General features: G+C 44.4%; 1 protein-coding gene and 1 long non-coding RNA gene across 6 annotated transcripts; both read left to right on the top strand.

The window, feature by feature from the left end:
• The first annotated feature begins 4,049 nt into the window (after positions 1-4,049).
• LOC144379351 (uncharacterized) lies at positions 4,050-13,220 on the top strand. 2 transcript variants are annotated; one of them, XR_013442179.1, is made up of 2 exons: positions 4,050-4,126; positions 12,730-13,220. It is a non-coding gene; the product is annotated as an uncharacterized LOC144379351 (long non-coding RNA). The 2 variants fall into 2 exon arrangements; XR_013442178.1 differs by lacking the exon at positions 12,730-13,220 and adding an exon at positions 4,320-5,844.
• A 17,358-nt stretch (positions 13,221-30,578) lies between these two features.
• On the top strand, positions 30,579-62,831 carry POLE4 (DNA polymerase epsilon 4, accessory subunit). Of its 4 annotated transcripts, none has more exons than XM_078056381.1 (4): positions 30,579-30,852; positions 31,407-31,491; positions 32,162-32,203; positions 55,012-55,712. In XM_078056381.1, exons 1-4 carry the CDS (start codon positions 30,640-30,642, stop codon positions 55,041-55,043), a joined length of 372 nt encoding a protein of 123 aa, XP_077912507.1. In that variant the 5' UTR covers positions 30,579-30,639; the 3' UTR covers positions 55,044-55,712. The 4 variants fall into 4 exon arrangements, with proteins under 4 accessions (XP_077912507.1, XP_035955327.1, XP_035955326.1 ...); XM_036099434.2 differs by lacking the exon at positions 55,012-55,712 and adding an exon at positions 42,460-42,770 and having other exon boundaries at positions 31,407-31,514; XM_036099433.2 differs by lacking the exon at positions 55,012-55,712 and adding an exon at positions 62,160-62,831 and having other exon boundaries at positions 30,580-30,852.
• The last annotated feature ends 8,468 nt before the right edge of the window (positions 62,832-71,299 follow it).

The following is a 71,299-nucleotide window of genomic DNA, read 5'->3' as shown; positions in this document are numbered from 1 at the left end:
CTGACTTTCTAACACCACGACTTTCTAGGGTGCCTTAATATCTAGCAAAGCAAGTATCTCCTCTTTTCTTTTTCAGATTCGACTGTGCTAGTCATGGTCCATTATTACTCAGTGTAAATTTTTAGAAAAAGTTTACCAAATCTCTGAAGAAAAATCAGCTTAAAGTTTGATTAGAGTTACAATGAATGTAGCTATTTTCAGAGTAGAATCGACATTTTACATGTTCACAAGAGCATAGAATGTCTCTGTGTATTCATGTAACCTTTTCTGCATTTTCTCAGAGTTTCAGTTTTCTCTATAGAAATTTTGTGAATTCTTTTGTTAAATTAATCCCCAGACAGTTTATACTTGCTGTGCATGGTCCTTGATTTTTACTGGATTTTCTGGTTGGTTATCCCAGAGTGTTTCAGCCTGGGCACGACTGACATTTGGGGCTGGATGATCCTTCGTTGTGAGGGCTGTCCTGTGCACTGTAGGACACCACCAGACACCAGTAGCATCCCCTTCCCCAGTTGTGACAAAAGGTCTTCAGACATTGCCAAATGTCCTCTGGGTGTGGGGTTGTCACATAAAATACTGACCTAATATTTTTTCCCCAATATTGCATGGGACATGTTTGACCACATAAATATTTACTGCTTATCTGAAATTCAGATTTAACGGATGGTCCTTTTAAATTTTATTTGTTAAATTTATCAACACTACCTGGGAGGTATAATCGCTCCTAGTTGAGAACTACTGGTATAGAGAAACATTGGAAATTTGGCTAACTTGATCTTGTTTCTGATAACCTTGCTCAGTTTTATTATTAATTATGATAGGCTTTATTCTGTTGGTTTTTCTATGTAGATGATCATATATTTTATAAATAATTGAAGTTTTATCTTTCCCTTCAATTTGCTCTACCTCCTTTTTCCCCTTTTCTTGCCACATGGGTTAGGATCTCCAGCACTACTACACAGTAGTGGTCATAGTACGTGTTTGTCTCATTCCCAATCTTCAAAGGAATGTGCCTAAAGTTTCTCCGTTAAGAAAAGTGTTGGCTGTAGGTTTTGGGTACCAATTTAAGGAACTTTTTTTTCTATTCCTACTTTGCTAAGATTTTTAATTATAAAATCTTAAATAGCTGTTGTATTATGTTAAATGCTTTTTCTGCATCTGTTGAGAAAGATGCATGGTTTTTCTCCTTTGGTCTCTACTGTGATGAATAACATCAATGCATTCACTGGCAAATCTTTTATTGCTGGGATAAAGTCTATCTTTTTATATCATTGTTGGATTAGCTCAGTTATCTTATTTTCTGCATTCTCTTTCATAAGTGAAATAGGCCCGTCATTTTTTCCCCTTTGTATTGTCCTGATCTGGTTTTGAATCAAGATTACATTAATTTCACAAAGAAGGCTGGGCAGTTTTCTCTCTTTATTTCATTTACTGAAACAATCTGTGATGAGATAAAGATTATCTGTCTCTGGGAAGTTGGGTGGAACACATCTGGGAAGCCTACTGGGGCTGGCTGGGGCTTTGGGGATAACCACTTCAATTCCTTTGATGCTTATTGGTCTAGTCAAGTATTCTATATCTTCATATTTCCCAAGAAATTCATCAATAATATCTAGATTGTTACATCGCTTAGGGTACACTTGTCCATAGTACTTTGTTTTTTTTTTTAAGATTTTATTTATTTGAGAGAGAGAGAGGGAGAGAGAGCGAGCACAAGTGGATGGAGGGGAAGAGGGAGAAGCAGACTCCTGGCTGAGCAGGGAGCCCAATGCGGGGTTCAATCCCGGGACCCTGGGATCATGACCTAAGCTGTAGGGCAGACGCTTTACCGACTGAGCCACCCAGGTGCCCCTGTCCATAACACTTTAAAACTTTTATTTTAGAAAATTTCAAGCATATCCTAAAGTAGACAGGATTACTGGCTCCCCTGTGCTTCAGTAGCTATCAAATCCTGGCCAACCTCGTTTCACCTGTTGCCCCTGCTCAGCCCCTCATATTAACGTGAAGCAAACCTCTGACACTGTATCATCACAACTGCAGATGCTCCCGTATAAATCTTCAAAAGACAAAGACTCTTTTTTTCAACTATCCACAATGCCATCACCTCCTCCCAGAAACTAGTAATTCCTCAACATTGAGAAACCACCAGTGTTTAAACTTCCAGTTGTCTCATAAATAAATATCATTTAAAAAATTTAAATCAGAATCAAAGCAAAGTCTATGCCTTGTGCTCAGTTGACCTGTCTTCTAATCTCTCCACAACCTTTTGCTCCCTCCACTCTGTTTTCCTCTCATCGGAAGGAATCATGTTATTTGTCTAGTTTCCCATGATCAAATCTCTAGTCTGTCATGTTCTCCTGTCCTCCGTATTCCTTGTAAATTGGTGGTATAATTGCAACTCTCTCTTTTTTTTTTAAGATTTTATTTATTTATTGGAGAGAGAGCACAAGCAGGCAGAGCTGCAGGCAGTGGGAGAAGCAGGCTTCCCGCTGAGCAGGGAGCCTGATGTGGGGCTCGATCCCAGGACCCTGGAATCATGACCTGAGCTGCAGGCAGATGCTTAACTGACTGAGCCACCCAGGCGCCCCTGTGTAATCTCAACTCTTGATCAGAAGTACATCTGATATTTTTTTAAAAGATTATATTTATTTATTTAGAGAAAGAGCGCAAGTCGGGGAAAGGGCAGAGGGAGAGAGAGAAAGGGAACTTGAGCAGACTCCATGATGAGTGCAGAGCGGGGCTCGATCTCAAGACCCTGAGATAGTGACTTGAGCCAAGATCAAGAGTGGGGTGCTTAACTGACGGAGCTGCCCAGGCGCCCCGTACATTTGATATTTTGGCAAGATGACTTCAAAGGGGTCATTGCATTATTTATTTTTGTTGTGTTTGTGCTTGTCCCTCCCCTCCATTGTATATTTGTATATTTCAATGTACAATCTCTCTTTCTCACCCCTGTTCTTGATCAGTCTTGCCAGAATTTTATTTCACTAATCTTTTTAAAGAATTAGCTTATGAGTTCTGTTAATTTTTTTTCTTTTTTCTTCCCCCCTTCATTAATGTTTGCCCTGATGTGCTTCTTCCTTCTTGTTTCTTGAGCTTGCTTTATTGCACCTGTTCCAGCTTTTTCAGGGAGTTGGGTAGCTTGTCTTTGAAGTTACGTTTCCCTCTGTCCACTGTGGTAAGTCCCACACATTTTGATAACACTGCATTGGAATTCTAAGTAATTAGTAATTTGGCAAAAGTTTTCTTTTATTCCCTTTTCAAAAATTCAATATTCTCTTAGTTCCCAGTAATATGTTTTTGGCTCTATCACTCTGTTATTCGTTTCTGATTTTTTGGCATGATGGTCTGAGAATATGGTCTGTTTGATACTGAATCTTGAGAATTATTAAGTCATCCTTTGTGGCATACGACACGGGCAACGCTGTAACCCTCCTAGATGTGTCTGAAAAGTGTCTTCTCTGGTGTTGGACACAGAATTAGACAGCGAGAAAGGGAAAGGCAAACACAGAGGCAGAGTGACTGGACATATTCTACAGCTTTTCGGAGCTTCCTGACAGGGGAAGCCCAGGCAACCTCTATTTTCTTCTTCTTGGACAACAGTTGTTTTTGTTTGTGTTTCCAGATGTTCTTGAAATTGGCCAAGGTTTCACATGCGCCCCTCTCTTCCCCGGCGGGTAAGGGCACTGGTCTGGACAGAGGGTGACATTTGTCACTGCAGGTCCCGTGGGTAACTCACTCCTCCTTCCTGGCCCACCATCTTGCTCTGTAAAACGAGGGGATTTAAGCCCCCGCCCCGCTTGAATGTTTATGTGCTGTTCTTTGTAAGCTCCATCTGCTGCTGGCGTGGTTACGTGACCAGCCTGGCACCGCGGTCCAGGCTCGGATGCCAGCCTGCCTGGAAGCCTCAGAAACCCGGCCCTCGAGGGAGCGCATGCTCCCAACCATGTGCGGGGGATGAGGCCTTCCTTACTGCAATATCAACAGATGATGTGGCCTTTTCCCTTCTTTCACTTAGCAATAAACGTATTTCTTTCTGCATCATGTTCACTGTTTTCCAGGCTGCAAGCCCATTTCCAGGGAAAGCAGACATGAAGGGCACCGCTCGGGACGCTGAAATAAACAGGTATCCGTACCTTGGCAGGCCCAGGGCTTCAGGCCTGCTGAGGGACAAACGTGTGCTCTCTGTTTTATTAAATGTTTTCCTTCCGAATAAGCAGTGGGAAATGCCAGAACGGTCCGCAGCCGTCTGCTGATGCTGGGGACTGGGGAGGGCATACCAGCAGGCCTCTGAGCTTCTATTTTTCTGTTTTACTCAGTCATGCCAGGAATGTCCTCACCTTGGGATTCCAGAATCGCCCCACGGGACCAGCGCGTTCTTTTGGCAAAGCCAAGTGACCCTTTCCTGGGCAAATTTCTGCACATCTCAAAGCCCCAGGTGCTGCCCCAAGGCCATTTCCCCATGCTCCAGAGACTGAACGCGCGGGGGAGAAGGCGCGTGTGTATTATTCAGTTTACATACATTATACATGAAGGGAGTTATGAATTTGCTTCACAACGCTTGGATGCAAGAAATGTCACAGCGCAGAAATGAGCTCTGAGCCCTCCCTCACCAAGAGGATGATATGGCCAATATCGGGTATTATTGGGGTGCCTTTCCCCTCCCCAGTCCCTGGGGAGAACACAGTCCCAGAAGCACCTGAGAAAGGGCCTTCAGTTTGGAGCACATAGGGGACCCCCGCTTTCCGAGCCCGGATGACCTGGCAGCCTGCCGGGGCCCCTGAGCAAGTACCCACCTCACTTGGCCCCGGACGCTGGCCCAGACCCTGCTGAGGAGATGGCGCCTCTGGAGGCGGCCGCCGTCCCATTTGGCAAATGCCCATCCCTGCGCTGTCAGCAGCTCCGCCTCCGAGGCGCCCTCGTGTGGTCACGCGTGGGAACGACGCCACCCTTCTCCCCAGCAGGGCCCGCCCCAGCGTCGGCGCCCTGCTTCTCCTGGTCCCCAAACTCCTCTTTGGGTCTGCGATTCACCTTAAAGACTGGAGGCTGCTCCAGCCTCAGACACTGGATGGGTTTTTTTCATTTATATTCCCCCCAAACAAGCAGATTATTTTAAAATAGTGCGTGTTCCTTTGTTTCCTTATTGACAATATTTCAAAGGAGGAGGGGAAGGAAAAGGAAAGAGGAGGGAGAAATTGCTAAGACGGCTTGAACACCCCAGAGGATGGTCGGGGAGGCAGGGGTGAGGGTGGTGAGGTGTAGGTAGAACTGTCTGGTTTTGTCTGGTGTGTGCATTCAGGGCACTGTCCATCCCCACTTTGCTCCACCATTACCCCAGTTCCCCTGGGTCCCCATCTTGCAGGTCCTCACCCTGCAGAGGTGGCCTCAGAAGCACAAGGCTGTGACTAGAGAGAGCTGGTTGTCTTAAAGAGACAGACTTCCCAAGGCAAGTGGTCAACCCTGGACAGCCTAAAAGAAAAGTCAGTTCTTTACTGTAAATCAACAATGTAATAAATCAAAAGTCAGTTAGGTTTCTTGTAAATCAGTACTTTAAATTTCCCACCTGAATGCTGTGGTGGGAGCAGAGAGCAAGTTGGCTGTAGAGAAATGCACTCTGAGAAATTCGCGTCCACGTGACCCTGGGCCTCTCGCTGGGTTGCTTCCCAGGGCTTAACCAGCTTCGTTTGACATGTCGCCAACACAGAGACTTCTGGGTTCTCTTGCTCTCTTGTGTTTATGGAAACGCAGGAGTGCTTATTTTTCTCTGGCTTACACTGTTTCTTTTGTCTTTCTACTGCTGTTTCTTCCAGTTCCCTGGAATAAATTGTCTTGCTTACGGCTCAAGGCTGAATCCTGACTTGTCTGGAGGTTGAATGAGGGATACTTTTGTGGAAGACCATGAAGGGACGTTTTAATCAGAGAGTCTGGGACAGTTGAGAGCTGTATGTTTTTTCTCACTGGCAACACCTCACCAGGTAGAGTGAGATCAGGATGACACCGCTACCACCAAAGGCTAAAGGAGAGGTCCCCAGGCCCCTCTCTGCACAAGCTCACTGTCGCTGGGCAGAGACCCCCAAAACAGGCCAAATTTTCCCTCCATTAGCTCCAGCATCTTCTCCGCTTAGGGTCAGTGGGAAAGTGCCCCTCACGTGACATCCCAGATTTCATCGGTCGCTGGTGCTGCTAGTGTTCCCTCCTTGGAGGCCTTCCCTCGCCTGCAGCTCCAGCAGGTTTGCGGTTTCTTTCTCTGGTCTAACTCTTCGTTCATTCCAGCTTTCAACCCTTCTCCTAGGCCCCTGGAACTCCATAACCAGCAAATTACCCCAGAGGCCCAACCTCACCCCTAGATGTTCCCTCCTCTCTCTTGCCTTAATTCACTCATTCAACAAATACTGGTTGAACAATGACTAGGACCACTGTTTCAATGCTGAGAATACAGCAGTGGACAAAATAAATCAACTCTTACCTTACATCCTTATAGCGCGAGAGTGAGTACCTAACATCCATGATGTCCCACGCGGTTAGTGCTATGAAGAAAAATACGGCAGGGTTAGGGGATAAAGATTGGTGGTGTGGGCGCAGTGTGGCTATTTTCTACAGAGGAAAGAAGAAAGCATTTCCAATAGAGGGGGAGCCACAAGTCTCTGTGGGGGAAGGGCTGCCCACACTGCGGCAAAGACAAGGGCTGCTGAGGAGACACAGAGGGGCCGGTGTGACTGGGCGAGTGGGGGGATGAGCTAGGAAGGCAGCTGGAAGCCAGGTCCTGTGAGGCCTTGCACACCATTGTAAGCCTGTTGGAATTTGCTCCAAGTGAAATGAGAAGTCACTGGAAATGGTTTTGAGCAAAGGGATGCCAAGACCTGAGTTACGTTTTCAGAAAGAGCACATTAACCGCCCTGCAGAGAGTAGGCAGACACGGAAAAGCCAGGTAGGAGTCGATTGCTGTAAAACCAGGTGAGAGATGACAGACCAGGCAGGTAGCAGTGCCGGTGGTGAGAGCTCTCACACTGGGTATGTTTCGAAGATAAAGTCAATAGACTTGTTAACAGAATGGTTAGGGGGTGTGAAGGAAAGAGAAGATCCAAGGTTTGTGGCTTGAGTAACTCAAAGAATGGAGTTGTCCTCCAGTGACGTGGGTGAGAACTGGGACGGGGCAGGTTTGGAGGAGCAAAATCAAGAGATCTATTCTGAACCACCTCAGGAACAACAATCACCCCAGCACCCAGACTGTGGTCTTGAAATACCATTTCCCAGGTTTGCTGGTCCTAGGTCCGGGGCAGGAAATGCACCACGTGATCCTTGAGCATCTTAAAATACCAGATAGAAAGGCCCATCGAAGACAATTGGGGCCCTGTCCCTGTCAGAAGGACGAAGCCCCATGCTAAAGATGGGATAATGTGAGCACCAAGAGAGATAAGACTGTGATGGATTGAAACATTCTCAAAGATGTTCGAATCTATGAGTTTATGGTGATAGTAAATTTGGTCACTTAATTGGTCTCTGTTGGAGAATGGTAAGGAACCAACTCAGTATTTTGAAAACTGGTTAATATAGGGAAAAAAAGTCAAGCATTTATACTGTCTTTCCTATACAAACTACCTCGGGGTAACCAAATAGTAGATGAGGGGACATTTGTCTTTACAGAAGTATTTCAGCTAAGGAATAAAGAAGAATTACAGAATTTAAAAGTGACCATTTGACAACGCTAATAATGTAATGGACCCAGGCAGTGAGCATAAACTGCTTTGAGTATGATTAAAAGAGAGAGAAACAGACATTAGGTGCCTCCTGATGGAAGGCTACGCTAACACCCCTAGAATCTAAATACTGATTTGTAGGTAATACACAGGTGGGACATTCAGCAAAATCCCAAATTAAGGAAACTCTGTAGGACAAATGCTCTTGTTTCAACAAATACATTGAAAAGGAAAAAGAGAGGGAGGAGAGAACCTAGGGATTAAAAGAGACTTTAAAGGTGTATCAAACAATCATACTGTGTCCATCTCTTCTGCATCCTGATTCAAACAAACAAGCTTACCAAAACTTAATGAGACCATTGGAAATTGGAACACTGGGTATGAGGTCATATGAAGGAACTGTTATTTTCTGTGAGTGCAATAATGGTATGATGATCATGTTTAAATATGACGTCTTTTTTTAAAATTTATTTGAGAGAGAAAGAGAGAGTGAGATAGAGCATGAGAGTGGGGTGAGGGGCGGAGGGAGAAGCAGACTCTCCACTGAGCAGGGAGCCGGATGTGGGACTGGATCCCGGGACTCTGGGATCACAACCTGAGCTGAAGGCAGACGCTTAACTGATTGAGCCACCCAGGTGCCATAAACATGAGGTCTATCTTTGAGAGACACACACTGAAATACACACAGATAAAGTGACACAGTGTGTATCTCTGGGACTAGCTTCAAAATGATACGGGCTTCAGGGGGAAGAGAAGAAAGATTGGCCATGAGTTGAATCTGTGTGATGGGTACATGGGCATTCATTAGACCAGTCTGTCTCTTTTGTAGATGTTTGAAATTCCCCATTACAAGTAATAGAGCAAGAGAGGGAGAGGGAGAAAAGATTTAAGAAGAAAGAAAGGAATAGAGGAAGGGAGGGGTGAAGGGAAAGAGGGAGGGAGAAAGGAGAGGAAGGAGACAGTTTTGTTTAGGGCATGTGAAGTTGGAGCTGCTAATTGGATGTCCTGACAGAGACGCTGAGTCGGTAGTTGGGTATGGGGGCCTGAAGTTCGGCAGAATGTTAAGGTTGGAGACAAAAATCGAGGAGTCCTAAATTTATATATGTATTAAAATCATGGAACTGGATGAGATCACCTTAAAAGTGAATATAAATAAGGGAAAAGAGATGTTACAGACTAAATCTTGAGGATTTCTAAAATTGAGAGGTCTGGAAGATGAGGCAGAAAAGCAGGTGCGCCACTGATCATGGCATTTGGCATAGGGAGGCAATCCCTGACCTGGACCAGAGCAGCTGGGGGGAGGGTGGGGTGGATTCCAGAAGGCAAAGGACACCAGAGGCAGTGAGCATGGTTGAATCTTTAGAAGATTAGAGAGACAGAATCAGTAATGATGGGGGGAGAGCGGCGATTACCAGCAGGATGTTCTGGATCACCCCTGGGGGCCCGGAACAGGTTCATGAGCAGGTTAACTACGATGCATTTGGTGTTACGACACACACATTCCACTGTCTGAAGCCTGAATATCACCCATGGCCTTCCCAGGGGCTCCGTGAAAGTGCTGATGTAGCTTTGATGCTCATCTGGCCATTCCGGAGCTGAGTCCACGGTGAGGGCATGAGGATGGGCGCCCCCCGAGCAAAGGGTTCACGGATCAGCGCAGAGTGCCTTGTGAGGTGCTGCATCAGCCCAGGGTGGGCACATTTGGGATACGTTCTTGGGCAACGTGTAAGCATCCTTAGCTGAGTCCTCTCCTCCCACAAGCTGGGCGGTGCTGCGAAGCACTTGCCGACTTCCAAGTCCGACATGAGTGTGTGTGCACGGTCCCCAGCAGCAGCCGGACCACTCAGGCTGTGCGCTTGCTCTGGGGCTCCTCGTCGCTGTCCGTGACGGAGGACGCCGTGACGAGACCTGGCCAGACCCCATGCCGGGAGAGCCTGCTGTTCAGCACCAGGGCCCACGCTGAGGCCAGGCCGTGCTGGGGCAGGAAGTCTATATGCTGCTTCTGGGGCTGAGGAGGCCAGAGGGAAGGCTGGGGTTGGGACTGGGACCAGAGCAGGTGCTGGGGATGAAGGCGCTGGAGGAGCTCTGGCCCTGATGGGTTTTTTTGGTCAACACACCTTTCCCCCCATAAACACTTCTTGTATTAAGTCTCCGTTTATTTCCATTACATGAATAATAATAGGTCTGGTAGACCCTTAGGTGCCAATCATGAACGTTCCATCACTGCTGATGGAGTCTGCCTTCCTGGGTGTCTGCACGTGGCTCCCTACACAAAGGCCTCACCACCCGTGGTGGAGAGCAGAGTGGCTTCCCCCGTCCCCTGAACACACGCACCTCCCACAGGGACGCACAGGGAGATTTCGCATGCCCTGGTCTGAGTTCTGACTCGGGTAAATGAGCAGCTCTTCATTCCCCAGGGCAATCTGGGCCTTGAAAAGCATATGGCTTTTCAAGATGCTTCATGGTACATTGGGAAGAGCTGTGGATAGAAGGTCTGGAGAGTGACAGTTTATTTCAAGCTCCGCATTGACAAGCTTTGGGCCTCACCTCCTCAAGTTCAACTTGTTTTATGTTGCAGGCCCTGGGGAGGCAGCGGTGATAAAACAAAATTCTTGCTTGCATAAAACATATATTCTAGTTGGGGAGGCAGATATTAAGCAGATTAAACCAAATATATAATATGCCAGGCAGTGACAAGTTCTCTGAAGAGAAAGCAGTGTTGGGGGTGGGGCATGGGGAGTGCTGCTGCTGTGTGTGTGTGTGTGTGTGTGTGTGTGTGTGTGTGTGTGTGAGATTGTGATTTTAAAGGTGATCAGGGAAAGCCTCTATGAATAGGAGACATTTGAGCGGAGATCTGAAGGAGAAAGACACATGGTTACCTGGTGAGAGCATTTTAGGTGCAAGGAGCAAGCACGTGTGAAGGTGTTGAGGCTGAACATGCTTCGTATCCCAGAAACCCCAGGGCCCAACGGGGCTGAACAGGAGGGATCAAAAGAGGCGGTTGTAGGAGATTAGGTTTGAGAAGTGGGAACAGGGTGGGCAGCTTACATAGCCGCATGAGTCATTGTAAGAACTCTATTACCCTCCTTCAGATGGGAAACATCGGAAAGGTCTGAGAAGAGGGGTGACACATTTAAAAGAATCACTAGGGTGCTGTGTGGAGAATCGGCCGAGGGGGCCAAGGGCAGAAGCAGAAAGTCCAGTAAAGAAGCTATTGCCACGACCCAAGTGAAAGATGTTGGTGCGGGGAGAGAGAGGGGTTGAGGATGGTCAGGGCTGTGCATGATATTTCAGTTGTTTTCTGCTTTTGGCACATAGGCTCGCATTTTCCACCCTCCTTTAAGTTAGGTGTGGCCATACTTGCTTTGGACAACAGAATACGAGCAGAAGAAATGTGCGTGGCATTTAAGCGTGAGAGCAAGACCTTGTAACATGCCTTCTCCTGCCTCAAAGCACGTGGAAATATTTGGTCAGGTCCCTAAGTGAGCATGATGCATAGAGCTCCTACCAGCTCAGGCTGGACACGAACAACAAAATAAACATTTGTGTGTGATGCCTCTGAGATTTGGGGGTTCTGTGTCACTGCAGCGTAACCCAATTTATCCTGACAAATTCAGATCTCAGGATGAAAGGGTTGGTTCTGAGCAACTGGAATATTGGGCTTTTCATTGCTTGAGATGGGAAGGGGTGTGGGAGGAGTAGGGGGGGGATTCAGAGCTTGTTTTTGGACACACTAAGTTTGAGATTCATATCAGGCATCAGGGTCCAAGTGCAGATGTTAAGTCAGCAGCTGGATATACGGGTCTGATTTCCTAGGAGAAGTCAGGCTGGAAATACACACTTGGGAGTTGTAAGCGGGAGGCCAAGTTAGATCCTTAGGAAGTGGGTACAGGTAGAGAAAAGCGTAGAGAGCTTTCAGGCACCGAGTGAAGACACACAACAGTGTTGAATGCTGCTGACAGGTCACCAAGATGAGAACTCTCAACTGACTCGAGACTGTGCTGTGGAGTGATTAGTGACCTCCACGAGAGCAATTTGGGTGGCATTACAGGAATGAAACTGATTGAAGTGGGTTCAAGAAAGGCTAAGAGGAGAGAAAGTGCAGTCTGAGTATAATTAACTCTTATGAAGAGGATTGATGTAATAGAATGGTGGCAGTGGGAGAGATCTGGGGTCAATGGGATTTTTTAAATTAAAAAAAAATTTTAGATGGAAGAAATTATAGTACATCTGCATGTTTTGGGAACATGTCCATGTTTCCTTCAGTAGAAAGAAAGATAAAACAATTGTTTGGGGCAACTGGGTGGCTCCGTCAGTTAAGCGACCAACTCTTGATTTCGGCTCAGGTCATGATCTCAGGGTGGTGGGACTGAGCCACCCTCACGTGCATGCACTCTCTCTCTCTCTCTCTCTCTCAAAAAAAAAAAAATGTTCAGGTAGTGTGAGAGGGGCCGATGGATGAAGTGGTGTCCATGAGTAGGCACAAGGCTGAGATCCAGCGGAGGCCTGCACTTGGGAACATGCAGGGCTCATGCTTTCCGGGGGCTGGGGCGGGAGGCAGAGATACGGTGCAGACTCACGTGGCTTGAATCAGTGTCCGAACTGACGGCAGAATGGGGTTGTTCTGGATGAGCCGTAAGGTTTTTTCCAGGTCTAACAATTGATTATCTCAAAAGTGAACTTTTCCTAATAATCTGGTTGTCAGCTCTTTCCTATTCTTCATCTTGCAGATCATTTCATACTGCTGATGGCCCCCACAAAGTGGGTCTTGGCTCTAGCCCCCGCTCCCCCCAACCGGCACAGCTGGCTCTGCTGTCCGCAGAATTGCGCAGGCCTGCAGCTGGCCCACGAGTTTGAACCTAACTTCAGTGTAGCCGGCACTTGATGGCTGCCTGTTTTTTCCATTGGTTAAATTGGAATGATAATAGTAGCCCATAGGCTCATGCAGAGGGTGCCAAGTGCTCAGCTTGTCTCTGGCACCTAAGAGTTTGAGCTGCTAGTATTCTCACCTGTCCTCATTTCTGCATCTCAGGGCGAACGCAGGTCTCTGCTGTGGATGGTGGGATGCTTCCTGCTGTCCTCCAGATCCGGTCCAGACTTCTTCACTCGTCAAACGGAGCCCTTCACGATCTGGCTCCAAACTCCTTTTCCAGCCCGGTGTCCCAGCCCCTCATTTCCATGTTCCTTGTATTTCAGACACAGAACTTGCCACTCTCCAACCCATATCTTTTTTTTTTTCTCCCACAATTTCACAAAAGATACCCCGCCCCCACCTCCCAACCTGCCCATTCTTTAAAATTCAACTCAAGGAATACATTTTCCTGGAGGATGTCCCTGACCTCCCTCTGGACACCTCTGATCCTGGGCTGGCTCATTCTTAACTCTGTCCCTTACCTCTAAGTTTGCCTGTCTGCCCTACCCGTGATGAGCTCCTCAGGGGCAGGAGCTTGTTTTGTTCCTTTCTTTATTTCTAGGGCTTTTAATGGCACCTGGCACCAATAAATGTCTTGGGTGGTTGGTTAACTCCCTCCTTTTTTTTTTTTTTGAAAGAGTGACAGCGAGCGACCATGAGCAGGGGAAGGGGGAGAGAGAGAATCTTAAGCAGCCTCCACCCCCAATGTGGAGCCCTACCTGGGGCTTGATCCCAGAATCCTGAGATCATGACCTGAGCAGAGATCAAGAGTCCCGCTTCACTGACTGAGCCACCCAGGCGCTCTGGTTATTCCCTCCTTTGTATCCATCTCTTTCCCAGCCCTAGCGTTACACACTGAATTATTTGTCAAGGGTCTATCTTCTTCATCAAGCCATAGATGTCATGGGAGACCAGACGTTAGCTTTATTTCCACCCGTGTCACCAGAGCCTAAGACACAGCAATGGCTTAATAAAGGATAAAAGAGAATGAAAGGATTCTGCCACCTTCCCAAGGGCCTGCGGCATCCCCGCAGATCTTGAGGTGGCCTCCAGGTGGCGCCCGCCGCCCAGAGGTGTTGGCGCTTGGTGGGGGTGGGGGTGGGGGTGGGGTAGTCGCGGCCGCGCCAGGCCAGGTGCCTGTCGCGGGGTGGACCACCGCCTCTTCTTCTGAGTCAGGGGGGCGTTGGCTCCCTGCGCAGTTGGACCTCACAGATACTTTAGAAATGTTAACCAGGGAGGGAGGAGGGGGCTGCCGCCTTCTGGTGCCTCTTGCGTGATGTTTAAGCCTCCGGCGCCAGCAGGCCAAGGAGTCACGTCTCCGCTAGCGGCTGACGGCTGCAACGTGCACACACACAAGGTGTTATTTACCGGTCGTAATAATGATAAAAGCAAGTGCATGACTTGTCCAGCACACTTACTAGGTGTCAAGCACTGTTCTAAGTGCTTTACATATATTAATTCAAAAGGCACATTGTAAGATAAAAAAAATTCAAATTGACATTTCATAGCGAGGAACTCAGGTGCAGAGGTTAAATAACTGGGCCAAGATGGCTCATTTAACAAGTAGCAGAGGTAGGGTTAGAACCCAGGCCATCTGGTGCCAGAATCCGCAGGCTTTCCACTCTGCAACCCGGCTTCCCTCTGATTGCTGAGCTGCGTGGCCATCTACCTGTCCAACGAGCTAGTGCCCAGACTACATTTAGTCAGCCTTTTCACTGTCTTCCCAGGCAGCCCACCTGGCTTTTTTCTGGTGTCCCATTCCTGTTATTTGTCTTCCTCTTTTTTTTTTTGTCCATCAATCTTGGTGCTGGAAACCTGTTGGGGCTCAAGCGTCCCCCTCTCCAGTCTCGTCCTGCAACCCTTGCAGAGGGCTGGGACCTCCACTGCCCCCATTCTCCTCACATTTTCCCATCGCCATCTTGACCCCATCACCTACAGCTGCAGCTTGCCCGATCCTCCACTAAGCTCTGCTTTCCAAGGCCCCAGCCCGGCCACACCATGTGCTCTACCTGTGAAATCTTCAAGCCCCAGCTGGAGGGCTGGGTAGTTTTTATTATCAGTAAATAATAAAATCATTGTTGTGTCTCAATCACACTTCTATTTCCACCCAAACTAGTGGTGTCTGTAAGACCTCCAGACTTTAGACTCTTTCCTTCGAATGCATCAGTCCCCTGCCCGCCCGTCCTAGACACCATGGGTGGTCCCTGGAACCATGTGATGGTCCCTCAACTTTTCTGTCTCCATGTAAACACCTGCTCTCGAAGTCCACCAGGCTGCATCAGCTGGGATCTGCTTTCTCTACTTCACTGGGGATGCTGCAGGAATCCACACAGTTGGCAGGTTGGTGCCAGGTAGGGCTGGCTGCATGATTTGTGGGACCCACTGCAAAATGAACATGTGGGGTCCTTGTTAAAAATTTTAACAAGTTCAAGATGGTGACAGCAAGGCATTAAATGAAGTGCAAGCCCTTCCAAGCACGGGACTCTGTGATATTGCCCGGGTCACACGCCCTTGGAGCCCCGGCGCTAGGTAATAAACATGGCTCCTCCTTCACAGAGCTTCCAGGGCTGTCTGATTCCCAACCCCGGTGTCTCAGAGCGCTGTCTCTCCTGCCCTCTCCGTTGGCTGGTCACTGCTGCTGTCCTCAGCTATCCTATAATGTCCCAGTCCCAGACAACCTCTCTCCCGCCCCACCTGCATTCTGGAAGGCTCTCTTGAGTGGAGGAGAAAGGCTGGAGTTCCCACCAGTGTGATAGCCACCTGGGGACCACATGGCATGGGAGATGAAGACTGAGAATCTCTGTCACAGTGAGCCCTCTCAGAGCTCGGTCTCCTCGGCTACCTGTGTGACTGAATCTAGATGTCAACGGAAAAAGATAGAGGCTGGGAAAGAACCAGCAAGCAGCTGGGCTCTCTCTGGCTAAGTGCTGATGAGACATTTCACATGTGTTCCTGGATCTATCCCTTTAGGGGCCTTTTGAGTTTCCCATTTTATCACTTTAGAGACAAGGGAACAGACTCAGAAAGGTTAAGAGCTTGCTCCAGGTCACACAGCTAGTAACTGGCAGCGGCAGGCGGTAAGCCTAGGTTGGTATGAGGACAAAGTCTACATGCTTTTCCCTTTCCATCGCCCTCTCCAAAGGGGTAGCATTAGGTCTGACACTCACCAAATCCAAGACCTCTTCCTGCCCCCTCCCTCCACCCCAGCACATTGATTACCTCCCGAGGAAATTCACTCTCGTCCCCGGAGCCTGCCGAGGTGACAGGTGTACACTTCTATTTACTGATAATGAATACTCCCCTGCATTCAGGAGAAATTCACTTCTCTCACAGGGGGTTCTTGCACAGCCCCTATTCCTCCAGCCTCTCTTTTCCTTCAGGCTGGGAAGGAATGGGGGAGGACTCTGTCCCCCTCTGCTCAGCCCTGGCCTGCAGTCCCCATGTTCCCTGGACATCTCCCACCATCTCCTCCCCCACTCGAACCTTTGGCACCTGCCTGGTCCGGGCCACAGCCAGGCCCGCTGTTGTCCTATTGCGGATTGTCCTCTGCCAGTGCCCTTCCCACAACACCACGGGTGGTATTTAGGAGACACGGAAATGAGACCACTGAGTGCATAGTGCAAGATGTTAAGGTGTTTTTTTTTTAGTCTAGGTGTGCTAAAGGCCTTGAGGTTATATTTTTTAGAAAGAATCATTTTTAGGAGACATATACTGAAGCCTTAATCGATGAAATCAAGGATACTTGGGCTTGCCTCAAAATAATACAGGGAGGGGAGACATAAGCGGGAGTTTGGACAGAACAAGATTGACTCCGAGCTGATGGTGCTGAGCCTTGATGAAGGGCACATGGGGGTTCGCTGTACTCTTCCATCTGATTTTGCCTTTGAGTTTCTCCACGGGAAAAGGTTTAAAGAAATGTATTAGGTATTAAAATAAAAGGCAGTAAACTCAAGAACTCTGAGTGTAGGAGAGTGGGGATTTGGGGCAGAGTGGGGAAGACGCCTAAAACTGGCGAGTGCACCAAGGTGAAGAAATGTCATATTTGGGCTTTTTAGAATATGCAACCGGGTGTCTCTTTCCCTTCCTCTCTGCCACCCCCCAGCCCCCCACCGCCCCATCATCAGCCAAGACAGGGAAGGGCCCAGTGTTCAGCCCTGGAAGCACGCCTTCTTCACTGTGTTGCTGGGATGCTGGAGGCCTGTGCAGCTTTCCGTCTAAGCAGATGGCGCCCCGGCCAGCCCACACGGCTCTTGCCCCCTCTGCCGCACAGTGCTGCTGCCGAGCGCTGGCCCACACCTTGATGTTGCTTCTCACGCTGGCTCAGGAGTGCTTGCTTGGGTGGGGGCTTCGGAAGGAGGCTGGCTGCAGGGCAACCCCTCCCCTGCGCTCCGTTGTGCCCAGGCAGGCCTCTTTTGTCCTCTTGGGCTGCAGTCCTGGACCATTGTTTCAGGAGCCCTGTTTTGGCTCTGGTGGGGGCCAATCCCGCCTCACAGGACAAGTCCAAGGGCCAAGTCTGTGCCAACCAGGGTCAGTCCTTTCTCGCTGTCCTATGCCTTGGGTACCTGGGATCCAATTTCTCTGCCCAAATGCCCCAGCCTCTTCCCCATTGGTCCTGTCTGTGGTGAGCTCACCTAGGCCTCAGGGACAACCAACGCAGCTGTCTTTAGCAAGGCTTTGGATAGAATTTAGACATGCGGGTGGAGGTGTTTGTTCGCTGCCAGCTGGGGGGAGTTGGGGGTGCGAGGAAAAGGCGGGAACGCAGGCAAACTGGTTCTGGTTATACTTCTGCGCATGTTAGGGGCAGCTGTGGGGCTGGGGTCCGTCTGGGAAAGGAAAAATCCTACTCTTCCCTCCTTCCTGAGTCACTCCCTTCCCCACCCTTTCCTTCCTCTAGGGTGGATTAAAAGGCTTCTTGAGGAAAAACACACCAATTAACAAATGAGCAAAAAATAGTACTTCAAACTCCACTGCGTACAAACAGGTACAACCCACGTGCCAGAGAGAGAGCACCCAGCAGACCACCCACCAACATGCCTTTGAAAGAATACTCTTAAGGGATTTGGGGGACGGTTGGCTTCTGTAGGGGACAGACAGGGACTGACATCTGCCTGAGGCTGGTAGGGACAGAGGACATCTCAGAAGAGGAGACTATGGGAAGCGAGCCTTGCTGGCTCAATGGCAGCCAGCGGGTTGAAGGATTCCTCTCTAGGGTAAGGGTTTCCAAGCTGTTGTTTCCTGCAGAACCTCCTCTTCAAATGTCAGCTGGCTTAGAAACCCAATGTGAGGAGCAAATGCTGTGGAGCTATTCCAGCTGAAACAGGGCTGGGGAAGGTGACGGTCCTGCTTGGGGACCTGTCCACCTGCTCTAGAGGAACAAGGTGGAAACTTCCAGATCTGGGGAGTGCACTAGATGAGGGGGCCACAGGTCAGGGCGCACCAGGCTGTTCCAGGCCCTGGGAGCCAGAGCTCAGGGTCAAGGCTGAGGTGAAAGGGACCAATGCTGGACACTGGGGACAGTCTCCACTCTCCTCAGTGTCAGAACACACTGGCAGGTACCATTATCTGCCTTTAAATAAGATAATGTAAAAAGATGCCTGTACTGTGCAAGGAACTAAGTAGACATTAGATGATTTCCACAGTGAAAGGGTGGGTGTGGATGTTCCTGGCCAGGTATTCCATCTGGTCTCCCACCATGACTGTCTTCTTCACCTTCCCAGTGCCGGTGACGAAACCGATGTCAGTCAGCTCAGACCCACCCTTCCATCCTCTACTCTGTGACTCTGGGGCCAGGACTCTGCACGCCAGTTCTCTGTGGCCAACTGGCTCCAGCTCAGGCTCTGTCCATAAGGGGCTGGGAGTGGGCCTGCTCCTTCCCCGCTGCTTCCTGTTCCTGCGAGCATCACTCCAGCAAGACTCTCCACCTTGCCGTGACAGTTCCTTCCCATGGCAATGTGTCCCAATTTCCAGTTGTTTCCACACGTCCAGCACCAGTCTCAGAGATACCAGGCAGTCACCCCTCACTGGGGATCTGGGCCTCAGCTCTGCAGGTCCCTGTTTCAAGCCTCTGACCAGAACCCCCATCTCTCCCCTTTGCTCTCCAGCCACAGAAGTGGAGCTGCTTCCTGCCCTTCTTTACCTTGATATTCTCTTTTTGCCTCTTCAGCCTCCAATATCTGCCTCACCTATTGCCTAGATTAAATTACCTCTGTTAAAATAACTGGAGTGGTTCCTGTGTTCCTATTGATACTGCTCGGTACACGCCCTCAGAGGCGTTGCTTGGGACTCCGACCAGGGTGTATCCTTGCCTGGCTGGGCTGCTGTGAGGAACCTGACCTTGGAAACTCTGCGAGCAGCCCCAACAAGTCAACCTCTATGGTAAAGGGACTCTGTGCTCACAGGAAAATTCTCCTAATCTAACGCAACGTTTATAAACAAACTCACTCCAGGAGGGAGGGTTTAATTTAAGAAAGCCAGTAGGGACCCTAAATCTTTTCATCTCAATGAAAGCTGTCAGAGCCCATTAGCATCCGAGCTAGTCAGGCGGCCCCAAAGCTGCTGTCCGCCCAGCAGCCGTCCTGTCGCCAAGGAAACCACACGTCAGAGCAGAAAGCGATGAATAGGGCCCCCAGAAACCAGCCCGAAAACTCAATCGTCTGACATGTTGTCATTATCAGCTCTGCTGAAGTGCAGCATCTCCAGCAAGAATGATTCTCTGAAACTTCTCTGCCTCCATCCCCTGGTCTTCTGTCTCCCATATTGCGAATATGCCCACTTCTGAGAAAGACACGTGCAGGCAGGCATGACAGACAACAAAAACTGCCCCTTGCTTCCTCAACAAAGATAAGGCATACTGTCTGCTGCATTGACACCAAGACTAGTATTGTTAGGACACCCCCATGTACCTCTGCAGACCCAAATGACTCCTGGCCACCTAAGGCCCCTGAGTGGTGGTCATGAAGTCTGCCCCCAATCCTGCACAGCAGTACAGGACAGCACATTCCATAATGATCCTTTCCTCTCTTGGAATTGATGTTTGTTGTCACCACCCTGCGAATGATTAAACAAACCTCTATCTTATCAATGGCTGATAACTTCAAATGTGACAAGAGGATTTACTCACTCATCCAATCATGCCATAAATATTTACTGAGCTCCTCCTGTGTGCCTGGCCCCAGGCTAGGCATTGAGGTTAATAATCACTTTTTAGTCATGGATGGAGCCAAAGGACACTTAGGATGGTCAGAGCGGGCAGTTTTGAGAAGGGGACATTATCAGCTGTGTTCCAGGTATCCACTGCTATGTAACAGACCACCACAAAACTTACTGGCTCAAACAATGACAGCAATTATTTTCTCATGAACCTACAATTTAGGCAGGGCTTGGTGGGGGCAGTGTGTCTCTGCTCTACCCAGCATCATCTGGGGCAGCTTGGAAGCTAGGGACTGGACTCATCTGAAGGCGTCCCCATTTACATGTCTAGTGGTTGCTGCTGGCTGTTGTCAGGGATCTCAGCTGGGGCTGTCAACTGAGACACCTGCATGTGACCTCTCCGTGTGGCTGCGTGTCTTTTTCACAGTATGGTGGCCAGGTTCCAAGAGTGAGCCTCCCAAGGGAGAACTAGGTTGGAAGCTGTATCATCTTTTTTGACCTAGTGCTAGCACTTACACAGAGTCAATTCTACAGCATTTTATTCATGAGAAGCAAGTTGCTAAGGCCAGTCCATGTTCAAGGGGAGGGGAATTAGATTCTACCTTTTGATAGGTTAAAGTCTAAGAATTTGTAGATGTGTTTAAAACCATGACAAGCTATGACTAAAAGAAAAAAATTAGTGGAAGAGCATTCCAGGAGGTCCTAGTGTATAAAGGCCCCAAGGGTAGAAAAGCTCGCTGAGTTCAAGGCAATGAAAGGCCAGCAAGGCTGGAGCACAGTGAGCAAGGGGGGATGTATGGGATGAAGTTAGAGGGACAGAACCATATTAAGCAATTGTAGGAGTTTGGATTTTATTCTAGGTGCAGGGGGAGCCATTGAAAGATTTAATATTTAAATTCACATCTTGAAAGGAAGGATTCTGCAGTTGCTACATGGAGAATGGATTGAAGTGAGAGAGGAACAGGGAAAACCTGTTAGGACATTACTGGAGAGGTCTGGAGGAGGGATGATCATGGCTTGGACTAAGAATGTTGGCACTGGACATGAAGATAAGTAGATGCACTTGAGAAAAGGTGGGAAAATGGAATTTTTTAATAGACTGGATGTGAGAGTGAGGGAAAGGAAAGTAGGCAAGAAGGACTCTCAGGTTTCAGGTTCGGGCATCTGTGTATATAGTGGAGCCATTTCCTTTGATTGGAAGACTAGGGGAGGAACTGGTTGATATGGGTGATAAAATTTGGAGTCTATTTTTAAGCACTTAAAGTTGGAGATGTTTGTGAGATATACCAGGGACAATGAACATACAGCTGGATATATGAGCTTAAAACTCAGTGGAGAGTATGGGGCTAGAAACATAAATTTGGGAATCATCAGCATATAGATGGTATTTAAAGCCATGGGTCTGGATGAGATCACTTGGGGATTCTAGAGTGAGCAAGGGTATGAAGATTTAGCCCTAGGAAGAGTAGCCTGCAAAAGAGACTGAAGAGTGGCCAAAAAGATAAGAGGGAAATCAGGGCATTGGATGTTACAGAAACAATGAGAGGAGGCTTGGAAAGAGTGAATTCAGAAAGAAAGAATTGGTCTAAAGCTTCTCCAGGCCTGAATGCTTATGATTTTATGAATGTCTCAAATCCCTTCAAGCTGGGAAATTCTGTGACTCTATTGCATCTTTGAAAAAACAAACTTCCTGATGAATTTTTGAGACCATAAAAAAATAATTCTTGACAATGAGGAATTTTGTATCCGGGCCTTAAAGTAATCATGAGTGAGGTCAAGCCCAGAACAAAAATGAGGATCCCTGGAGGGAAGCTAGGGCATAAATGGCAATGGCAAAATATGTGGGGTTTTCTGATTTCTGATTCCAGTAGAGCTGGTTTAGTCATGGCAGACCCCCCAGGTGACTAGGGATAAATGGCAGCTCCTGTCTTTAGATAGGGATCTGTGTGGACCCCAATCCTTGTTTTCTCCCCTTTCGAACACTGTCTGAATCTGTGTTCTATGTGCAGGGTTGACTTGTTAGGTCAAGGCACTCCAAATTTGTGTCAGTGGAATCATCTGAGGGTTCTTGGCTGGACCCTGGTCTGGGAGGGCAGTCTGGCAATTGGATCGCTTCTGCTGGCTGGTGTGGGATTGTGTGAGATTGGGTCACCAGAATGGCACTGACACACTGATTTAGAGTGACTCTCACATCAGACACAGTGCGAATGCACTGCACTGGGCTGCTGCTGATCCACTGCCAACAGGCGGCCTTGAGCTGTAAGTGTGGGCCATGCCGCAGCTTTCACCTATGTTCCAGGATAGTGCCATCTCTGACTTTTAGCACTCAAAGGTGTGGGATAGTGGCAGGCATCCTTTACCCTGTATACTCCCTTGCCTCTTGGGGTCGTCACCCTGTCCTCCACAGGCTTCATACCACCTATCAGGAAGGCCTTCAGGCATGCCTATGCATAGCTCCTTTGAGAGCTTTTAAGACTGTTGCTTTGCCACGCACGCCAACAGGTTCTTCCAACCCACGTCCTCTCTTGCCTCCACATGATATGGTCATGCTGTGCTTTCCCAAGTCTGTCTTGAAGCTATGCCCAACAAGGAATGGACATTCCTTACGTGAATGAGATGTTTTTCTTGCTCTTTCCATGTCTTCTTGCCTTTCCTCCCTGTTGGTAGTGGTGTGTGGACGCAGGCGTACAGGCAATAACTGGAAGTGATCATATTCTAAAAATGTAGTGTGATTACGGCCTAAAGAATTAAAGAGAATACATGGTTCAAAGACATGTTGTTCTAACACTGTAACATTCCAATCAGAAAATTTAACATAATCAGAAAATGGATTATCATTCATATTTTTCTGCTTATTTTGGGTAAAGCTTACATTCTTGGTCATCATCAATGAAGCACAGAGACAACCTTTGATAGTGATTGAAAGCCAGCATGCACAGCTGCTGTGATGGATGATGCAATGTCATAAGTAATGATGCAATCAGCATCAAATAAAAGGTATTAAGAGAACGACAGAGGCACAAAGAAAACCCCAAACAAACAAAAAACCCAACACTAAACGTCTTGTTTCAATACAAACAAGTTTCAAAGCATGACATTGTGAGCAGTAACAGTGCTCCTGCTTTTTTCTTGCTGCGAGAGATAGAACATTAGCCAAAAGAGCAAGAAGAGATATTTCTTGCATCTGAACAGAAGTACTTGGTGTCTGGACTCTATAAAGAATCTTCGTGTGCAGTGATAGAACAGTATAGAATATGTAAGTCCCTCTAAGCTCCTGATGATTCTAAACCTTCATTGATAAATGTCAACATCTCACATGGGCCCACACATTTTAAAATACATTTTTTTTGAAGTGCATTTTAAAATCAAATTGTTTAGATAGACAAGGACCCTGAAAAAATACCTTTCCAGGGTTCTGCCTACCAGCGGTGCCCCGGGTCATTGGTGATCTTGATAATGGTCTCGGCGGTGATAAATACCTCATTGGAGTAAGTGCAAGAGGGACTGAGAAGAGAAAAATTGGAGACAATGAATATAGACTAAGTTTTAAAAAGACTTTTGCTATAAATAAGAGGCAAAGAAATGAGGCAGAAGTTAGAGGGGTGTGTGGGGTGAAGAGTCTGCTTTTTTTTTTTAGGTGTATGCTGATAGGCATGGTTCAGCAGAGGGAGGACACGTCGATGCTGTAGGAGCGAGAGCAGTTTGCTTGAGTAGGCAAGAAGGGATGGGAGTCTAAAGGGGAGAGGCCGCGGGGCTGGCCGCGGAGAGGGCCCGGGCATCTCAGCCTAGTAGCAGGTAGGAAGGCAGGGCGTGTGGGTGCAGGTGCTGCCAGGGGCGGTGTGGTGGTGAGTGGGAAGAAGCTCTCTTCTCAGTGCTTCTATTTTCTCCATGAAATGGGAAGCGAGATCATCAGAGAGAGCGCGTGGATGGTGAGAAGGTGGTACGTGTCTGAGGAAGCACCACCTGCGTGAGCAGGCCAGGGAAATGCGGCAGGACTGCTGGCTGCCCTGGTACCCACCTGAGACTGACAAGACTAGTGAGACCAGTCAGTCTGGTTTGTGTTACTGGTGTTGTTTTCTGTTTTCACACACAGCCGCATGGGTGGGAGTCAGTGTCCAACAGGCACAGGATTCGATTTAACCGGGGCTAACGTGCTGTTATCAGTCCACTGCCTCTCAGCTCCAACTGCAACTTCGTCGCTTGTTGGTGCTGTTGGAACGGCTCTCCTTGGCCAGGTGATACGATGTTAGGCTTCATCGGTAGAGGGCGCTGGAGGAAAAAGGGGGCATTTCCTGGTTCCACTGTGCTTCCTCGGGAGCAGGCTTTTGTAGTGCGTGGTGGCCGGCAGCGTGCAACACCTCTTCAAAGGCAATTCTCAAAGCACCCGGAAGGTGACTTGCCAGCAGACACCTCACAAGGACTTCACTGCTCAGTGAGTCATGGCCGTACCCTCTCCAACAAGGTTTTGATTTCAGCTCTGTGCTAAGGCTGCTCTCCCATGTTCATTCCATCCTTGGGTTTTCTGCCCCAACCCTGGGGGGGTGGTGGCTGCTCCCTATCCTTGCGATTCCTCTCTTCTTTAGAGTTCTCTTTACTCCTTAATAGTCGATGCAGGTTATAGTTAGTAATTTCTTATATTAAGCTTTCATTTCTACTCTTTTCCTTGGTACCATCTTAGCTTCAGAAATAAAGAAGAGCAATAAAAATACTCCAAGACTTCATCACATTTTCAAAACTTTGAGTCTAACTCATTTAATCCCTAGTTCCCAAGGAGATGATTGTCATATAGACATGAAGGGGGGGGTGCATTAACAATGAGGTAACAGCCATGGTGGAGAGAAAGGCTGATCCACATGAGGACTTCGAGAGTGCTGGTATATCAGCAGGCCTTTAGGAGTTCTGTTTACTTGAGTAAAATTGGTAGAGAGGATACTGATACTGAGGGTGGACCCTAGAACATTAGGGTATTAGTTTTCTGCCATAACAAAGTACCATAAACTGGGTCTGAAGGCTAGACATCTGAAATCAAGGTGTTGGCATGGTTGATTCAGTTGCCATTAATGATGTGTGTCTTCCTCAAATTTATATGCTGAAGCCCTAAACCCTAGTACCTCAAAATGTGACCTTCTCTGGAAATACAATCTTTAGAGAGGTGACTGTTTTTGGAGACAGGGTCTTTAACGGAAATAAGTAAGGACAAATGAAGTCATAAGGGTGGGGCCCTGATCTGATGAATTAGTGTCCTTATAAGACAAAATACCAAAGAGCTCTCCCTCTCTGTGCATGCACAAAGAAGAGGTCACACACAGTGAAAAGGTAGCTGTCTATAAGCCAGGAAGAGAGTTCTCACTAGGAACCAAATCAACTGACACCTTGATTTTGGATTTCTCAGCCTCCAGAACCGTAAGTAAATTTCTGTTGTTTAAGCCACCCAATCTACAATATTTAGTTATAGCAGCCCAAGCAGACTAACACAATTGATTTAAATTATGTCTTCCCCATTAGAAATCGATTTCCCCAATATCATCTCTATTTCCCCAATATCACCAGTGCCTGGCATGGTGCCTCTCACATGGCGGGCACTCAATAAATATTTGTTGAATGAATGATTAGTAAATCAATGAGATGAGGTGTTAGTCTCCTCATTTTATAGTGGAGAAAATTGACAGATATGAAAAGATACTTAATAATCACAACCCAGAGACACAAATGGCATTTTATTAACTGAAATTAACTAAAAGCGGGCCATGATCAAAGAACATCTTCAGGCGCCAATTACATTAGGAGTTGGTGTAGGTGGTTAGTGAAAAGGGTCAGGTATGCTCTGAATTCACTCTAGTATCCTTTCTTTAATCTGGATCAGAGATTTGCCAATCCACATCTGGTTCTTTCCTTATACATCAATGCTCTCAGAGTCAGCAGACAGATACAAAGCTTAGAGGAATTTCATTGCAAAGACAGTGTAGGGATATCAGAGGATGAGGATTTGGTTGTCTTCCAATACCTCATACGGTGGCATTCCCTCTGCCAAGGGTCTGGTCCCCACCCTGTATGTTTAGAAACTGGATCTGTCAGCATACTGAATGTGGATCCATCTCATTGCTCTCTTATTAATTAAGCTCAGAGAGCAGATGCATGAAACCAGAATGTCTACTTATCAATTCACAAGAGGATTAGAACCACTTCTGTGTCTGGATTACTTGTCTCCACATGGCTGGCACATTCTTTCACTGAAGACAGACCTCTGAGGAAGGCAAATTGTCAGAAGGTTGCTTAGTGAGTGAGCATGGAATCCAAATAAGGGGAGCAAGTAAGATGATTCAAATTTATAATGGCATTAAGCTGGGAAAGCCTGACACTGCCATTTTTTACTATAAGAATGGCCATACCAATGGTACCAGAATATTCACAGCTGTCAGCTGAGGGGCCATCCTCTAGTGGGCATTTCTTAAAAGGGCTCTGCTGAGATTCACCATTCATGATGCTCCTTTTTCTATGCTTTCATGGCCAACCAGCCTTGCTTTGATGGCCCTTTTATTTATTTTTTAAAGATTTTATTTATTTATTTGACAGAGACATAGCAAGAGCAGGAACACAAGCGGGGTGGGGGGAGGGGAAGCAGGCTTCCCGCCAAGCAGGGAGCCCGACTTGGGACTCGATCCCAGGACCCTGGGATCATGACCTGAGCCAAAGGCAGACGCTTAACAACTGAGCCACCCAGGCGCCCTTGATGGCCCTTTTAATCTTTCTCTTTGCTTACATTTTCAGACTTATTCTGTCTCCTTAAGATGACTTTGTATCTGTTCTGATCTGTTTCATGTAGTTGTAGAGCTTATTTCTCAGAGCATAACTTTATTTCCTTAATTTACACATACTTGAGGGAGGCCTCACCAAGTTCCTCAATAGCCACACAGGTATCTTCTATTCTTGTAATTTTACCTTACTTCATTCAAAATATATATTTGAGGGCACTTATCACTTATCCCATCTTTGAACTATGCTAAATTACTTACTTTCTCCATTTATAATTTTCATCTTAATTACCACTTATTATTAATTGGCTCATCGATTAATTCTTCTTGGGCACAAGATTACATAAGAACTGTGTAAATGGCAGGGCGACTGGGTGGCTCAGTCGGTTAAGCGGCTGCCTTTGGCTCAGGTCATGATCCCAGGGTCCGGGGATTGAGTCCCGCATCGGGCTCCCTGCTCCTCGGGAAGCCTGCTTCTCCCTCTCCCTCTGCCTACTTGTGCTCTCTATCTCTCTGTCAAATAAATAAATAAAAAATCTTAAAAAAGAAAAAAAGAATTGTGTAAATGGCAGTAAGGGCAATCCTGAGACAGAGTGCTTTTCTTTTAATAATGGTAAATCCCTGCTACAGTCACCTTTAGGTTATATAGAAAATACATAAACACATGGTTATGGTCTATTTCCAAACAGCTTTATTTACTTAAAAAAAAAAAAAAAGTGGCAGGCTGGACATGGACCCCAGTCTATAGCTTGCTGTGCTCTGATTTGTATTATCAGTTTGGCCCAGGAAGGCACATGGGTTCACAATCTCTAGTCTAGTGGAGGCAACCCTTATAGATGTAGGTGGCAAGTTTAGTATAGTTGCGTACAGGTGCCGTTTGTGTAGATTTTCAACTGGGCAGGGGTGCTGGTGCCTCTAACCCCCACATTGTTCAAGGGTCAACTGTACTAGACACCCTTGGTAGGTATTTTCAAATAACAATTCTCTCTCCAGGTTCTTTTTTTTTTTCTCTCTCCAGGTTCTGACACGCTTCCTTAGGGGATAGCAATTCTAGATGACCCACAGCTAATGATTCATTCATTCACAAATGTACATTTGTTAAAGCAACCAGATTAGGCCCAAGATGGAGTTGCTCATGATAAGCCCCATGTCAGCAAATCAAAACTTAACTAGTTTCTATGCTTGGTTCTTCTAGAAAAGGAGGACCTAGGTCAACCAATCAAGGCTTGCCTGATCACCATAGGTTATCTAACCATGCTCTAAGACTTCCCTTTGCTCCATACAGGGAAACTAACCCTGCTTTAGCCAATCAGCAAATGTCCTGTAAAACTTCCTTATTCCTGCTCACTTTGGTCTATAAAAATCTCTTTGACTTATACAGCTCTTCAGAGTGGCTTTCTATCTATCTGCTGGGTTGGATGCTACCCAGTTCATGAATTGTTGAATAAAGCCAATAAGATCTTGAATATTTACTCAGTTGAATCTTGCTCTTTAATACAGTGTTACAAACAAGACAACAGGCCCAAAATGGAGTACTAATGCTAAGCCCTACATCATCAGACCAAGACACTTCTGGCTCTTCCAGAAATAGAATCTTAGTCAATCAGGAATTGTCTGATCAACACTAGTTAAGTAATATGCCTGATAGATCCCTGCCATATCCTAAAGGGAAGTGATCCCAGGATCACGACCTGAGCCGAAGGCAGGTGCTTAACTGACTGGGCCACCCAGGCGCCCCGTGATTCCCCCTTTTAACACGACTTCGTGCCTTTCATGGCTCATAGTCAAGAACTCCTGTGTGGTCTAAATAAACCTCTTCCTATTAGTCATAGTAAAACCAGGGAAAGGAGGATGGAGCTGGGCCAAGTGGTAAAATACACAACTAATGAGGAAAAAAAAAATAGGAACTGGGGGGAGAAAAGAGAGGGGAAGAGGAGCAAGTGGAAGAAAGGCAGGGAAAATATGGATAACGGAGAAAACTGGGAAGAGAGAAGGGTTAAAGAGAATCCTTCTGGAAAGCCAATTTGACTGGACCCTTCAGGAAGTCTAAAGGGATTCCTGTCCCCACAGTGTTCCTTTATTGTGTTAATTCAGAATTCAGGCAGCCATTAGTACTTAACTGCTTTGACATTGTTAGGATATTGCTCCATGAAGTGTTCCACTGCTAGGGGACACAAGAATCTGGCCGTGCTTTTATGAATTTTGTGTGGAGCTTTCCCTGTGCAGGAGTGTCCACAAATGTAATCTGAAGGGGCTCAGGACTGAGGTCCCAAAGGAGGGTGTAGTGAAATTTTCAGTGACACAACCCCATTTCTGAAGGTTTTATTTTTTAAATATTTTATTTATTTATTTGACAGAGAGAGACACAGCGAGAGAGGGAACACAAGCAGGGGGAGTGGGAGAGGGAGAAGCAGGCTTCCTGCCTAGCAGGGAGCCTGATGCGGGGCTCGATCCCAGGACCCTGGGATCATGACCTGAGCCGAAGGCAGACACTTAATGACTGAGCCACCCAGGCGCCCCTTCTGAAGGTTTTAATCTCGGTCAGGCCTCTTGTTCTGTTCTAGGGGAGCCTCTGCTAATCCAGTCACGTAGAGTTTACTACATCATTGATGAATGCAGATAGATACTATCTAATTTAACCTCATTTTGGCTTGACTGCATTCTGATGTGGATAAATTAACCACCTCGTGTCTTCCTCAACTGTAAAAGTTAAAATATTAACTACTCCAGAAAGGGTATTATGAGAATTGTTACTCAGTACATAAATACATAAATGTAAAAGCACATATAAAAGCATGAACCATGCACATAGGAAATGCTAAAAAATGTGAGCTATTAGAACTGACTTAGATTAAAACTGTTACTGCAGGGCGCCTGAGTGGCTCAATTGGTTAAGCGACTGCCTTTGGCTCAGGTCATGATCCCAGAGTCCCAGGATCCAGTCCCACATCGGGCTCCCTGCTGAGCGGGGGGAGTCTGCTTCTCCCTCTGACCCTCTCCCATCTCATGCTCTCTCTCTCTAATAAATAAATAAAATCTTAAAAAAAACCACACAAAACCTGTTACTGCAAATATGAACTGTTTCTCTGTGCCAGGTTCAAACTTTGGTGTGGGGACTAATCAGGGGTGGTGTGTATTCTGAGATTCCCTTTTCGGGTGTCTGTGAAGTCAAAACTATTTTCTTAACAATACTAAGAGGTTATTTGCCTTTTTCATTCTCATTTCTCAAGAAGATGCAGAGGAATTTCCAGATCTGTGCAAGAAGTGGTAACATTAACATACAGAAGCAGCTAGAGAATCCAATGGTCTTCTATTAAAGCCATACATTAAAGAGAATTTCCTCATTAGACTTTTTTTTGGGGAAACTTGTTATAAAAATGTTATTTATGTTAACGTGCATTACTTAAAATTCTGAAACTCTTAATTTCGAACACAATAAATATAAACTAGAGAAACAAAAGTTCTTTGGGGTCCTCAGTAATTTCTAAGAGCGTGAAGGGAGCCTGCGAACAAAAAGTTTGAGAGCCAATGCTCTGGGGCAACTCACGACTGAACAAGCGTGGACGGCTTGTCATCGACACAACTTCATACTTCACAGCCTCTATGCTTTTTATTTGTGGTTTCCTATCAGGACTGAAATTCTTCGATTTCTGCCTGCCAAGGTCCTACCTCCTTCTAGGGCATCTTGTTCACCTTGACACCGGTCCAGATTTCGCGCCCCTCTCGGTACCCTCTTTTCTCGCACGCTGGATCTCCCCCGGGCCTCGCACGGGCACCTGCCCTTCTCAGTCTTGTCTATCACTCGCTTATCTCTTGACTGAGACTCTTGCAGGCTTGGTCTGGGTTTCTCCAGACCACGGAGCTCCTCCCGGCACTGGCCCGGCTGAACCACATTCAGGCACTGAAGGTCGGTGCTTGGGGTCAACCAGGCCCGACAGCACTCACCAGGACCAGAGCCGCCACGCCCAGCGCTCGTCCCCGCCCGCCCGGAGTCCTGGGAGCGTCCAGCCGCGTAAAGGGCGGAGCCACGCGCCCACAGGGGGCGTGGCCCGCAGCGCGCGCGGGAAAGGGGCCGGCGCCGCATGCGCGCGCACAGTCAGCGGTCGCGCGCAGCACGCTCGGGGCCCGGATGGCGGCGGCGGCGGCGGCTGGAAGCGGGACGCCCCGGGAGGAGGAGGGGCCCAGTGGGGAGACCGCTGCTCCGCAGCCCCAAGCCCCGACGAGTGCGCCCGGGGCTCGTCTCTCGAGGCTGCCTTTAGCGCGAGTGAAGGCTTTGGTGAAGGCGGACCCCGACGTGACCCTCGCGGGACAGGAAGCCATCTTCATTCTGGCACGAGCCGCGGTGCGGCGGGAGCGTCAGGGCCACACGGGGTTGCGGGGCGGTGAGGTGGCGAGGGGCGGGGCTTCAGGAACCTTCCGGGGGGCGGGGCGTAGCGGCGACTGGGGCGGCTTGGAGAGGGGGCAAGCGAGGGAGGAGGAGGGTCTGGACTGCGTGTGCGTAGCGTAAGGGGGTGAGTGAGGTGCCGGGACCGGATTCTGAGACGTAACTGTGGGAGGGAAGACTGGGAGAAAGAGTCACATACCTGCAGTAGTTGGTTTGTTAACACACCTGCCTCGTCATAAGGGCTTTGGACAACAACTTTAAGTGGTATTTCGAGTGTCTAACATAACTTGTAGGAGTGTCAAGCGAATGAGTGGGGTGGATTTACAAGTGAGGGATGAGGGATGTGTCATGGGCTACCGGGGTAGGGGGAAAGGGAATAATAGGCCCTCATGAAGTCCAGGACTGAGCAGCTCCCCAGAGCACCCCTTACTCCCCTCCCATCACTCAAATAGAAGCGCTCACAAGAATTGTGCTAGAACCTATTGATTCAATTCTCCTTGTTCGCCTCACAGGAACTGTTTGTGGAGACCATTGCAAAAGATGCCTACTGCTGTGCTCAACAAGGAAAGAGGAAAACCCTCCAGAGGAGAGATTTGGGTAGAATGTCACTGTGGTATTCGGTACCTGGGGGCAAAGAAGGGAGGGCTGGGGGAGGCTTCCCTCTCACTGGGGGAGAAGCCACCACTGTAAGGTGAGAGGTGCTACAGGGTCTCTCCCTATGATGTTTTCTGTTGGACTGCCACAGTGATAGAAGATCCTAACCTTTAGAGTCCCTATGCTTTGGGTGGCTGGAGAGGTGGTGGGGTAGGTAATGAAAGGAGTCTTAAGTGTTGCCAAAGCTGACTAGACCCCTTTATACCTTTTGCCATGTTGTACCAGTCTTGACACTTCTTTTTCACCCAGAAACTGGGGGTTTAATTTCTGCCTCTTTAGTTGGTAACCCTTGTACATGTGTAAGCTTTTGTATACCTTAATCCCACTTTCCCTTCTATTTTGCTACACTCTCCTTTGATGACTTCAGAGCAAAAAGGTTCTCGCCACTGAACAGGGTTTACCTAGAGTTTTCCTACTTTTGTAGAGAGACAGCTGATACGTAAGATTTGGTGGTGGAGTAGAAATGGATCTCATGACAGCAGGGGACAAAGTTTATAAATGCCCTTATTCGCATAAAATGTCATGCCCTTTATTATGTGAGTTGTGGTTTTTTAAAGGGGTTGATGTCCAAATGACCAGACTTAGTCAGGTGTCCTTTTACTGTGTGTTTCAGATAATGCAATAGAAGCTGTGGATGAATTTGCTTTTCTGGAAGGTGAGTTCTCTGTCAATGGGTAATCATTTCCACCTGTCTATCCCATGCTAATGATATGAGTTCAGAACCTTATAAAACTGCTACTTGGTTCTTCTTAGGGATAATTCTTTCTCCCTACTTCCTATTAAGTTGGGAAAAACTAATATGTTAAATCTAGTGAGATTTAGCAATTCGAATTCTCTTGGGTAACTAGAACTTTTTCTTGAAAATTGCTAATAATAAAAAAACGAGAGGGAATATATAAAGATCCTAGTGGGGTTAGGTGGATTGAGAAGTTTGTTTCCTACTTTGATCTCCATTCCCCTCATATAATGCTATATAATCTTCCCCTCATCATAATGCTAGAGATCAGAAGCAATTGCCAGCATTTAAAGGGTTGCTTCTTGTTCTTTTTTCTTCTTCAAGAATCTGTATAAAGTGATTATTTTGCCACTGGGAGATCGTGTACTTGCCTGTGTCTGTTTGTTCTTAAGAATTTTGCATTAACTCGTGTACTAAGTCTGTCATTGAAGTAGAAAATACTTGAGATACCTTATTTTAGCCATCTTCTCTTGGATGGATATCTATTTCTCCAATAATTCCTAAATCTGGTCAGCTTATTTTTCCCTGCACGTATTCTGATTGAATATGAGAGAGCCATGCACTTTCCATTCATTCTCACCTTTACAATACCAGAGTGTTCTCATTATCTCCTTCAAGCATCATTACCTTCAGAAATCCTTTCTGGGGGCGCCTGGGTGGCTCAGTCATTGGGCGTCTGCCTTCGGCTCGGGTCATGATCCCAGGGTCCTGGGATCGAGCCCCGCATCAGGCTCCCTGCTCGACGGGAAGCCTGCTTCTCCCTCTTCCACTCCCCCTGCTTGTGTTCCTGCTCTTGCTGTCTCTCTCTCTGTCAAATAAATAAATTAAAAAAAAAAAAAATCAGTTGAGATATTCTTTAAAAAAAAAAAAGAAATCATTTCTGGATGTATTTATTTCACTGTTTTTCTCTTTTGTTCTGTATATCAGCCTAGGCCTCTCACCCTTTTGATACTTTTTTTTTTTAATGTGTTTTAAGATACTTTCCCATGGCTGGCTTCAAGTCTAGATTATTGAGTATTCTTTCAATTTGTAGAACTTTCTTAACCCTTTTTTTCTATTTACTCATTTTTCTTAAAAATAACTTGTTAATTGCCTACCTGAGGAAGGCAACTTCTTGTGACTGACTTCCCATCAGTTCTCCAAATATGTTCGGAGCCTACTTTACCTGCTTATCTTTAATTACCAACTTTCAAAGAGTATTTAATCAGATTTGTATTTTAAAGACTTAACACTACAGACCTGTGGATAATGAATTGGAAGGTGCCAGGAATAGAAGTGGAGAGATCTTATGTAGTTTTCTGCTCTGGTCTCCACCATGGCATAGTACTTAGCTTGGATTTTTGATAAAGGGTCACTAAGTGGTGGCCGTATTCATTTTCATCTTTTGATCCAATAATCTCAGTAATTGCATTCCTCTGCTCTACCTACATTAGTAGACCTGAATTTTGGCCCTGTGGATTCAGTCAGTATTATATTTTGTACCTGGTCAAATAAATCTTCTCATGTCCTTAGATATATATGCTCTAAGTAGAAAATTATTTTTTCTTTTTTTAAGATTTTATTTATTTATTCATGATAGACAGAGAGAGAGAGAGAGAGAGAGAGAAACATAGGGAGAAGCAGGCTCCCAAGGAGCAGGAAGCCCGATGCGGGACTCGATCCCAGGACCTTGGAATCATGACCCGAGCCGAAGGCAGACGCTTAACCATCTGAGCCACCCAGGCGCCCTATTTTTTCTTTTTTAATCAAGGCATTATCTATCCATGCTTGAAAATCAGTTCTCTAATGGCTTACAATGAAATGCAGCTGCTGCTCCACACTCCTGTTGTTTGTGTTTAGCTTTTCAGGTGGTTACTTACATTTCTAAATAATATGCTTCATCCTTGATTTTTCAACTGCAGATGTTAACTTCCTGCTGTGATAAATGAAGATTTAGGTAACCTATACTGCTCCATAAATCCCTCCATTCTGATTTTTGGAAGTTATATCATTATTTTTAGTTCCTTTGTTACCTTTACAGTTTACGTAACATACTAAAATAATCTATTTTTTTTTGGTTAACTCCCCACTTTGGAAGGTATGACTATTAGTGGACCCATCCTTTCCCATTTTTTTTTTTTAAAGATTTTATTTATTTATTCATGAGAGACAGAGAGAGAGAGAGAGAGGCAGGCAGAGGCAGAGGGAGAAGCAGGCTTCCCGCAGAGGAGATCCTGACGTGGAGCTCGATCCCAGGACCCTGGGATCATGACCTGAGCTGAAGGCAGATGCTTAACCCGACTGAGCCACCAGGCTCCCCTCCTTTCCCATTTTTTAACCCACTTCTAGCTTTTTTTTTCTTTTTTTAAAGATTTTATTTATTTATTCATAAGAGACAGACAGAGAGGCAGAGGGAGAAGCAGGCTCCCCGCTAAGCGGGGAGCCTGATGCAGGACTCGATCCCAGGACTCTGGGATCATGACCTGAGCCGAAGGCAGACGCTTAACCATCTGAGCCACCCAGGCGCCCAACCCACTTCTAGCTTTTACTTGGTGTCATCTATACTTGTACTTTGACGTTGTGAAGACTGGTAACATATCTTGTTATCCTAGTTAAAATCTCCCATGCTTTACATATTGGTTGAGTGTAGTAGTTGAAAAACAGTACTGTGAACAATTCTCCAAACATGAAGAACTTCCTCTACCTCTTCTGTCCTTTAATCTCTCATAGAGGTGCCTTCCCTGCAGGCAACTGTTATTAGTCTCTTGTGTAATTTTCTGGATATTTTATGCAGATGAGTTTATGTATATTCTTTTCTAAGCCTTTCCTTAGGAACACATAACAAATATAAAGTCAATAAATAATAAAATGAACACCATTGCAACCACCAGCTAGGTCAAGAGATATAGTAGTGTCAGCCCCCAGAAACTCCATATATATTCCTTCTTCGTGGTAGATCTTTCCATCCCCTTTCCTGACATAACAGTATCTTGACTTTTTGGTAATTACTTGATTTTCTTTATAGTTTTACCACATAAGCATGCATCCTTAAACAGGTTTTATATTTTTTTGAATTTTCTAAAAATGTAACCAGACTGTATGGATTCATCAGTCATCTTCTGTCCTGGGGCTGTTTTCTTTAGGTTAACACATTTATGAGATCCACCTGTGTGGTTGCACATCTCTCTTGTTTTCTGTGCTGTATGGCATACCATTGTGTGACAGTATTACAACTGAATCATTTTAATGTGGATATTTGGATAACTTTTTCTGTTACAAGCAATGCGCTATTGATGCTTTGTCTTCAGCTTGCCTTCTGCTCCCTCGTCACATTCTTAAACATATTGCTCTAGGCGTGTGTGTGTATGTGTGTGGATAAAATTACTGGGACATAGGATATGTATATCTCCCTCTTTTGCAGATATTGCTGAACTTCTACACACCTGATTCACATTTCTACCTAGAGTGTATGATAATTCGCATTGCTCCTCATTTTCACCAACACTTGGTATTTGATTTTTGCCAATCTGGTAGGGATGTTAATGATAATTGCATAGTACTTTTATTTTGCATTGCCCTGATTACTGGTGACATCTTTTCATATGCATGTCCATTTTCTGAGGTGGGGTGGTGTCTTGTTTTTGTCCTGGTTATTTTGTCTTTTTCCTTATTGATTTATAACTGTATCTGTGATTATATATGTGTGTGTGTGTGTATGCTTTTTTTTTTTATTTTTTCTGAATGTGAATCTTTTTCATCATATGGGAAGCAGATATCTTTTCCTGGTTTATGATTTGTCTTTTCACCCTTTAGGGTACCTTTTGATAAACTAGTTCTCAATTAAAGGTAGTCAAATGTGTTAATTTTTTTTTATAGGTAATGCTATTTGTTTCCTGTTTAAGACTTTTTTCCCTACCCCAAGGTCATGAAGTCATTCTCCTATATGCTAAAATTTTTATAGTTTTCTTATCTTTCATAAAACTACAGTTGACTTTTTTGTGTATCAGACTGAGGTAAGGGTCTAATTTTTTTCTTATTATTTAGATAGCTACTTTTCCATATAATTTTCTGTGCCATGCTACTTTTGTGATAGATCAAGGCTGTTCCTCAATTTTCTGTTCATCTGTTGATCCGTTGTGTCTATTACCATGTCCGTACCACACTGTATCAATTATGGTAGCTTTATCTGAAAGAACAGATCTTCCTACCTTGTTCTTTAAGTGTCTTGGCTATTTTTGATTCTTTGCATTTTCATGTATATTTTAGAATCTGCTTGCCAAATTCCACAGAAAAAGGGTATTGATTGGATTGCACTGAATCTATAGATTACTTAGGGGGAGAAAGAATATATTTATAATAGTTTTTCAGTACATGAACATAGTATGTTTCTCCATTTATTTAGATCTTTAATGTTTTTTTAAATAAAGTTTTTTTATTTTACAGGAAGAAATCTTGACATATTTTGTTAGATGCTTTCCTCTAAGTACTTAATTTTGATGCTCTTGTTATTGGCATCTTTCTAAGAAAATTAATTTTCATATGTTGCTAGTATATAGAAATATAACTGGTTTTATGTCTTAATTTTGTACCTAGCATCTTGCTCAACGCTAATTCTAATGATTTGTGTTGATTCTTTTGGATTTCCGTAGTTACATAGTAATACCCACTAGTAGTGGCAATTTTGTGAAGTTTTCCCAATCCTTATCTTTTTCTTTTTTCTTGGCTAGATTCTCCAGTGTAGTGTTGAATAGATGTGCTGGTAGCAGTCATCTTGATTTCAAAGGGAAAGCTTTCAGTGTGTCCCCATTAATTATACTTAACTCTATGTTTTTTTTTTTTTTTTTTTAAAGATTTTATTTATTTATTTGACAGAGAGAGACACAGTGAGAGAGGGAACACAAGCAGGGGGAGTGGGAGAGGGAGAAGCAGGCTTCCCGCGGAGCAGGGAGCCCGATGTGGGACTCGATCCCAGGACCCTGGGACCATGACCTGAGCCGAAGGCAGTTGCTTAACAACTGAGCCACCCAGGCGCCCTTAACTCTATGTTTTTTGTAGATTAATTTTAACAGATTGCAAATGCTGTATTACTGTTTTTAAATTTTATTTATTTATGAAGATTTTATTTCAGAGTGAGAAAGTGTGCGCATGTGTGTGCGTGCATGAGCGTGGGGGAGGGGCAGATGGAGAGGGAGAGGCAGACTCCCTGCTGAGCAGGGAGCCTGATGCGGGCTGGATCCTAGGACCCTGAAATCATGACCTGAGCCTAAGGCAGACACTTAACTGACTGAGCCATCCAGGTGCCCCTGTATCACTGTTTTTAAAGAGAGATTGGCATTTTTTTCCCTATTGAATGTGAACCTCATACAAATTAGTTGGAGAGTGTGTGTACCCTTTTTATGTGTTCTCTAGAAAACTTTGTAAGATTGGAAATATTTCTTATTTGTTTTTTTTTAGTTTAAATTTTTTTTAAAGATTTTATTATTTGAGAGAGCGCGCGTGCGAGAGTGAGTGAGTGGGGTGAGGGGCAGAGGGAGAAGCAGACTCCCTGCTGAGCAGGGAGTCCTATGCGGACTCACTCCCAGGACTTCTGGGATCATGACCTGACCTGAAGGCAGACGCTTAACCCACTGAGCCACCCAGGCACCCCATTATTTATTTGAATGGTAGAATTCACCAATGAAGTCATCTTGGCTAGAATTTTCCTTATGGGAAGATTTCTGATTAAATTTTTTTGGATGATGTTGGAATCATTTTAGGTTTATTTTATTTTTTGAGGCAGTCCTGTCCTGCTTCCCCCTCGAATTATAGTTTTTCTAGGAATTTTACATTTATCTAAATTTTCAAATTTGTTGGCATGAAGTTCTTCATAGTATAGCTGACCCTTGAACAGCACAGGTTTTTTGTTTGTTTTTTAAAGTTTATTATTATTTTTTTAGTAATCCTTACACCCACTATGGGACTCAAAATCATGAGCCCAAGATCTGGAGTGCATGCTCTTCTGACTGAGCCAGCCAGGTGCCCCAAGGGGGCCTTTTTTTTTTTTTAAGTAGTCTCCATGCCCAATGTGGGGCTGAGTTGCATGCCTGGGGAGCCTGGGTGGCTTAGTCTGTTACGTGTTGGGACTCTTGATTTCAACTCAGGTCATGATCTCAGGGTTTTAAGATCTGAGCTCTGCATGGGGCTCTCTGCTCAGCAGGTATTCTGCTTGAGATTCCTCCCTCTCCCACTCACATGCACGCTCTTTCTCTTTCTAAATAAATAAAATCCTAAAAAAAAAAAAAGAAAAGAAAAGAAAGAAAAAAGAGTTGCATACCCTACTGACTGAACCAGCCAGGTGCCCCAGACTGCACAGGTTTGAACTCTGTGGGTATGTGGGGATTTTTTACAGTATAGCACTCTAAATGTATTTTTTTGCCTTATTTTGTTAATAACATTTTCTTTTTTCTAGGTTACTTTATTGTAATAATACAGTATATAATACACATAACATACAAAATATGTGCTAATCAGCTATGTTATTGGCAAGACTTCTTCTGGTCAGCAGTAGCTTCTAGTAGTTAAGTGTTTGAGACTTTTTATAAGTTAACCATTGTTACTTCTGGTAGTGCTTTTTGCCTTAAAGACTATTTTGTCTAACACTTTTAAAATTTTCCAGCTTTCTTTGTTAGTATTTGCATGGTATGTATTTTTTTTTATCTTTTTATTTTTACCTTTCCATATCTGTAAACAGAATATAATTGGGTTATTTTTTAAAATTTAGGCTGACAGTCTTTTTCTTTAACTGGAGCACTTAGTTCATTTATGTTTAATGTAATTAGTGGTATATATGGGTTTAAATGTGCCATCTTATTTTGTGCTTCCTATTTGTCCTATTTTATGTTTTTTTCTTTTCAATTTTTTGCCCTTTTTAAGTCAATTTATTATTTTATTTTTTACCTCTTTCAAGAACTTATATACTTTATTCTTTTGTTACTGTACCAGTTACTGTATGCATCCTTATTTTATCAGTGCCTAAAGATAGTACCTTTATCTTGTCCTCAAGAAAATAAGATCTTAGAACTACTAACTCACTATACAAGGCCCTCTTCCCCATACATGCTATTATTGTCATGCATTGTTTTGTTTTTGTCAATCCACATAAGGCACTGTTACTGCTGTATTATACAGACAAAGATATATGAATTTATCCACATATTTATATCTTTGCCCCTCTTATATTTCTGCTTCTCCATTTGTGATCATTTTCTTTCTTTCTGAAGTAAATCCTTTAGAACTCCTTTAGTATGGGTCTTCTTTAGTATGGGTTTTTTGGAGGGTGGTGGTGGTGAAAAAGCCTTTATTTTCATTGTTAAGGGTATCTTGCTGAATATAGAATTTTAGGTGGAAAGTTATTTATCATGTTGAAGCTGTCATTCTACTGTTTTTTGGCTTCCATTGTTTTTTTTTTTTTTAAAGATTTTTTTAAATTTATTTATTTGACAGAGAGAGAGATAGCGAGAGAGGGAACACAAGCCGGGGGAGTGGGAGAGGGAGAAGCAGGCTTACCGCGGAGCGGGGAGCCCTATACGGGCCTTGATCCCAGGACCCCGGGATCATGACCTGAGCCGAAGGCAGATGCTTAACGACTGAGCCACCCAGGCGCCCGGCTTCCATTGTTTCTGATGAGAAATCACTGTTAATCTGTTAATCTTTTGAAGCTAATTTGTTCTCTTTTGGTTACTTTGAAGATTTTATATTTGTCTCTGATTTTTCTTTAGATTCAGTTGGATGTATCTACGTGCAGATTTCCCTCTCTGGTCTGCTTAGGCTTCTTAAATCTATGGATTGATGTCTTTTATCTGTTCTGGAGAAGTCTCAGCTAGTATCTTTTCAGATAATGGCTCTGCTTTGTTCTCTCTCCTTTCTCATTAGGATTCCCATTAAATGTATATTAAACCTCAATCATTATTTTGCCTCTCTATGCTTCTGTGTAGTTTTTTTCTGATCTCCCAGCTTCCTGATTCTTTCTCTGGTGGTCTTGTATCCTTTAAACTTTTCTGTTGATTTTTTAGTTTGTTTTGTTTCTGTATCTTCAGTTCTGTGAATTCCATTTGCTTATTTTTCAAATCTACTTTGTCACTTGTTATTGTATTCGCTCCAGATGTTTTGAAGCTTGTCTTTTATTTCCTTAAACAAAGTAAGTGCAGTTGTTTTATAGTCTCTGTCCAGTCTAATATCCACAGCCTTTTGAGGCTGACTTATTTTTTTTTTTCCTGACTTGTTCCTGTTGATAGTGTTTCATGGTCTTTTTTCTTCTTTATGCCTAGTTATCTTGGTGTATTGGTCATTGTACTTGAAAAAATTATTTGTTGGATAGTTAGAGGCCTGTGTGATGAAACATTTCTCCAAAGATTTTCATTTGCTGCTGCAAGGTACCTAGGGGAATGTGTAAATTCAGGATCTCCTTAATCCTAATCCAAGACTTGAGGATTCTTGGCTCACTGTGGTAATTAATATATGTGAACCCTGCCTGCAAGTCTGTGAGGGGGCTGATTTAATTCTAGTCTAGCTTTACTCTGGGGGTATAGCCTTTTGGGATTACAGCTTTTTAAAAAATTCAACCTTTCCACTTGGGCAGAGTCTTAGATTTGACTCAGCCAGAATTTCTCAGCTCTGTCTTTTGGACTGGCAAATGACCTCAGGGCAAAAGCAGATTTGGAGGCTGGGTTACGTTGTGTTCTTGCTTTCTTTAGATCTTGGATTTCACTGTTATTGATGCCTCTTCAGTGCTTGAAAGATTTTCTTTTTAAAAATATTTCAGGGCGCCTGGGTGGCTCAGTTGGTTAAGCGACTGCCTTCGGCTCAGGTCATGATCCTGGAGTCCCTGGATCGAGTCCGCATCGGGCTCCCTGCTCTGCAGGGAGTCTGCTTCTCCCTCTGACCCTCCCCCCTCTCATGTGCTCTCTCTCATTCTCTCTCTCTCAAATAAATAAATAAAATCTTTAAAAAAAAAAAAAAATTTCAGTCAGCTTTATCATTTGATCTCAGCTGGAATTTGCCTTTATCAAAAGAAGAGGCTGTTTCCTTTTTTTTTAACTTAGAGTTATTTTTACTTTGTTTTCTTATATGTTCTTTTCTCTGAATTATCTGTTTTCTAGGGTTTTTTTTAAAATAAATTTTAGTTTTTCCTTTCATTTTGCAGTTTTTCATTCTGTTTAGAAATGAGGGAGTACGAAGGCTGTTTGGAAGCTGTGAATACATGGGAAGGTGGTTTTGCTTGGCACTTTTACTTTAGGGTGGGCAGAGGTGGGATCAGATGTTATACTGGGGCCCTGAAAGCCTTATTGTGGGGAGATGGCATTTTCAGAGGCTTCTCTAGTTCTTCAGATAATTTATTTAGTTTATTGGAAGAGAGCCCTCTGATTTTTTTCCATTTAGCTTTAAGTGTTTTGTCTTCTGGTAATGCTACCTGCTGGAAGGGTTGTAGGGAGGTGGGGCCAACTGTTTCTCACGTAGACCCTCAAGTCATTAACCCTTTCTAGCCTGTGCTGCTTTCTGTTTTTCCTGGTGTCTGTGTCTGTGTGGAGACTGTCCATGAGTCTCTTGGGCAGATGGGCTCCCACCTCTGCTGCTCCTTCTAGTCATTCTAGCTTATGTTTTTTCCTGCTCTTTTATAAACATACTTCAATCAGATTTCTATTATTCAGCTTTTTGTTGAAATCTCTTAACTGCTGATGGGCCCCATTCTTTGTTTAAAACCTTATTTCCTTTTGAATGGAATCTTGGATGGGAGGACATACAAACTTGTGGGCTCAGTCCCCCATCTTGAACTGGAAATTTATCAAAAGATTATAAACTTCTTGCTTAGAAAACTTATCTCATTTATTTTGTATCATGCTTTGTCTGGAATCTCCAAATGCTTATTAACTAACACGGCAACCTCTTTGCCCTTTCCCTACTTCTAATTCTAACTCTCTGGACCAGTATGCTTAATTCCCAGCTGCCCAATTTCTGTAGTGACATGTTTATCCTCTGAGATCTTTTGGATGGATATGCCTCAAAATGAGTATTTCGGTCTTAGAGACCTGCCAGTATCAGTGCAGCTTCCACTTGAACTTTGCCCAGTCTGTCACACTCATCCAGTTCTTGAGGCACCTTGCTTTACATATTGCTCTTTGTTTTTTTTCTTGTTTTTTTTTTTTTTTTTTTTTTTTTAGGAACATTGGATTGATGGCTGAGCTCGGCAGTTTTGTGAGCTTTCACCTGCATCCTTTGGCCAGCCCCTCTCCTGCAGGCCTCAGCTTTGAAGAACAGACTGTTTGGAATATTGTACTCACATGCTTTTCCTGTTCTCCCTTCACCTAAGCCGGGATAAGCAGAGAGCTTTTCTCTGCAAGGTCTTCCACTACTGTGTCTTCCATTTCAGGCTTGGAGGCAGCCTCTATTGAGGCAGAGGAAAAGAAAATGATTTGTGTAGGTTGCTTAATGAATGATGAGGACTATAATAAAGGTCTCTGATCAATTTCAACCTAGTGTGTTTTATAATCTTGCCTTTGTCCTTGCCATGATGACTGGAGAGCCACCATGCCCAGCCACAGACCTTCTGATCTTTCTTGCCATCTGTTCTAAACCTCAGTCCTTTGATTTATTTGCTTTCATTTGCTTTTTTCCAGTATGTCACCAGAATGTGATTTCAGAGTTTATGGGATGTCACTTAAGGTCTTCAGAAGTTTAAATAAATGTGATCCTAGATTTAAAACCGGTTAAATTTTAATAGCTTTATTGAGATATAATGCACATAGTATACGATTCACCCGTTTAAAGTGTACATTTCAGTAGTTTTGAGTATATTCACAGATATGTGCAGCTATCACCACAGTCAATTTTAAAATATCTCCATATTAGTGGAATCATAAGATAAGTGGTATTTTGTATCTGGTGTCTTTCACTTAGGTAATGTTTTCAAGGTTTGTTTATGTTACAGCGTGTAGCAATATCCATTCCTTTATTTTTTAAATTGTGGCAAAATATATATAACCTAACATTTCCTGTTTTAATTATTTTTAAGTGTATAGTTCTGTGGCATTAAGTACATTTGCATTATTGTGCAACCATCACCATTGTCCATCTCCGGAACATTTTTTTTTTTTTAAAGATTTTATTTATTTATTTGACAGAGAGAGACACAGCGAGAGAGGGAATACAAGCAGGGGGACTGGGAGAAGGAGAAGCAGGCTTCCCGTGGAGCAGGGAGCCCAATGTGGGGCTCGATCCCAGGACCCTGGGATCATGACCTGAGCCGAAGGCAGACGCTTAACGACTGAGCCACCCAGGCGCCCCATCTCCGGAACATTTTTCATCTTCTCAAACTGCAACTATAGCCATTAAACAGTAACTCCCCATTCTACCCTCCCTTAGGTCCTGGCTAAATTTTGGTTTTTAAGGGAAGGTTTGGGTGATCTATCAGGAGGAAGGCAAAGTACTTGGAAAGTAGTAGTTAAGGAGAGCAGCAGGAAACTGATCGAAACACTTGACCATATTTCAGATTCATCTGTGGCATTTGTTTGAAATGCCCATTTCTGCACCTTAATACCCCAGGCCTAATAAATTAGAATCTCAGGGGGTGGAGTTCCAAGAATCTCTATTATAGGTTTTTCAAATAAATTCCCCAAGTCATTTCCTTCCCACCAGTGGTCCACAGACTACTGATCTACAGGAAAATATAAATCTCCCTTCTAAGGGCAGGGGGTGGTAGAGTATGAATGTAGAATGTCTGGAATAGAGAGGAATTGAAGGAAAACAACCACCACCACTCTTTAAGAAGTAAGAGGGGAGTAACCAGATTTTGTAGGTCATCTGGTGAAGGTCCCACATCAAGGAAAGGACTGGGCACAGAACAGTGTGGAGAAAGATTCAAACCAAAGGAGGGCCTCAGTGAGACTATCTGCAAAGCTGTTTGTTGAATCTACTCAGTGTGATCTCTAGTGTATCAACACTCCTTGTCTGTACAGTCCTCACGATGCACAGTGCCTGGCTCATGGGTCCTTCATGCGTGTCTGTTGAACTGGTTCATCATTTATAAAGTAGCCATGTCATGGTGAGACGTGGTATTGGAATGCTGGCATAAAGCCTTCAGGTGGCCCAGGAGTCCAGAGGCTCCCGCATTCCTGGGCCATAACCAGCAGGGGGAGGCTGACTTCCTGAGCCCTTGGTGAAGATAGCCACCCTTAGACCACCACTTACTGGATGTGTTCTGTTCTGCCAGATCAGGTTAAGGCTGTGACAACCTTAGGGATGAACTCTGAGTTTCCTGAGAAATGACAATTACACTTTTCCTGTGGATTGTGGCCCAGAAGCCTCCCAGATTCTAAGCAGTGTATCCATCACAAAACAGAATTCTCACTGCTCTTTCACTGCAGGTTACCTGAACCTCAGAAACGTGTTGTCCCTGTTTGCAAGATCTGGTGAAATGTAAAGGAAAACAAGTGTGAGGCTCTGCTCAGAAGCACAAGATCAGAGCCCTTTGCTCATAATGATATGCTCCAGTAGGTGAGCAATGGTAGACCTCCCCAGGAATTTGGAAATAAGCTAGGAAGATTGCCCTCTGAAAGTGGAACCTCTAAGTCAAACATTTCAGAGGCTGAATTGCTCCCAGACTCAACTAGACCTGATCAAATATATGAAGAAGAATGTGCCCGTCAGTAGAGGGCACTGGTTAGTCGTGAAAGAAGAAGGAGTTCCAGAGACAAGTTGTTAGGTGGGGTAGCTTGAACCTTAGCCAGTGCTCGGAGTCCAGTGGTCCCATTGACCAGCTGTGTTAGCCTGTTCCATTCAGGTGCCTTCAAACACTGCAGTCCTATCCAACTCCCATTGTCCATGGGGTCACTGTGGGATCTGGGCTCCTTCCATCTTACTGCTTTGTCATTCCCTTCTATATTGTACTGTCCAAGAGAACTTCCTACGATGATGGTAAAGTTCTATATTAACGCTATAGCCACACGTGGCTGTAATGTGGTAGCTACCTGCAACATGTGGCTACTGAGCAGTTGAAATGTGGAACTAAACTTTTAATTTTACTTTAAAAATTTGTTTTGTTTCAAGTTTTTGTTCAAATTATAATTAGTTAACACGTAGTGTAATATTGGCTTCAGAAGTATACATTTTTAATTTTACTTCATGTAAATGTAAATAGCCAGAAGTTTCAGCCACAGCATTTTCTCTCTGGAACTCTTGACTGTAGAACTGTGGGCACAATAACATTTCTAAGCCTTGGTGACAATAACGGTCACTACTCCATAAGGAGGGTCACAGAATAGTGCCAGTAAAGCCCTTAGCACTGTGTGGGGCACATAGTACTGAGTCAACGCTAGGCATTGTTACTACAGCTTTTGCCAACCCCAGCGTCCGTCTCCAGCAATGCTACTGAGCAGTGAAGCCCCTTCTATTCGGAACATTGCTCGCCTATTGTACAAAAGCTCTAAATAAGAAATGCGAGCTCCTCCAAGCACACCTGAGGGAAATGCCATAAATGGAGATGTGTCTCCACATCAGACACCGAGCTTCATTAATGAGAGTCTGCTTCTGAGAAAAAGGTTCATTTTGACGTGCTGACAGTCTCAGGTTTCTTAGCCTGAGACATCCTCACTGAGCTTATTAATGTCAATGTGAAGGACCTCTTTGGAGATGCCAGGGAGCTTTTACTCAAGACAGACAACAAGCCCCTTTTGCTTTCCACTCCCTAATTGAGTCTAGTACAGTGAGTGGAGAAAGACATGCTTTTAAAAAGGTGTCTGTGCCCATCACTTCATGGTGTTTTCTTGAGGTGCTGCTCATTAGCACATCTCTACCGTATTAGAGATGATAAATAGAGCCCGACCTGGCCTCCTGTGGGCAGGGATAGTTGTAGAAATCATCTATCCTCCTCTCAGGGATGCCACACCAGAGTGGCACAAAGCAGAGATCAACATTTGGCTTTTTAAATTACACTGAAGATAATGAACTTACTAAAGACTCTCAGTGCATTTTAAAGAAATGCATCGTTTCAGAGCAAGTAACCGAGAAACTGTATTTCAAAACAGCGGGCAACTGTATTGCTTATTTGCTTACCTGCAAAAAGAAACTTCGTGCTTTTGGTGTTTTGAGGTAGTAAAATACTCACCAGGTGAATGCAGGCTGAAAATCTTACGGATAATTTCAGGGTTCCTCCTCGTGCCACTGTTGCTATATGGTGCAGCTGAAAGCAAGAAGCCAAGTTGTTTTTTCTCCTAATGGTCGTTCTTAATTGTGAGTGACATGAATCACAGTGATTTCATGAAGCACTTTGTAAAAGTGAAAAGATCTGTAAGTCAGAATGTGTGTCCTTATAGAGAAAAATGTCAGACATAACCGAATTGGGGAGAGAGAATTCCCAAGAGCTCATTGTCATGGGAAATCCTCAAGCTCAGAGCATGAGCCATAGACTATGGCCTAATAGCAGACACTTGGACACAGGACAAGAGGAAACCCTAAGCTGGGGTGGCACTGGGAGACAGGAGAGGAGAGCGAATATACCAGCAGGTGCCAGCAGATCGGTATTTGTGCTAATAAAGATGAGTGAGGGGCGTCTGGGTGGCTCAGTCGTTAAGTGTCTGCCTTCAGCTCAGGTCATGATCCCAGGGTCTTGGGACCGAGGCCCACATCGGGCTCCCTGCTCAGCGGGGAGACTGCTTCTCCCTCTACCCCTCCCCTCTGCTCGTGATCTCTCTCTCTCTCTCAGATAAATAAATAAAATCTTAAAAAAAAAAAAAAGGATGAGTGAGGTATTGATGGTGGTGTGCCCTAAGGTTCACGAATGTAGCCTACAGGGCCCTGAGTGGCTGAACAGGCCTGCCCTCAGAATTTCACAAGGGGCTTCTTCTGCATTAAGCTTCTGGAAAGGGCTGAGATTTATCTGAGGTTTGATTTCATCGGTTTATATAATAGCTAGTGGTTTAGGAATGACGGTATAATCAGCCCTGAGGCAAGTGCCTACTAAGGCTGGCAGGGGGAGCCAGGAGTCACAAGCTGGGATAGATGGATGGATGGTCCTCCTCCAGGGGACACTAGGAAAACCCTGCCCAGTGTTCTGGAAGGTAAGAGGAGACTTTGCAGGAGTCCTCCGCTGACAGTAATAATTGTCACGGCTGATGTAAACTGGAGGGAAAATCCTAGCACTGATATGCCAAAGGCCAGGTCTGACCAGCTCTCCTGCTTGGAAGCCTCAGTGACTCTTGGCCCTCAGGGTAAGGTCCGAGCTGCTGAAGCAGACTTTACAAGACCTTCACGAGGTCTTTGTGATCCACCTTGCCTGTCCCTCTGTGCTCATTTCTCCTCCCTGCCCTCCTTGTGCTCCAGCCACCACATTTCCTGAGGGAGCCGTGGTCTCTGTGGCCCGGTGGGTGCTGTTCCCTCGGCCTGCTGTACATTTCTGCGCATCCTCTTCTCTCTCGTTTGCTGGTCCGACGTGTAACGGCTGGGAAACTTTCCCTGGCCTCCCTCTAGGTGACGTGGGCGCCCTTCCTCTATGGCCCCCACAGGGCCCATCTCTCCCCATCTTAAGGCTCATGACGCTGTGCAATCAGTGCTTGGTGCCCTGTCTGTGTCCCCATTAGACGGCCTGCTCCGTGAGGGGGGACGGTCTGCCTGCTGCTCTGTTCTGGCCTCGGCGCCCCCACTCCGGCTCTGGTGTGAGACAGGTAAAAGATTTGTTTGAAAAAAATTATGTTAAAATATTTATAGTTTAAAAAAGCAGTATGTAAATCTATGATTGCTGTAAAAAAAAAAAAGACCCTTAACAACACAGACGATTGATTCAAAAGTGGCATTCCCTTTAGTCTAGCTCCACCATTAAGCTCCCAGCCCCGTAGGTATCCACTGTGGCCCGTTTGCTGTGCTCCACAGCCTGCCAGTTTTGTATGCATGCTCATGTTCATGCATATGTAATCTTAAGGCAAAAAAGGAAAAAAACAAACCATACAATTTAGTATATATGTGACATATAGAATATATATATGGATACACACACCATTTATGTATGTGTGTGCGTGTGTGTGCAGTTAACATTCTAAGTTGTAAGCAACAGAAATAAACCTGGGTGATTTTATTCTATTTTTTTTTAAAGATTTTCTTTATTTATTTGGCAGAGAGAGACACAGCGAGAGAGGGAACACAAGCAGGGGGAGTGGGAGAGGGAAAAGCAGGCTCCCCACTGAGCAGGGAGCCCGATGTGGGGCTCGATCTCAGGACCCTGGGATCATGACCTGAGCTGAAGGCAAATGCTTAACGACTGAGGCACCCAAGCGCCCAAACCTGGGTGATTTTAAACAGAAAAGGGATTTAACGTCGAGTAGCTCACAGAATCGGCAGTAGGCCGAAGAAGCAGGCTTGGAAAGTGGGAAGAATGGGAAGCTGGATGACTAGCATCACATCCAGAGACCCCCGCAGGGCAGATCTACTGGGGACACCGGGCCGTCCCCTGAGCTGGGACTCCTCAGCGGGGCCCCACTGCCTCTGTCAGCCCTGCTGGAGCCGCCCCTGACCAACAAGAGCCGCCCCGCTCTGCTCTCTCATTCCTTCATTCTCTGTGCAGAGGCCCTGGCCGAGCACTGGCCAGGGGCTTGTTGGGAGCCGGCCGCCGGCTGCAAAGGCACTGGACCTGCGGTGTCTGCACACTGACTCCTAGGGAGGTGGTCTCTGCCTCCCGCTAAGTCTGCTCCTCTCATGGTTTTTCTTTTAGTAGCTTTTGTTTTCTTTTACGGCTTAAGTTTTTGATCCATCTGGCAATTGGCCCATCGAGTGAAATGGGGAGCCATCATTACTTCTTTTTCAGATGGCTACTCCATTTAACAGATGCCATATAAAAAATAATCCATCCCCATCCCTACCCTCAGCACACGGTATTTTGAAATGCTACCCTTTAAATGTGTTAAATCTCATATGTGTTTGGATTGGTGTATTTACAGATTCTCTGTTCTGTTCCACTGACCTATCTATTCGTGTACTGGTATCAAATTGTGTATTTAGAGCTTTTGTCAAAAGAACCCATCTATGTTTTTGGAAACTTTACATTTTGAAATAACTTCAGACTTGAGTTGCAAGATTAGTACAAAGAACTATATTCCCTTCACCTGGATGCACATTTGCTTGCACTCTCTTTATTACATATGTTAGTATTGTATAATTTTTACTGGGAGCCATTCAAGAGTAGATTGCAGACATGATACCTCCCATGAGACAATGACAAACATCAGGAAATTGAACATTGCTGCAATGCTGCTCTCTGATCTATGGATTTATTTAAATTCTGTCAATCGTCTCAATAATGTCCTTTAATTTTCATAGTCATTTTTTTCTTATTTTTTTCTTAGCCAGATGCAATACAGGATCATTCCTTTTATCTAGTTTTCATGTCTTTTTTGTCTTCTTTGATCCGTATCAGATCTTCAGATTTGTTATTCACGACTTTGGCATTTTTAAGAAAATGGCCCATTAATTTTTTTTAAGAATGTTATTTGGTCATGTACAAAATTTTAAAAAGTCACAACATTCATATCAGTTAAGGTCCTGGCAGAAAACAAAGGCACTCAGGAAGTTCAAGAGACTTTAGTAAAGGGACACCCTTTTTATCTGAGTTCAAGCAGAACCAAGGGCAAGGAACAGCAAGGCCAGCCTCCTGGGGCTCAGAGTAGGGCAGAGAAGGGTGAAGAGTGGACAGGTAGGGATGGGCTTCTAATGAGAAACAGCCTTGCCCGTCCCCGCCCTTCCAGCCCTGTTCCTCAGACACAGCCATCCAGCCATGCACAGCGATTCTAGTTTCTCTCCTTAGTATTTATTTCTGTATTTCTAAACAGTTTTGAAAAATTTATCAGTTGATGTCCTTTCTACCTTTCCCCCTTCTTTCTCTCCCATCATAGTTTTATATTTTTGTTGTTAAGTCAATAGTGCTTATATTATTATGAGTGTTCAAAAATTGTTCACTGCCATGCCAAGAGGTGTGTGATGCTTAGACCTCTTTTTTTTTTTTTTTTTATTATATTGTTCTAGTTGAAGCATATGAAGAAAATCTGGTCTCAACACAGATGTAGTTGGAAAAGTAAAGACCTCAGTGATTCCTAAAAGGCTGTGAGGGGCCCCTGAAGTCTGTTGGCCACACTTTGAAAACTGCTACTGTGGTATCTTGTTAAAGTATGGTCCAGGGGCACCTGGGTGGCTCAGTTGGTTAAGCGACTGCCTTCGGCTCAGGTCATGATCTCAGGGTCCTGGGATCAAGCCCCGCATAGGGCTCCCTGCTCAGCGGGAAGCCTGCTTCTCCCTTTCCCACTTCCCCTGCTTGTGTTCCCTCTCTCGCTGTCTCTCTCTCTGTCAAATAAATAAATGAAATCTTAAAAAAAAAAAAAAAAAGTATGGTCCAGGGACCAGCAGCACCAATATCATCAGGATCCGTTAGGAATGTGGACTCTTGGGCCATCTGAATCAGAACGTACGGTTTAATAAGATCCTCAGGTGGTTCCTATGCTCAGGAAAGTTTGAGAGGACTTATTTGAGGAAAATCCTCAGTCCTTCCTACTGTGTGTCCTCTTCCCTCTCACACACTAGCACACTTACAGCCCTTCTCACGTCCCACATGGGGAGGGTTCTTCCCACCACTCCAAGCAATTCTCCAACACCAGCTGGGCGTCCTACAATTCTGACACTATCTACCAGGAAATAGCGTCAAATCCCATGGGTTGGGGGCTCAGTCCCATGAGATTGCCTCCCACTTCAGATGCCAGTCGCAAGCCCAGGTCATCACTTGTGCTCCTGACCAATGATCAGCTATAAATCTGAGGCTCCCATGACCCCTCCTCAGGTCTAAGTTGCTAGAGTGGCTCACAGAACTCAGGAAAACACTTATGTTTTGCCAGTTTATTAAAGGATATGATAAAGTATACAGATAAATGGCTACATGAAGAGATGCATAGGACACGGTCTGGGAGGGTCCTGAGCTCTGTCCTCCTGGAGTTGGGGTGTGTCACCCTCCTGTATGTCGATATGTTTACCTGCCTGGAAGCTCTTGGAAACCCTACTACTGAGATTTTATGCAGGATTCTCACATAGGCCTGATCAATTATTAACTCTATTCCCAGGCGCCCCCCCCCCATCTCCTCTCTGGAGGATGGGGGTTGCGCTGAAAATTCCAAGCTTCTAATCATGGCTTGGTCTTTCTGGTGACCAGCCCCCATCCAGGAGCCCACCAAGAGTCACCTTATTAGAACTAAAGATCCTGCTATCATTCAGGAAATTCTAAGCGATTTAGGAACTCTGTGCCAGGAACAGAGATGAAAACCAAATACACATTTTCTTATAAATCACAATATCACAGGCACTTACTTTTGAAGGACAGTATGTTCCTTGAGTCCTTGCATGTCTCAAAATATCTTTATTCTAGCCTCTTGTTGACTTGATAGTTTCGCTGGGTATAGGGTATATGCTAGGTTAGATGAAAATCATTTTCATTTTCAACTTCTGTTTTCCCAGAGAATAAATCAGTGGCATCTGGTGGGAGAGTAAGGGACATTCTTTATCTTGGCAGGCTTGGGGAAGGGACCCAGGGGATGCTAACCTTCCTGTAAATAGACTTTTAACCAAGCTGCATGTTTTCAACCCCTTGCCTGATTTCTGCCTTCCTCAGGAATTGTTCTTCTGTGTCCTGAGGCTTTACCAGGGTCTGTAGGGGGCAAACCCTTCTCATTTTTAACTCCCTCTACTCCATAAAGGCCCACCCAGTTTATAGTTTCCCTTGTTGCTACCATTCTTTTTGGATTTTCAGTTTACACATTTGTTTCTTATTTCACTGTCCTTTGGTGGTGTTTCAATGGCTGTATTTGCTCAGGAGTCTCCCAAATGATTTAATTATCAGAACACTACAAAATGTTCTGCTATCTGATGGGTCTAAAAGAGTTTTCCTGGTCCATCTTTCATTGTTATTTTTTATATGAACTTTATAATCAGCTTGCCGAGGCCCAAAAACCATTGGCGTTTTTACTGAGATCATATAAATTTATAGTCTAATTTAGGAAGAAATGACATCTTTAAATTATTGAGTCTTTTGAGAACAGAATACGTTTTTCCATTTATTCAATTATTCTTTTATATCCCTCAGTAGAATTTGAAAGTTTACTTCTTGCAGATTTTGCTCCTGTCTTACATTTTCTTTCTTTGGTTGCTATTATAAATGAGCTAATTTCTTCTATATACTTTGTAACTGTTTGGTGTTTCACTTACCATTGTATCAGATGAGGTCTTTTTGATCTCAATGTGTACAAATCTCCTTCATATTTTAAAATGTTTCACTAGATTTTTGTTTAGTTTTAAAAGTAATGTATAACAACATAAAAATGATTAAAAATATAAAAGCGTATACAATGAAAAGTAAATTTCCCTCTCATCCTGGTCCCCCAGTTCACCCCCAGTTGATTACTATGGATTATTTATTGTATAATCCTTCCAGAACCTTTCTTTTTTATATATATGGGTATATGCATATGCAAAAAGATCTTGAAACGGTACTCTTTCTCCCTTTTGAGTGAGGCCCAAAAGCCTGCAACAACACTGTAGATGCCTTATGTTTGCACCGGTTGAACTGCCTTTGTAGGTTGTACTAAGAGATTGTAAGAGAACATTGGCTGCATTAGCAACTCTCCCTTTGGACAGTAAGAGTAGAGGGTGTGGAGGCTGAGAGATTTCTGTGGAGAGTGTTGTCAGTGTGCTTGGTCAGGTGAGCAGGGCTTCAGGGCCATCTCCCAGAGAGCCGCCCTCATTTCCTGGCATTTGTTAGAAATAAAGATAGTAATTATTTCTACCTGGAGATGGTGAAAAGGCTACTTTGAAACTGTCTACCAGGGGTTGAGTGAAGAGGGGTAGCTACCCTCCAGTTGAGATGCATTTTCAGTAGCTGTGGGGCAAAGGTGTATGTTTTGGGGGTACAGGTGGGTTTGGGAAGCAGCCCAGGGTTGTCTTGGGTCCCACCCAAGAGGATTTTCTTTTTTTTTAATTATGTTATGTTAATCACCATACATTACATCATTAGTTTTTGATGTAGTGTTCCATGATTCATTGTTTGCATATAATACCCAGTGCTCCATGCAGTACGTGCCCTCTTTAATACCCATCACCAGGCTAACCCATCCCCCTACTCCCCTCCCCTCTAGAACCCTCAGTTTGTTTCTCAGAGTCCATAGTCTCTCATGGTTCCTCTCCCCCTCCGATTCCCCCCCCTTCATTTTTCCCTTCCTACTATCTTTTTTTTTTTTTAAACATATAATGTATTATTTGTTTCAGAGGTACAGGTCTGTGATTCAACAGTAGTCTTACACAATTCACAGCGCTCACCATAGCACATACCCTCCCCAATGTCTATCACCCAGCCACCCCATCCCTCCCACCCCCCACCACTCCAGCAACCCTCAGTTTGTTTCCTGAGATTAAGAGTTCTTCATATCAGTGAGATCATATGATACATGTCTTTCTCTGATTGACTTATTTTGCTTAACATAATACCCTCTAGTTCCATCCATGTCATTGCAAATGGCAAGATTTCGTTTTTTGTTTTTTTTTTGATGGCTGCATAATATTCCACTGTGTATATATACCACATCTTCTTTATCCATTCATCTGTTGATGGACATCTTGGCTCTTTCCACAGTTTGGCTATTGTGGACATTGCTTCTATAAACATTGGGGTGCACGTACCCCTTCAGATCACTACATTTGTATCTTTGGGGTAAATATCCAGTAGTGCAATTTGCTGGGTTGTACGGTAGCTCTATTTTCAACTTTTTGAAGAACCTCCATACTGTTTTCCAGAGTGGCTGCACCAGCTTGCATTCCCACCAACAGTGTAGGAGGGTTCCCCTTTCCCAGCATCCTCGCCAACATCTGTCGTTTCCTGACTTGTTAATTTTAGCCATTCTGACTGGTGTGAGGTGGTATCTCATTGAGGTTTTGATTTGGATTTCCCTGATGCTGAGCGATGTGGAGCACTTTTTCATGTGTCTGTTGGCCATTTGGATGTCTTCTTTGGAAAAATGTCTGTTCATGTCTTCTGCCCATTTCTTGGTTGGATTATTGTTCTTTGGGTATTGAGTTTGATAAATTCTTTATAGATTTTGGATACTAACCCTTTATCTGATATGCCATTTGCAAATATCTTCTCCCATCCAAGAGGATTTTCTGGTGGGACCATGTGATCCCAACAGAATGAGTCTGTGGGCCTGAGGGAAGGGTTGTCCAGAGCCAGACAAGAGGCAGCTCCTGTTGAAGGGCTCCATACCCATGGGTCCCCAGTGAGAGAAGCTCCAAAAAGGAGGGGAGAAAAAGAAAAATCAAAACCCATAACAGCTTTCTGTAAAACCAGCATCTGGAAGCTCTGTATCTGTCCCACTCAGAGAAACCGGCTCTCATAGCCTCTGCACCAGCCACGGAAACCACCCTCTCTCTCTAGACCCTCTTCCCCTGCATCCCAGGCTGGGCTGGGGACAGGGTCAGTAGCTATAGCCAGCAGGTGGTTTGGAGACCTGAGGTGAGGGGGGAGGGAAACAATCAAATTCGCCCCCACACATGCCCCTGCCCCCACCCCCACCCCCAACAGCACCCACCTGCAGACAACCGGTCCAGCCTGACAGGGAAGGAGGTTTTACACTGGACAAGACTGGAGTTTTAGTTGTTACGCTAAATGGAGTGTTAAATTACTAAAATGAGGTTTTCCTTATTAGTGAATGTGACTCGGGGCTTTCCGATGATCTAGCAGTGGCTCAAGAACTGTGGGACCTGCAAGCAATGTCCTCCTAGAGCAGAGTAAGAACAAATCCACGGTGTGAGTTTAAGCAGAAATGGGAAAGAATGAACTTACTCTCTTCCTGCACCCTATTCCAACTGATTCCGGCTCCATCCAAAAAACAACCCCCTCCCCCCAAGTCCCAAAAGCCTCCACAGATAGGGCCATATCATACCCACACTCGTGTCCCTTGCTTTTTACCTAGTAATCTATCTTAGAGGTGTTCCTTCCCCTCCCAGCACACACATGCACCTAATTTTGTCTTTTATGTGGTATTCCACTGTATGTACAAATGGTATTTATTTAGCCATTCCTCTATTGGTAAACAGGATTTTTCTAATCCTTGCTTTTCGTACAATGTTGCAGTGAATATCTTTCTTCAGTTTTTTGTTTGCATGTGGGAGGGTATCTATTGAATACATTTCTGGAAGTAAGATTACTAAATTAACCAGTATGTAAATCTTAAATTTATGATCCTCCAAAAAAATTGCACCAATTTGTATTGCTTCCAACGGTTTCCTCATAACTATGCAGATATTGTGTGTCATCAAATGTTTTAATCTTTGCCAGTGTGAGAGGTTAAAAAAATAGTACCTTGTCAATTCATAAATAATAAATGAGATTGAGCATCTTTTCACAGTTTGTAAGTCATTTGTATTTCTTTTTCTAGAAACTGCATCTATATGTCTTTATAGATTAATTTTTAAAAAGTGTGTTGCTAGCTATGTTTTTGAGTCAGCCAGTGAGTGAGTGAGCGGGTAAGGAATGAGAGTGAGCTGAACCCCGTGTGGGGACATTAGAAGGTGGCCAGGATCTTTAATCTTTTTTCTTTCCTTCCCTCTGTCCTTTGGGTTTGTATCTAGACATCTGGGTTTGAAATTCTGCAGAGCATAGATTCCGCTAGTCTTGTCTCCCCCTCCTACCCTGGCACCAAGCCCTCTGGGTACGTATGAGCCAGAACCATGCAGATACCAATGGAGGGGCACTGTGCAGGACTCTTCCCTCCACTCCCCTGTGCCCTGGGAAGTCAGCCTACATGCCCTACCTCACTGGGTTGCTTGCCCTCCAGCTGCTGATTGGGTTCAGTCAGTGAGGAGCCCCACAGGAGATTGGAAGGAGAGGGAAGCCAGTGTACTTTTCTTCTCTCCCTATGAGGTTGCCACAGGCTGCCAGAGGTCTCAGCTCTTGGCAGTCCACTTTGCAACTCAGCCACCCCATCTTTGGGTTCCTTTACCCACATCCTCCCTCAGCTCTCCAGGCCTAGGGGTGAGATGGAGGCTGTTGGTGACTTCTCTAGCTGCGCTGTTCCTTGTGAGTTGCCTACTCCTCGCCTACACCTTTGTAAATAGTCCTAACAAACTGCTCACCGAGTGTCCAACATTGCAAATGTCATCAGTTTAGGGACTCCGACTGACGCAGGCGCCTTGTGTTTAGCTGCATCCACTGGGTCCTAAATCAGAAGAAAAGTGATGGAGCAGCACCCACAGCTGGTGTTAGAGCCTCCAGTCACACCCAGAGGGGTCACAGAGAGTAGTACCAGGGGCCAGTCAGCTCCATGCTGTCCCATAGAGCTCCCAGGACCAATGGAGAAGGGCTATGAGGCCTTTGTGGTTCTATTTTCTCAGACTTGACTTTCAGCTATATTCCAAGTAGATGAGGTAGCCAAATAATCTAGTGCTAGGCTGGGAGTTTGGGCTGTGTACTCTTAAAGGAACATGGCTGTGGTGGAATGGGGGGAGGAGATGGGGAGAGCAAAGAGAAGCCCCTGATGTAGCTTCTGGCTTCACTGACTGTGTATATTGGGCCCAGGATGTGATCAATTGTTATGGCCATAGGGCAGTGTGGCCCCCAAACGTAGAAGAGGCACTGTGGGCAGATGACAACCCCGACAGACCAGACCCCAAGCACAGTTCTGTGGGGGTCCCTGGCTCTTTGTTTGGCTGCCCTTCTTGGCACCCAGACTGTCCATCTCTGTTTTTTCCCATGCCTCATGCTTTGTCCTGGACCCTGATTTCTTACCCGAATTTTCTATTTCTGAATCATTCACATCTGAATAGCTGTGTATTTTTATTTAGTTCTTTATTTCAATACCATCCTGCTTCATTCTGACTCCAGCCTTCCTAGTAATGTCACAAACCATCATTACTTTTGGCTCTGGTGTCTTGGCACTTGCTTGGATCTGGTAGGCCCAAGGGTTTCCTGAGCTGGGATAAAATCACATGGGACAGCCAACTGGGATATAAGGAGAGGTGTATATTCCATGGATGGTTGGGTTGTGAAGATCTAGCCAGAAGATTCTAAGAAATGTAGGGTTTAATGAAAAAAATGGCTGGTGTTACGCCAGCAAGCACCCATTTGTGGTCTCCAACCCAGATTCTCAGTAAGTGGGTAATGGAGCTTTGATACCATCCTTCCTCATTCTGAGAGAAGAAAACAAGCCTCTGGGAGGACAGGTTCACATCCTGAGGCAGGTGCAAGAGCAGAGTCTTCCTTGAGGAGCTCCGTATCTCTTCTCTCTCCCTATCAGTATGGCCAATTGACCTTCTAAGACCTATAAGGAATGGGTGAAGTTGGATGGGGGGCAGCAATGCAGAGATTCTAAAAGAACCTTTGACTTAGAATTGCACTGTCTGCAAAAGGGAAAGATGTCCCTCTAGTGTTCACTAGGTATGTTCCTTTTTAGCTACTTACTCTCCTATGGGCAAGTGCTGTCCTTGTGGGCCAGTTCAGGGTCTTCTTGGGGAGTCCTGCAAGCAGATCTGTTACCCCACCAGGTGAGGACTTAGCTCAGAGTCACACCACTGCCTTCAAGGCCCTGTTATCATCTACTGCCTAGATAATTTCAAACATGGTCTAGACCAGCACTGTCCAGAACTTTCTACAATAATGAAAAATTTCTGTCTGCCACCAAAAGAGTTTTCCCTAATATATCCTAGCCTGGGTTAGGGACCCCAGATGGGTACTTAGTGGTGTAGCATCACCCATTTCCCAGTAAACCCCATGTTTCTTAGAATCTCCTGGTTAGATCTAGACAACCTGACCATCTCTTGTCCAGTTGGCTGTGAGGTCCGTGGGCTGATGTGGCTCCATGTGATGGCCTCCAGCATGCTTGGGTCACCTCTGTTCATAGCCCACATGCTGAACCATTTGCTCTGCCCTCCTTACACCCCATTTCTTGCTCAGTCCCTTATGTTCCTCACTTTCCAACCATGTTCTATCTTTAGTTGAGCTCACTAAGAGGGACCTTGGGAAAATCATATTTCTAATGTGTAAAACAGAAGCATCAAACAGAAGAGTCATTAAGGATGAAGCCACTTGCTCCGAGGTGCACTAGGTGATTTACCAGATTCTTCTGGCCCTGACCTTGGTCTCTGTTAAGCAGAAATAACAATTAAGACAACAACAATAACAATCATTCTTGCTAGAAAAATACAAAGAAATAAAACATGTAAAATAACTTCGAAAAGTTAGAAATGCTCTAACAGTTAAAGTATCAAAGAGCTATCAAATCCTTGCTTTCCTCTCAGGCAGACTGCCAGAAAATGCTGCTCCTTTTATCTACCCCTTATGCTTTTTATTTCTCTTCCTTATTTCTTCTGGGCCAAGTACGGTATAGCTGATCAAAAAGTGCCTTGGACTGGAAGAGCTTCCTTCTCATGGTCACCATCAAAGTGCTCTCTTGTCGTCTTCTTTCATCTGGGTCACATTCAGAAATAGCTTTCTAGCTGGCCTGAAGAAACAACTTTCAAATGACTTCATAGAATAAAAAAATCAAGACTCTGACAACCCACAAGGCTTGGTGCATCCAGCTGGCCATTTCCATAAATGCCATAAGATGGCAGGCAAGGCTGCTGTGAATGCGTCCACCAAAGTTGGACAAGTGTCAGAGGACCCAGGACACTGAGGATGATTTAAAAAATCACTCAGGGCTCCAGTCAACACATTTTTGGGAGAGAATCTTATAGAGATTTTTATACTAAATATCACTAGAAATGCACTTAAAAAATAACCAGAACATACTCTATGGTAACTAACAAACTTTAAATAAAAAAATAATCAGAACATTTTCTTTCTTCATATTTTACAGCACAGAGCAAGAATTATTTTAGGCGAGTAGAAACTGAACGTACAGAACATAAAGAAAATTCTCCATAACTCATTTATCTTGCTGGATTTAGAAGGGTCGAGTGACAGTTACAAATGACAGTCCTCCTAGGTATTCAATTTTCTGAGGTCTTTTAAATGAGGAAATGTATTTCTGGGAATGTTTATACAACAGTAACAAAGCAGTGCTCAAGTTTAGGTGATAAAAAATGGGGTTAATTAAAATACTTAAAAAATGTATATCAGATTTGAAAGTTTTGTTTAAATATTTTGTGTTCATTGTTGGCATTAAAGAGGATGGCAGTGGGGGTGAGAGGGAGGAAGGCCATCTAGGTGCTCAGGTCAGGGCCCCAGGGGTTTTGGGCCATCCTGTCCATGGCTAGGTGTTTGTGTGCTGAAAATTCAGAGACGGTCTCATAAAAACCAAATCTACAGAAGACTTATGAATATGGATACTCCATACCCTTGCAGGAGGGAGGATCTTGGAGGTCACCCCTGCATAAGGCTGTGGGCAAAGATGAGAAGCAGATGCTTCTGTTGCCCACTGTTATGGCCCTTGGTCTACCCCGCCTTGGTCCACCCATGGCTTCCTTTAGCTGAGGTCCCTGACTGGGCCATTTGAAGGACCTATCTCTTCTACTTCTTAAACTTCTGTAGCCAGCATTGCCCTATCTTCAGGGAGCTCGAAATTTATAGGAGAGACACGTATGTAACATCATATTTTACACCTGGCAAACATCGTCAAAAAAGAGGTATAAATCACGTAACATGAGCATTTTGGTGAGGAAAGGATCCGTTCTCTCTGTGGGGATTAGGGACCATGCCCCTGAGGAGATAACCTTTGAGGTAGCCTTGAAGGGTGAACAGAATTTCACTTTAACAGTTATAAAAATTATTAGTCTTGGCAGCAAAGCTCTTAACAATTTGTATTTGTATGACAGTTCCCATTGACTGAGCAGCCTCACACACTTTATCTTACTTAATTGGAACAATAACTTTGCCAAGGTTAAGTAAGGGGATATTACTAGTATTTTTTTAAGGTCAAATGGAGGCTTAGAGAACTTTTATGACTTGCCTTAGGTGACCTATTATTTAGTCGGGGGAGGAGGAAGTGCAGCAAGTGTCTTCTGAGGCCTTTTCCCTGCCCGTCCGTGCTTTTCCAGAGGCGCCTTCCAGAAATTTGCCCATCGTTGGTCACTCACAGCCTTCCTAACCAGCCTCAGTGACCATCGATGGTTCTCAAAGTGTGGTCCCCACCCCAGCAGTATCCACGTCACCTAGAAACCTGTTAGAAATCTAATTTCTCCCCAGCAATCCCGGCAGTCGGTGTTTTAACCAGCTTTCCAAGTGATTCTGCTGCAGGTTCTAACATGAGAGCCACCGGCAGAGGGGATCTAAATAACACAACTTTTGAGGATTCTCTTAAAATAGAATGAAAGATGAGGACTGCTTCTTTAAAAAAAACCCACTTAATCCTTACAATGTCAGAAATTAAGACAAATTGTGTTTTCCTTTTTGTTGTTTGGGGATTTTTATTGAGCAGGGTGATATGGCATAGGGCTAGAATAAGTTTGGTAGTAAAACTGCATGCACTTCTTTCTCATTGAGAAAACCGAGATACATTCAAAGCCACAGGGAACATGGGACTCAGTCCGCAAAATCAAGGCCTCCCAGAGCTGAAATACAAGGTCATACATTACTTCGGAACACAATGGGATGGGTTTCTGATAAGAGTTACCTGCAAAAGGGGGCCCAACCCCCCATAACTTGTGAATCTGCTCTTGAGAACATGCAGGCTCTAAAGAAATTCAGCTGAGAAATGGGAGAAATCCTGGTGTCATGGCATTTCATTCTTTTGAATACTCTGTGAGAAAAAAACAGAGGGATGAGAGGGTATTCTGTTACCATGGCAACCTGGAGAGGCCCATGCTGGCGGATGATACCGAGGAGCTGACAAAGCTTGGCATCCTGATTCTAGATGAGAAAAATGGGGCTGTGGAGGCCTGGAGATTGGGTCAGAATGAGTATTCTTTTATTCCTGCGTAGTTCTGCCACACTGCCTGATTTTAAAAAATAATCCATTAAATTAAACAGCTTGCACACTGACTGTGATTGATGAACACCTAATCGTGTGTTCCCTTTACTTAGAAGGCCCTCCACTTTATTTGGTTTCTACCCGCCTTCACTACAGAGCTCCCAGCCTGCTTTCTGAGGGCGGCCTTTCTCATGGACTGGCCCCTAACCCCAGCTCTGCAAGGCGCGCCCCCATGACTTTGACTTCCCAGTGTTTGTTTATAACACAGAAACTATCCCTTTCAGCGGGGAGAAAGTGCCTTCAGGGTCTAAATAGCAAAGCTGTCTCTAATTTTTTTCCCCCGCTCTTTCTTTTAAAATAAAAATAGCTAACAGTTACTGAGTGCTTATTGTATACACCCCGGTGCTATTTAATGTGTGGTGGACCATCAGCAGCATCAGCATCACCTGAAAATTTGGTAAAAATGCACATTTGAGGGCCCTACCCCAGGCCTGCTCAATCAGAAATTCTAGAACATGGCGTCCAGGAATCTCTTTTTAATAAGCACCCCCTCCCCACCTCAGTGATTCTTGTACTCACCAAGTTTTGAGAGTCACTGTACTAGACACATCTAAGTGCTTTGTAGTTTTTCTCACTTAATTTTTGTAACAACCCTTAAACTAGCAACTAGTGTCATCTGCTCACACAGATGGAGAATGGAGGCACAGAAAGTATGAGTAAATTGCTCAAGGTCCCTGGGGTGTATTATTTTCAAAGATGTTGACCACAATCCCTCCTACTTTTCGGATAGGACTTTGTCACTTCTAGCAAGAAGTGGAGTCTATTTCCCTTCTTGAATTGAACTGGTCCGTGACTTGCCTTGACCAATAGAATGCAATGAAAGCATATGGCGCACCTTCTGATGGAGGTCTTAGGATGCCTTGCAGTGTCCGTTTTCATTCTCCTAGTACCCTGACTCCCGTGTCAAGAAGTCCAGGCTCTCCTGCTGGAGAGAGAGGCCATACAGTAACAGGGACCATGTGGAGAGAGAAGCCATGAGGAGGAGAACGACAGTGTGTCATCCAACAGCCCTACCTAAGCCAGGTCCTGTGGGGAAGGCCATCTTGTGGGAGCCATGGTAACATCACATGGAGCAGAGCCTTGCTTGTGGACCGCTGCTTGAATGCCCAGCCTGCAAAATGTGAGCAAATAAAATGGTGTTGTTTTAAGCCGCTGAGTGTTGGGATGGTTGGTTATGCAGTGATAGATAATTGAAATGGTCATGTAATTTGTCAACCATAGATCCTGGAGTCTAACCCAGGCCGTTTAGCTTTGTTGTACATCTTAAACTTTGCTCCTTGCTTCACTGAATTAAAAAAAAAATACACTTGCTCTTTTATTGCTCTATAGGGCTTTGAACCCAAATTCCAATGCAGAGAATCTGGTAAGTTTTGGTAAACCATGTAGCATATGTTGCACCCATTTTTTCCTCCTAAGCTAGAGAATAATAACAGCCAGCACATGTATAGTACTTACTATGTACCACGCAAATCCTGCTTTGAATATGTTTTAATTTGCTAATTTTTTTTAACTTTTGAAATATATACTTAGTTAATTGGCTTTCAGCCTTTTAAAAATGCAAGTATTTAAAGGTGTTTTCTTTTAAATACTATTTTAGATACATCCTAAAAATTTTGACATGTTATATTGTAATTATCATTTCATTCAGAATAATTTCTAATTTCCACTGTGATTTCTGTTTTGACCTAGTGTTTTTGTCTTTTTAGAAATATATTGCTTAATATGTGTTTTTTTTTCTCATTACCTTTTTGTTAATTCTTTTATTTTTATTTTATCTTCCTGTGGCTAGAGGATATATTCTGTATGATTCAAACATTTGAAATTGATTGGGACTTATTTTATGGCCTAGTATATTTTCAATTTTGGCAAATGCTCCACGTGTACTGAATAAAAATGTTCATGCTCCAGTTGGTGGCTGACTTCCATAAACTTTTGATGTTGTTGTTGTAGATGATTATTCCCTTAAGGAAATTTTCCTTTATAAACCCCTTCAAACAAAGAAGGATTATGTTGCCTCACAAGGGTCTGGACGCCCAAGTTTGGGAAAGGGAAATATAACCATTTTTGAAGGCTTCTGTTTTATCTTAAAAGTTTTTTGATTTGTGCTATTGACTCAGTAATATATCTGGGTTTATTCTGAGATGGAATTATTTTCCTAACACATGCATCAGAAAAACACCACCCCCTCCAACAGTGTCTGACACATAGGAGGCCCACAGTAGGTATTTGTTGAATGACTGATGGAAGGTTGGTTGACCCTGTCTGCGATCTCCGCCACAGAAGCCTCTTCAAGGCTGCCATAGGCCTCACTGGTCAGATGAGATCCTTCTCTGCCATCCGCTGGGAAACCATTGTAGAGAAGATGCAAATTATAATATCTCTAAGGCAAGTGGGGCCCCCTAGAGTTGTGCAATATCCAGTGTGCTCAGCTGCACCCGTGGCTCTAGCCGGGGCCCAAATGGACCTACTTTCAGCCTCCTGGTTCATCTTTTCCCCATATGAGCCACACGGGTAGGAAAGCTGCACTCAAGCCCGTACCTGACTGGGGTTTCTCCTTATCTGGACTCTAAGCAGAGGACCCGGATTCCAGTGAGCAGTGGTGGCAGCAGGCAGTGTGTTTCCATGGAGCAAGCCTTAGTCAAGTGGTTCCAGTAACTGTGAGTGTCCCCGACAAGGAGAGTCAAGGTAGGACTGTGGTGTATCTTCACAGATGCTGAGATTTTTATTTCTCTTATTTTTAAGGTTTTATTTATTTACTTGAGAGAGAGTATGAATGGGGGGAGGAGCAGAGAAGAGGGACAAGCAGACTCCCTGCTGAGTGTGGAGCCTGATGTGGGGCTCCATCCATCTCACGACCCCAAGATCATGCCCTGAAATCAGGAGTCCAATGCCTAACTGGCCGAGCCACCCAGGCGCCCCAAAGATTTTTATTTCTAATGGAAGAAAATCACTAGTCCTGTATGTCTCAAGAAATTGAATATATAATTACAAATATTTCTACAAAGAAAACTCCATGCCCAAATGGTGATTTTTAGCAAATATTTAAGGAAGAAATAATATCAATTGTGTATCTCTCTCAGAATTTAGGAGAGAATATTTTCCAACCCATTTTATGAGGCCAGCATTACTCTGATACCCAAACCAGACAGACAGACATTACAAGAAAAAAACCGCAGTCAATAAGCCTCTGAATGTGGCCACAAAAATTCTTGACAATTAGCAAATCAAATCCAACAACATAAAAAAGGATAAAATATCATGACCAAATAGGGTTTAATTCTGAGAATGCAAGTTTGATTTAAGGTTCAAAAAAGTCAGTGCAATAATCATGTTAACAGAATAAAAGAGAAACATCAAACGACCATTTCAGTAGATGAAGAAAAGCATTCGACAAAATTCAACATTCATTCGTGATTAAAAACTCTCAGTTTTCAATACAAGGGAAATACAAGGGAACTTCTTTAACCTGATAAAAGATATCTTAAGAAAAAACAATTGAATGAAAGTTCTTCACTCTTTGCTTGCAGATCTAGGGTGATAATATCAGTACCTAACATCTATTGAATACTTACTATGTGTCAGCCCTCAATCCAAGTTCTATATAGATGTCATCTTATTTGATCCTCTGAATAACCCTATGCTGGTTGTACTGCCATTATCCCATTTTGAGGATGAGAAAACTCACAGAGGCATTAACTACTTTACTTAAGATTGCTCAGCTAGTACAGGGAGGAGCTAGGACAGACTGGCTTCAGAGCCCGTGCACTTAACCATTGCCTTGTACTCTCATCTTCTCATGTGAGGTTTGACTTTGTGGCATAAGCCAAAGGGCAAGAGTGTAAGGCAGAGGTTGAACACTGGCCATGTAGTAGAAGTGCTTGTCGAGTTTTCAAAGGCCACACGTGTCTTCAGGGCTGTGCCATGTGGTTGCATCAGCTGTGCACAACTGTACATGCTGGACGACATTTTAGATTCCCGACCTCTGAGATTCTGATTCTGTGGCACAGGCATTCAGCATGGGCATCTGCATTTAAAAAAGTTCTGCAACTGGGGGGAACAATTGGAGGAAGTGTTTTCTGTGCTTGATTCCTGGATTGGGCACCATGACCTTCAGAATCTTTGAGTGTACCTTTTGCAAAGGAATTACTTTCTCAAGTGCCTTGTTAAGATGCAATTTCTCATGCATGCTCTCATGCATGCTTTCTGTGCTTATTGTGTACCCAATAGTCATTCACTATTTCTTTCAAAGAAAAGACAGATTTTGTTTGAAGTGGCAATGTGCCTAGTGAACAAACATTTCCCAGTTGTCCTTGCAGCTAATGGCGGCCACATGACATGGTTCTGGCCAATGAGATATAAGTCTGCTGGGGATTTATTTGGGAAGTTTTACTCTCATGGCTGATGCTCCAACCTCCAGACTTCTGAAGTATGTGAGAAAAAAATAATTCCCGCAAATACTTGTGTATGTCTCTGTTACGTGCGGCCAAACCACTTTTCACTAATTTCCTTTCAGTAAACATTTACCGAGTACCTGACTTTGTGTTGGCTGTCATGGACAAAACAGTGAATAAGCTAGAGTCTTTTCTTCAGGAAGCTCATGATCAGGTTCAGAAGAAAGATATATGAAAAACAACAGTAGTACACCCTGATAATAGCTACCATAGAGGTAAGCATCAGCGGTCAGGATAATCAAGTCTGAATGAGCCAAGAAGGCCACTGAGAGACGTTTGTGTTTGTTCTGAAAGCATGAACTGGAATTTGCTAGGTAGATTTAGGGTGGGGTGGGAGAAAGGGCATTCCAGATAGGTGGGAGAGCATGTGTGAATGTATGAAGTTTTGGAACAATACGGCAGCATGCTCAGACAGCTCAATATGGTTCGCCTGTAGGCTGAAGATAATGAACAGTGTGAATGAGCGCTGGGCCAGCTCAGACAGGGAGGTATGTGCCATTTCCTACTGGGTGTGCTTGGTGTTGGGAGTCAGCAAATTGTTTTTAGTGATTTAGGGAAGTGATTTGATAAGATCTATGTCTTAAAATCCACACTGGCAGCAGTGTGGGAAGTGGACTGGAAAATAGTGAGACAGAAAGATGAGTTATAAAGCTATTTCATCGTTAAGGCAAGACAGGTCAAGAGCCCATGCCAAGGCAGTGGCAGGGCTGGGCAGGAAGGGATGGAGAGGAGATAAAGGTTTTTGCTTTCTATTTAAATTCCATAAAATGACATTTTGGGTCCTCAATAGGGGTGTTTGCTCATTGGGACTTTGTACTTCTTCTTATTAGCAGTTTTTAAATTTTTATTTAAATGTTCCATTTCCACTTATTTTATTGCCTTTTAGAGTTGTGTTGTTTTTTAAATACATTTTTAAAATTTATTCATTAGACAGAGAGCGAGAGAGCGGGAGAGCATGATCAGTGGGGAGGGTCAGAAGGAGAGGGAGAAGCAGACTTCCCACCGAGCAGGGAGCCCAACGTGGGGCTCAATCCCGGGACCCTGCAATCATGACCTGAGCCGAAGGCATATGCTTAACGTCTGAGCCACCCAGGTGCCCCTAGACTTGTGTTCTAATAATAGTTTCTGTCCCCAAGTGATGGTTGGTTGCCTTTTTTTCACTGGATTTTTTCCCTGAGTTCTACAAGGACCTTCTGAGTCTCCATCTCTTGATCTTCATTCAGTTCACAAGGGAAAGCTCAAGATTAACTCGCAGAAGAGCTGTAGGTCAGAGTCTTCCTCTGGAGATGGATTATGTCCAGCACAGGCATCCATTCTGGAGAATTGCCAGAAAAACACCGCTAGCTGTTGTTATGTTTCTCTGAGAGGAAAATTATGACCTTAACTCATGTTCTCTATTATGTATACTGGAGGATGAGCACTTGGGAAGTTCAGCTCAGATGGAAAAATAAAACTGTCTCTTCAGATTGTATTTCAGAGAATACTTGTAAAGTACCAAGCTTCTCTTTACATCTCTTTAGACGGAGGAAGAGGAAGGATTCATGCAAATATTTCTTTCTTTTTACGTCACCTACCCTTAGATTAAAGCTGTTCAAAATGATTGACATGAACCCTTGCGTCCAAGTTCCCGGGTGATATGCTTTCTCTGGCTTTCGTCTGCAGCTAATTAGAGGTGGACATATATGTGAAGAGTTTGAATTGGGACTGACTAGATGTGCTAGTTTCCCACTGCTGCTGTAACAGTAACCACAGAGTTAGTGGCTTAAAGCAACACTGCTTATCCTCTTACAGTTCTGGAGGTCAGAAGTCTGAAATGGGGTCTTATGGGGTTAAATCAAGGTGTCAGCAGAACTGCATTCTTCCTGGAGGCACTCAGGGAGAGTCTGCTCCTGGCCCTTTCCAGCTTCTAGAGGTCGCCCACATTCCTTGGCTTGTAGCCATATCACTCTGCTTCTGTCATCACGTCTCTTTCTCTGCCTTCCTCTTATGAGAACTTTTGTAATTACCTTGGGCCTGTGCGGGTAATCCAGGATAATCTTTCCATTCCAAGATCTCTAACCTCATCACATCTGCAAAGTCCCTTCTGTAAAGTAAGATAGCATTTCACAGGTTCTAGGGATTCTTGTGGGGTGTTATTCTGCCTACCACATTGGACTCAATCCAGGGGACGTTGTCTGAAACAAGTGGCTTGGGAAACCACCCTGAAGTGAAAGATGGAAGTAATGAATGGTGGAGGTTACCTTACCTTCTAATCTTAATGAGTTTTTTGGTCTCCTAAAACCCAACTTTCTATTTATAACAATTAGTGCAATGTGAGATAATACATTTAAGAGTTGTTTCCTGCCTGTTGCCATCATTAAGAGGGCAGAGACTATGTCTGTTGTGTTCATCACCAGTGTGTGTAATCCCCCACTGGCTGCCCTACTTCTTCCTTAGTGATTGAATTTCAATTTTATTCTCAGGGTACTGTACACATCCCTAAGAAGCAAATGACTGTCTAAACCAGTGAGGTAATCCTATGCTCCTTTGCCTGTGATTAGTCTACAGGTGGCCATGTGACCTAGTTCTGGAAAGATCCCACATTTCTAGTCCTCAATCTTTAGCCCCTGGTTTCTTCATCTTAGCAAGTTACCAAATGGGTAACTCCTACTTCCTCTCTATCCCTTCAGACTGAATGACCCAGTTATTTCCCCTTCTCAGATACTTTTAGGAGCACAACCTCTCAAATTTGTACATTATTTGCATGCTCTAATCATTAACAAAAGTCACCACTTGTTGGATTTGGTTTAAGTGAATCCATTTTTTTCTGGCTTTCCCCTATGGCAGGAGATCAGGCAAAATTGAGTTTTCAGTCTTGCAGAGTTAAAGACTTGTTCCTGGATTCTGGGGACACCACAAAATTGTCATTGGGTGGGAAGGCCTTGTCCATTTGCCCACTCTGATAGCTCTCTCCCTCTGGACTTTAGCCCAGCAAAACTGAACCTTTTTAATGAGTAACCAGAGCAGCCATAAAATTGAAAGTTCAAAGCTGTCCTATTTACATGATCAACAAGAGAGCGCGTGTCTGGAGATGAGGATTCAGGGTTGGTGCAGGAAAGGTGACTCTAGTAATAGAAAGAAGCAAGAAGATGGGATATCCCTGGAGAGTAGGGATTTTAGAGAAAATCCTAACTGATAATGAAGCTTCTCCTTCAGGTCAAGTAGCCTGAGGGATTTGGCCATTCCTGGTCTAAATTCTTAAGATAACTAAGCACTTAAAGCCAGAGAGTAAGAAGTGTCTCCACTCCTACTTAGGCGCTGTTGGTGGCCGTAGAGGCTGCAGAAATGCCTTGGGAGGCAACTTCGCAAAATGCACCAGGAGCTCTAAAAATATTTACATTGTTTGAATAGAAATTCCACTTCCAGAAATAAGTCAGAAGGAAATAATCTCAAATAAGGAAAAGAATTAATAGGCACAGAAGGGTTATTGCACTTCCTTATTATAATAAGGAAACATTGGAGCCAACTTAACTCTTCAATGATAGGAGGATGGTTAATTAAATCATACTATATTCCCTTAATGAAATATTATGCAGTCATGAAAATTTTAATTGTGGAGACAATAAACATAAAAACATAACGATGTGAAATTTTATGCATACTCTTGATTGCAGTGCCCTGAAAATACACAATCATGTAATCAAAGAGTGGAAGGGAAGACATAAAATGGGACATAGCTGTGTTAAGGTGGTGGAATTATTAGTGATTTTTTTTCCTTTTATATTCCTATACAATGTAATGTTCCTGTATGTTCTTTATAAATATAAAATAAATAAATAAAATGCAAATGATCTAAGAATGGTTAAGAAATGGGGCAAGAACTAGCATTCATTGAGGGGCTATCATATTTCAGCTACTGGGCTAATATTATCTTATATATATTATCTGATACTACTTCCTTTTGTCTCCTAAGAGTTATCTGTCCTTACATTTTTACGTAAGAGGAAACTGAAGCTGACAGAAGCTGACTGAGGATGAATAGAAGGGGGGAGGAGGGCAGATAAACAGTCAGCGTGATCATAATTTTCCCAGCAGCAGGACAATTAAGGGGCATCAGGAATCAGTCCATTCTATTCACTGGCTATGTGGGATGATGAGGGCTAAATCTCTCCTTGGCTTACTTGCTTGTGCTGCTGTCCTGGTAGACAACTGAGGGATGAACTGTTGGCCGTACCCAAATGGACTCGTGGATTGCTGCATCTCTCTGAGTGCCCTAGAGGACCTCCTTCCAGAATGACATCTCGTTGGGCATTACTTCAACACTTGGAGAGAAAGGATGTGGCTCTGACGTACACCTATGAATTCTCAAACACACATTTCTTGGAGAGGGCTTAGAAATGGTGATGCAATAAATATCTTGAAATGCCTGGGCATACAGGAACATTACATTGTATGGGGCATCAGTTATGGGGTCCAAGAGAAGAGGGAAAAAGAAGCACATGAGTAGGGAGCTGAGAAGGTAATGATAGAGAGGAATGGAGGACTCTGGGGGAAGTCAGAGAGCGGATGTGGTAAGAGTGAGGACATCGAAGAGCTTGCAGGACAGGAAATTATGGCTGGTATTAACGTTTCTAGATGATGACATTTTCAGGTGGTGACGCTGGAAATGTGTGCATGTTAGGGGCTGAATTGTGTTCCCCCAAATTCATATATTCGAGCTCTAGCCACCTATTTGGAAATAGTGACTTTAGAGAGGTAATTAAGTTTAAATGAGGTCATAAGGGTGGGGTCCTAATCTAATAGGATTGGAGTCCTTATAAGAAGAGGAAGAGATGCCAAAGAGCTCTCTCTCCCTCCACGGGGACACAGAAGAAAAGCCACGTGAGGACACAGCGAGAAGGTGACTGTCCAGGAATGGAGCTCTCACTAGAAACTGAATTTGCTGGCACCTTGATCATGGACTTCTGGCCTCCAGATCTGGGAGAAAATAAGTACCTATTGTTTAAGCCACCCAGTCTGTGCTATTTTGTAATGGCAGCCTGAACAGACCCATCAGTACCTAAATCAGAGTGGGTGGGAGATCTATGTAGCTAAGATGGTCAAACTCTAAGACTAATGTGTAGGATTCATCTAAATGGATGAAAAATATTCCCATAAAGAAGATTATAAAAATGAATCATAATGTTAGCTAAACTTACTAGGCATTTATGGACCAAGAAATCTTTTAAGCACATTATGGGCAATAACTCATTTAATCCTCTACCAGTCCCATGACATAGATACTACTATTTCATCCCCATCATATGTGAGAAGGCACTGAGGCCCAGAGAGGTAAAGGAGCATACCTAGCATCACCAAGATAGACAGAGGTGGTGCCTGACCCACACGCTTGGGCTGAAGAGCTCATGCCCTTAACCACTGGTCTGTATTAGGGTATAGGATATGTTATGAGACAGGAGCCAGAGAAGAGATGTGCACAGAGAAGTGAAGGAAGACAGATTCCCCAGAGTCCCAGAACAGCTGGGCAAATCTGGGTGACCAGTGGATGAGAGATGTAAGAGGATGGCCTCATTGCCTCTCTTCCAGAGGGGGATAAA

The sequence above is a fragment of the Halichoerus grypus genome, chromosome 10 (assembly GCF_964656455.1).
Source record: "Halichoerus grypus chromosome 10, mHalGry1.hap1.1, whole genome shotgun sequence".
Taxonomy (NCBI): domain Eukaryota; kingdom Metazoa; phylum Chordata; class Mammalia; order Carnivora; family Phocidae; genus Halichoerus; species Halichoerus grypus.
Note: the sequence above shows the minus strand (reverse complement) of the source record. Positions and strands in the feature narration are given on the sequence as shown.

Excerpts from the sequence above, each read along its gene's own strand:
- POLE4 (XM_078056381.1), top strand. The coding sequence starts at position 30,640 with ATGGCGGCGGCGGCGGCGGCTGGAAGCGGGACGCCCCGGGAGGAGGAG. Across the intron at positions 30,853-31,406 it reads TCATTCTGGCACGAGCCGCG|GAACTGTTTGTGGAGACCAT; the intron begins GTGCGGCGGGAG and ends TTCGCCTCACAG. Across the intron at positions 31,492-32,161 it reads CCTCCAGAGGAGAGATTTGG|ATAATGCAATAGAAGCTGTG; the intron begins GTAGAATGTCAC and ends TGTGTGTTTCAG.